The 72,089-nt window shown below is 34.8% G+C and overlaps 1 non-coding gene and 1 pseudogene across 1 annotated transcript; both read right to left on the reverse strand.

Annotated features, from left to right (window-relative positions):
- Nucleotides 1–14,672: 14,672 nt before the first annotated feature.
- On the reverse strand, nucleotides 14,673–15,333 carry LOC144244367 (glutamate receptor ionotropic, NMDA 2B pseudogene; annotated as a pseudogene).
- Nucleotides 15,334–51,978: 36,645 nt separating this feature from the next.
- LOC144244393 (U6 spliceosomal RNA) lies at nucleotides 51,979–52,085 on the reverse strand. The gene has a single exon (XR_013338933.1). It is a non-coding gene; the product is annotated as a U6 spliceosomal RNA (small nuclear RNA).
- Between the last annotated feature and the right edge of the window lie 20,004 nt (nucleotides 52,086–72,089).

Raw genomic sequence — 72,089 nt, forward strand, 5'->3', positions numbered from 1 at the left:
TTCCCCCAAATGCAACTAAAATGTCACAACTAAAAGGGGTTAAAACATCATTCCTTTAAAGAACAAACTCCTTAGAGTCAAAGACCCTATTATTTCTACATATATGTTAAGTACTCTGACTTTTAAAAAGAAAGAAATTATGCTGTAATGATGGTAAATAGCTCTTAATAATGAAATGTGTCTTCATAAGATAAAGAAATTTTATCTTTCTTCTTTGTTGATAAGTTGGCATAACCTTTCAAGGTAACTCTAGACAATGTTTTGTTTTAGAATTATTTTGCAAATAATTAGTGAAATGTCAACAAATCAATTCAGGAAGAAAAGTTTATTTCCAATATAATAATTTTATGCAGGAATGGATTAAAAAGAATGGATGAGGAGCTAGTTGAGAAATGAGATTATTAGAAGATGGTATAGAGAAATAAAGAAATGTTGAACTCAAGAGGAAAGGCACACAGGATAGTTTGGCCAATATCCTAAATCTTTCCTTCCTTTCAGTTTCTCCCTGAAAAGATAAATACAATATATTAAATACTGATCCTTTGAGGCATTTCTATCTGTTTTAGCAAATTTCAACCCATTAGCTCTACTACAATGTACTGAAAGTCTCATCACTACTTCTCATTCACTGAAGACAATTCTACCTGTGTCTCAGTCTGAGCCTCCTTGGTATGCCTCTAGTCATAAACCTGGATGATATGACAAATAGTTACATTCTCTCTCTCTCTCTCTCTCTTTAGTAATTACTTGTAATGATATCTATTGCCACAGCCATCAGAGCCACATCTTAAGCTTTACTTCTAAAAATTTCATATCTAATATTTCATCTTCACCTCCTTCAAAATTCTCCTCAATTTGTTCCCACTAAGTCTGATGATGATAATAATAGTGATGATGATCATCATCATAATTTAAATCTCATATGGACCTGAACTCCAATCTTTTTACCATAGATGGCCTCATTTATCAACTGCATCCTGACTTCACTTATATAGAGGATTTATCCCACACTCCTCCTTCCAGATCCCTAACATTCCTTCACAGGCTTATCCTCCAGATTTTGTGGAGTTTACAAGAGATACTGCTGGGGCTACTACAGCAGCTTTGTGTGAAGAGCTAGAAGTGCCTGGGCAATGACTGACTGGTGAAGGGACATGGCATCCTGGCTCCCTTGCTTTAAGGCATGACAAAACCTATGATGGGCTTTATGCCCCAGAGTTTCCTATACAGTGAGGTAAGGAGCAGGATTTCACCTAAAATCATAGTCTTGCTGGACTATCATTCTCCTTCTACTTCCTTACCATTTTCTCCTCAGTGTATGTGATTAATAAATCATTTGCACAGAATTCTTGTTTTAAAATCAGAATTCTTGTCTTAAAATCTGTCTTTTAGGGAATGCTTATGTCAAAAATTGTGAATTATTCATACCTTTTAAATTATTTATTTTCCCTTAAAGCAGTTATCACCACTTGATACATGTATACACACACACACACACACACACACACACACACACACTCATTCACACATGTGTACCTATGTTAGATTTTATTTGTTTTCTGGCCGCATGAGTAGTATTTCAGTTAAACCCAATAACTGGGTTTTATCTAAAAGATTACCATATTCTCATATATTTCTTTGGGAGATGATAAATCTTTGGGGTCAAAGTCATTTTCCCATCCATAGCTGCTCCCCCCATTATATATCATGTTCCAGATGCATGAAATCTTGAAATTTCCTAATGAGATGGACAGTGACCCAGTTCTAGTCCAGAGTATACATGGGCTTTTTATCTCGGTCTCTTCTCCCAAGGGCAGACATCTACATGTTTTCTACCCCCTTCTCCAGTCAGAGGAAGGGCAAAGTTGTGTCTGTTGGTAAAGGAAGCAGTACATATATCGAAGTTGATCACATGCACAAGAAGCTCCTTTTAGAAAGCTGCAGCAGCACAGAACAGAAAGTACAGGTGGAGGAGAATGGAGGATTTCATTTTAACTCTTATGCAGGACTTGTAGATATAATGAGTAATTCAGAAGGAAAAATACCTGTGAAATATAAATATAAAAAAAATTATAAAGTCAGACCAACTCTCATATTCTCTCCTTCAGGATAATACTCAGTTGAGCATCAAGTATGATATTTCTTATTCAATATTTATCATTATAAGCCAGTAAATCAAGTTGAGATGAATTTTGCCTCAATCATCCTTCTGTTACCATCTTCACTATCTTTACCACAGAGTGAGTGAAAGTGTGTGTGTGTGCACATGCACATCCCTTTCTGAGAGCCCCCATCCTTCACAAACTATACCTTATTGTTAAAAATACTAACACTAAATTTGCTCCACCTCAATCTGCCAGCATGGGATGTTTAAAGAGACCAAAAAAGACCAAAACCCAAATCAAAACCCACAAAAACTATCAATATGGTATGTACCTCAGTACCTGACTTAAGAGAAGTTACAAGTTTGTTTCCAAACATACTCTCATTATGTTAATAGTAGTTGTCATTCACAGTTCCTCCTATAGGCATTTAAATGAGATGATAACCCATTATTCTACAGGAAGCACTTTTTCTAGCTCTCCCCAACTTCTACCTACCAAGATGGAATGGCTAGGTATTCTATTTACATAAGGGCAATTTGCTTTGAATTTATGTTCCTCTTTGTCCTCAAAATCATCCCATCCTTTGGCAAGAGAAAAATCTCCTACCATCTGACTCTGGAAATGAACATGGCTGCCAGGGTAGTACAGAGGGTATATATATTTAGTTTTAATAGGTCTAAACATGTAGCATTGTTTTTGAAAGCCAAGACATGGAAACAACCTATGTGTCCATAATGTACAAATGCATAAAGAAAATGCTAGTTCCAAATCAAGCGTCTGCTAAAGTTTATAGTAACAAGAGGCATTTTCCAGAAAAGCTGAATGTTAAATTGTCAAAACACACATAATCTCCACATTGGAGTAAAATATATATATATAGCATATATATTTTAAATATAAAGCATATGCATATATATTTTACCCATATATATTGTATATGTTTTAAATATATATTTTATATAGAATATATATGCATATATACATATATGCATAAGTAAAATATTATGCAGCCATAAAAAAGAAGAAAATCCTGCCATTTGCAACAATATGGATGGGCCTTGAAAAACTTATGGTAAGTGAAATAAGTCAGACAGAGAAGACAAATACTGTATGATCTCACATATGTGGAATCTTTAAAAATCCAAACAAAATCATAGATACAGAGAAAAAACTGGTGGTTGTCAGAGGCAGGAGTTGGGGGGATGGGCAAAATGGGCAAAGGTGGCAAAAGATACAAATTTCTAGTTATAAGATCAATAAATCCTGGGGATGTACAGCTTGGTGGCTGTAGTCAATAATATTGTATTACATATTTAAAAGTTGCAAAAAAGAAACCAGATGTTAAAGTTTCTNATATGATTATATATATATATATACATATATAGTCATTATACTATATACCTACAACAGATACAATGTTATATATCAATTACATCTTAATAAAAAAAATACTCCTAAACATTCTTTGTAATGTAAAGTTGGCCCTTATATACTCAATTAGGGCTTTCATTAAATTCCTGAATAAATGTACAAATATCTTGATTTATCTGGTAAAGTGGTAACCCTCAGCCACCTCCACTATGTGTAAAAGAGTAGATAATTTTATCTTTGTTTTAATCATATAAATTTTGGCGTGTAGGATGTCATTTGACTTTTTAAATTTTAAAATGAAATGAAACCTGCCTATGTTATCTACAGTTTTTCTGTTATGGTACAACCACAGAATGGATATGATTATAAGAAAGAAAAAATGATAAATTGAAAAGAAGAAAAAGACCAAAGAAGCAAAAAGATTAACATTTAAAAAAAGTTTCTTTTTGCCAAAGTACGAAATTTTAAGGTATAGTAACTAACACATGGTGGAATATGATATTATCCCCTAAAAATGTTGATCAGAAATTTTGTTCATAGCCTCATTATAAATAGAGTACAAGTATATCATTATAAACATGTACAAAGTTTGTGAAAAAGGTATATATTCCATTAAATACTTTTGGAACAACAGTCTAGAATTTTTTCTAACAGATAAATTTCTTAGTAGGTAATATTTTGTCCCATACTTCAACAGATTTCTGGTGAAAACTGGTTAATATATAAAGTGCTACCACCACTTTAGTAGAAGAATGCACTTGTACAAGGAAAGAAAAAACAAATTGTTTTAAGTGCATGAAATCAACTCTTTCCAGAAAAAAAGATGTGAGATGTTTCTTAATAATATGAAATACATCCCTCCCCTTAGTGTAAGAATTTTCACTTTTCATAGCTCATATGAAATTAACTCTCAAACATTTTAATAGCTAATAAAGCTATAAAGAAGCTGTAGCAATATTTTGAAATATTCTGTATCAGTGCATAAAGAATTTGAAATAGTGCTAAGGCTTAATATTATTCAAATAACAAAAAGTAAGTCATCCATAATTATAAAGAGGTTTTTATCGCAGTAATGAAAATTTACAAAATGTTACTGCTGTGCAATTATGATAATGGTAATAAAAGACAATTTTCTTCAACAAGGTCACTGTTTGAAGTTTAGCTACAAAAATCTAGTCATTATCTTAGAGAATTAGTTTCCAAAATTTTATCAACTGCATAAATATTTTTTCTTAGCCCTTTCTTTATAGTTACTTGAAAAAAATGTATACTCACCAAGAAGAAGCAAAGGCATGATACTCCATTTTAAAACTGGTAATGTTTCTTTTCAGAGTGTATACATATGTATGTGTGTTTTAACTTTATGGATTTAACTGATTTTGCCATATAAAAATTTAACCAAAACCTAACATGGGAAGCTGTGCTTACCTTATATCTGTTTTTATCAAAATCACACAAAATATATCATGACTTTAAATTTTTGAACCAAGCTGATTTATCCATGTACAAAATAACATAAAGACATTTATATGATTCTTTGTGAGGAAAATGTCATCACTTCTTTTTCGTCCCTTGTCTTCCTTTCTGCCTCAGCATTCATCCTTCCTTCCAGCTGCCCAACTTATAAACTCATTTCTACAGATATTTTCTGAGCTAACTTTCGATGCTAGAATATTCACCTTCTCTAGCTTTGCTTTTTGCTATATCTAGGCACTAGATCTTTAATCTTTTCAATAATTTCCATCCAGGATATCAACCACACTGGTCTACTCAACTGGTACTTCTAGTAGGATTGCCCAAACCACCTAAGAGAGAGAAACTCACAAGCTCAGTTATCCTTTCTCAAGCCTTGATCATCTCTAAGGAGTACACTGTTAGTTCTGTAGTTTTCAAAAACTTACTATTATACACACTATCAGATCTTTTTTAAAATGAGATGATAAAATCAATTAAAAGTAATCCAGTTGCTGAAAGGAAGATTGATGAGAAGAGTTCTCAGTGACATAATCATTATGTTTTGCCTGGAAATATTTCATGTTTTAGATTAATTACAATATCAACAACCTCTTAATTACTTTTATGCATGGATAAAATAAGGTATTAGTAACAAGAGTTATTTCTAGAAATGATTAGTTTTAAATTGCCAAATACACATGATTTTCTTTAAAACTGCTTGTCCGTATTTCTAACATTAATTATTCTAAATTATATTCTGATTTGCTCATATGTTAAGCCTGTATAAATTTTTATTTGCTTTTTTGTAATGCTTATTTTATTTATTTTGAGAGAGAGAGAAAGAGGGAGAGAAAAAGAGGGAATGAGCAGAATTAGGACAGAGGGAGAGAGAGAGAGGAGAAAGAGAAAATCCCAAGCAGGCTTTGTACTGTCAGCACAGAGCCTGATGTGGGGCTTGATCCCATGAAGCATGAGATTATGACCTGAAACAAAATCAAAGTCTGACCGGTAACCCACTGAGCCACCAGGTGCCCCATCACTTTTTATATACATAATCCACTAGTGTAAAATAAAGCACACAGTAAAACAAATCCAAACAAAAGTTTCGATTTTTTTTTCAGGTCTTAAGGGGAAAAATTTTCTTTTGAGCTCCAATTCCAATATTATGTTGTAAATCATGATTAACACAAAGAAACAAGCAGTTCTACAATAATATCTTACAATTCTTTTGTAACTGTATGTTCTAATGACCCTAAAGACCTTTTAAGACTTTGTATAGGTCCACAGATGGATCTATCACATCACAGTGTAATCTAGTTCATATCAAAACATCTAGAGTAATTTTAGATTTTTATCAACTTTGCAATTATTGATTTATTTCTATTTGAGGTGGTTAGTCTACCATTTCCTAGATGCTCTTCCACTTTTTGATCATTTTGGTTTTTGTACTTGATGTTCTCATACAATTCAATTATATTCATGGATATCCTTTCTTATCAGTTATGCAGTATTTAGATTATCCCTGGCGTGTGGTGGATATCTGATTTGAAATATCTTATAATCTTATGATATTTACATGTGTAGCATACTTTTAATAACCAAACTAAAATAACTAATAACTAAAGCATGTGTTTATAATAAGGGTTGCCTGGGTGGCTCAGTTGGTTGAGCATCTGACTCTTTATTTCAGCTCAGCTCATGATCTCAGGGTCATGAGGCTGAATCCCACATTGGGCTCTGTGCTGATAGCAAGGAGCCTGCTTGGGATTTTCTCCATCTCCCTCTCCCTCTCAGCTCCTTCTCTGCTCATGTGAGTGCGAGCTGTCTCCCAAAACAAAGAAATATTTTAAAAATATGTATTTATAATAAAATCAATATTGATGTTGATCTTTGGCTAAATCCAACATAGTTTTGCTTGACAATCTTAAAACTGCTCTTTAACCTCCATCGTTGTAACTAGAGGTGCATACATTTAACCATGGAGGGACGGTGCAGCAAGTAACTGATAGATTGAATTTGGAAGCCAAACTACATAGGCTAATACTTACTAGCTGATTTAATTTGTGCTGATTCTAATGCTTTTTATATCTCAGTTCCTTACATGAACAGGAAAAACACTACCACATAGGAAGCTTTTGGTTAATTTTAAGGGCATATGTGTCTTCTTTAAAACAATGACTGAATACAATTATTATTATCTTCATCCTAATTTCTTTTTAACAAGTCTTTAGTGGAAAATTATTATAATAAGCACATATGTACTTCAAAAGTTCATTTTATATAACCTTATACATCCTGTACGGTTATTTTTTAGTTCAATAAACCTGCTGTATTTTTTAATATCCATATAGATTAGTTGAATTGGCAATTCACCAACCATCTGGCTATATTGTCATCAAACATTTTGATGAAGACATTAACCATTTTAGTTTTTATTTTATTTTCAGTCTCATAAATGATTCTCAAAAGAGGGAGGGTACTTCCTGGAGAAGTGAAGCAAAATATCTTGAATTATTATTTTTTTATTGTCATTGTTGCAGTGTGTTTGTTTCTTCTATTTTCATATTATCCCATACTCCCAGCCTACCTCCATCTGCTGATACTCTGATATGGATAAACATCATTATCACATATCACATTCTTGTAAAGCCATTATTACTATATAAAAAGCAATTTTAAGGAACATCTAAGTGGCTCAGTCAGTTGAGTATCCAACTTCAGCTCAAGCCATCACCTCACTATTCCTGAGTTCCACCCCTACATGGAGCTTGCTGCTACAGTGCAGAGCTGGCTTCAGATCCTCTGTCCCCCTCCCTCCCCATTCTCTAACCCTTTGCAACTCATGCTGTCTTACTCAAAAAAAAAAACAAAAAAACAAAAAAACAAACATTTAAAAAAGGTGGTTGTAAGGGCACCGGGGTGGCTCATTCACTTGAGTCTCCAACTTCTACTCAGGTCATGATCTCACAGTTCGTGGGTTTAAGCCCAGCATCAGGCTCTGTGCTGACAGCTTGGAGCCTGGAGCCTGCTGCTGATTCTGTTTTACTCGCTCTCAGCCCCTCCCCCACTCATGCTCTGTCTCTGTCTCTCAAAAATGAACAAACATTATTTTTTTAATAAAAAAGGCAGTTATATTTTTGCTTTTATTTTTAAATTTTCTTATCTAGGAATTTCTTTTGAAACCCCTAAGCTTGAGTAGTCCATATCTGACCTTCATTTGACCTAATATCAGCTGTCCATCAATTTTAAATTCCATGCTGATTTTCTTGCAATTATGAAATATTTAAAGATCAAGATTTTAGTGTAAATGATAAACAAGGTTCAGACAAAATGGAATGCATTCCATTTTATTCCTGCAGCCAACCTCAAAAAAATTTTAGGGTGAAATACACAGATTAGCCCCCAGAGGACTCTGAAAAGAATAAGAAAATGAAACAGACTGGCTAGTGACCTTGAGGTTTAAGGGACAACCTGATGGTGAGTTCTCTTGGTTTTTGTTTGTTTGTCTGTCTGTCTTACTGCCTCATATACATCCTGATCTGTGTGGACCCACCTTTTACAAATGCCAATGGATACAGACAAAAGAAAATAGTTCTACCCCCAAATCTGCTCTCTCTAACCCTAAGACTGGGTAATTGGCAACCCAACAGGGTAGAAAACTTTTACCCATGTCTGTTCCTGTCAACACCGTGAAAAAAAATATGAACCTCCTCCACCCCAATATGTGCTACAGCAGCAGTGTCCATTGGCGGACCTCTTTCATCTCAACCGTTCAGCAAGGAAGTGACAGTCATTTCTGAGTTGCCTGTGAGGATAGACCTTTCCTCTTTCTCTACCTGAAGTAAGGTAATGAGGTGGTGGTTCTCCCAGAATAGGTCAGTGGTAGGCACAAAAGGGTGTTAAGGTATATACATTCCACTTAAAATGACAAAATGATGGTACTAGAAGATGGAGACAAATTCATCATGTATGTATATTATGATTCCTAGAACAGCAATTAAAAACTTTTAAAATGTGATACTCAATGGCACTATATATAGATAAAGGTAGAATTGTAAAACCCACATAAAAATGGAAAAGAAGATTCGGAAACAGAAAACAAACAATAAAATGGCAGACAAGTTGAAAGATATTAATAATTACATTGATTTTACTTTTAAAAAATATATAATTTTATATGCTTGGAGTATTTTCAGAGAAAATACATTAAGACATTGGAAACAATTATTCCTCTGGGAAGGTACCTGGAGGAACTGAGGATCACAGATAAAAGGGCATTCTTTTACTGGATACTCTTCCACACCATTTAACTTTTTACCATGTGCAAAGATTACTTAAGAAAAAGGCGGGGGAGCACCAATTGATATTTGTTGAGTACTGACTATGTTTCAGTCATTATTTTTATGTATTTTACTATAAAACCTCCTTTAATCTTTACAATGTCAACCCATATTTTACAAAGGGGAAATGGACTCAGGTAATATTGTCACTCGGTTTACATAGCTGATATTGGCAATGTGAGGCATTTACCTCAGCTCTTTCTGATTTCTAAAACCATGCTCAGTCCAACAGATTATGCTGCCTTGACTTCAGATTTTTTGGAAGGAGCCATATTTATAAGATGGCAACTTTGAGACTACTTTTTAAAACATGAAAGAATATTGTGAAACCCCATCACTTGGTTCACACCAGCTTCTGAATGAATCTTCATCAACCTGGGGCTCCTTGTTGAAAACTGTAATTCTTGCCTGCATGGGGAGGTTGGGTCTCACTAAAGACTGTTTCCCTACCCCCATCACCCAGATGTTTGCTGTCATGCAGCCTGCTCAGCCAATGGTCGAGAAAATGTTTGATTCCATTGCTCTCTTCAGTAAACCACTCTGTCTATATGGGAGAGTTTCAGATAGGAGTGAAATGGCTGGTCAATTACTAACTCTCCTAAGCATACAGATCCTTAATTTCTTTAACAGTCATCTTTAGAGTGGACACTCTGAGTCAGGCATTCTTCTTAAGTGTTAGAATTACAGAGGTGAACAAGATCCTTGCTCCAAGGAAGGGGCTATCCTGGTGTGAAGAGAGGCAATGCACAATCTGGCAAATAGGGAAAACATCAGAGAAAAATGTACATATATATATTATATTACATACATATCATATATATATTATATATATAATACTAATTGATGATGAGGAAGAATGAAATCTTGCCATTTGCAACAACATGGTTGGAACTAGTGTGTATTATGCTAAGTGAAATAAGTTAGTCATAGAAAGACAGATATCATTTGCTTTCATTCATATGTGGAATTCGAGAAACACAACAGATTAACATAGGGGAAGGGAAGGAAAAATAAGATGAAAACACAGAGGGAGGCAAACCATAAGAGACCCTTAAAACAGAGACTAAACTCAGGTTTGCTGGAGGGGAAGTGTGTGGGAGGATGGGTTAAGTGGGTGATGGGTATTAAGGAAAGTACTTTTGGGATGAGCACTGGGTGTCATATGTAAGAGATGAATTACTGGGGTCTACTCCTGAAGCCAAGACTACACTTTATGTTAACTAAGTTGAATCAAAATAAAAAGTGTACTGAAGAAAATTAAAATTAACTGTTGTGATAGAGTGACTGTGTGACTACTTTAGTTTGAGTCACCAAGAAAGGCCTTCTGAGGAGATTATATTTATCCAAATGACAAGAATGACAAATATTCCCTGGGAACTACTGTTCTTAGAAACAAATTCAGTTTTCTTTTGTATGCTTCAGCTCCCACCTCAATCCCATCCCAAGCATTTATTTATTTACAACACAAAATTTGTAATCACAGAAGTTAGAGCTGGAAAGGACTTTAACAGTCTTCTTAATCTCATGCCATGATTTTGGACATGAGGAAAGAAAGTCAGAAAAGTGAAAAGAGCAGGTCATACAGCTAGTTAGCAATATGTCTGGAAACTGTGGGTTCTGTCTTTCAGCCCACATTTCCCCCAGAATTCTAATTCCTTCCCCATTTATCTTCGTGTCCATCTCCTCATTGTAGAATCTTTGCGCTGGTACCTGCTTTTCTGGAATCCACAGACATTAAATCTTCTCTGGACCACAGGGGCCCTTTTTCAGTGGAATTAAAAATCCTGGGAAGACAGAAGAGTCCTGGGGGCTAGGGTAACAGTGGGGAAAAAAGTATAACTTCCCACAGTACAATTTCAGCACATCCTAGACATGCCTTAGAGCTGTGTCCCACCACTGCCACTGCTCCTTGATCACAAGTGAGCCCTACCAAGTGGTTCTACACTGGGGATCCTCCTGAATCTGTGAACTGAAGGAACTGTAAAGACCTCTCTTCAGCAATGTTCCATGATTTAACCAAGTCAGTATGGAAATGTTATATTCTATGATCCTATCTCCTCCCAAAATGCTTTACAAAACCATTAACCACAGAATTTCCTTAAATAACAAGTTCCCTTATACAATTACAGTTTAATCTATGAAAACTCAGTCTAGGTAAAGATTTTGTCTCTCCTCTGCCCCCAAATAAAGGTATTACATCAAAGGCAATAACATAAACTTGGATTCTTAATGATAGATTTTAGACTCATGTATTATATAATGGTTCTCATTCATTTGACACATACTTATTGAACTGTTGTACACAACACACTATTCCAGGTTGCTTGGAGGACACAGCAATATAAAGACAGCCTCTGCTATTTAAAAGCATGCATACACACAACTTTAGCACAGATAGCAATCTCAGTCAAACATCAGGGAAGAAGACAGTCACACAGTAACATTTTTATTGTATTTCAAAGGATTTTTGTCATTCAACAATCTATTTCAGAAAAAAAAAAGGAAACATCATGACATGTTGTATAGGAAGCAAGATGTACAGGGGAACATCTTAGAACAGAAAAGCCCAATGTCGCTTGATTGTGAGATAGGAAACATCAAGGAAGAGAAGAGAGGCCTTAGAAGGCAGACCAGAGCCTTGAATGCAAGAATAAACTTTGGAACCAATGCATATACCACAGAAGTTTTGAGCAAGATTTGGGAAGAAATAGAACATAATCAGAATTGTCCTTTAGGAAGCTCATTCTAGCAGCCAAGTCCAAGGCTGATCTGAGCAGATAAAGGGGTCCACCAAGGACAGAGAAGTCCCATTAAAAAAACATTGCATGGTTACCGTTTGCAACTACATGGATGGAACAAGAGGGTATCATGCTAAGCAAAATTAGTCAGTCGGAGAAAGACAAATGTCATATGACTTCACTCATATGAGGACTTTAAGATACAAAACAGATAAACATAAGGGAAAGGAAGCAAAAATAATATAGAAACAGGGAGAGGGACAAAAACATAAGAGACTCTTAAATATTGAGAACAAAAAGAGGGTTACTGGAGGGGTTGTGGGAGGGGGGATGGGCTAAATGGGTAAGGGCCATTAAGAAATCTACTCTTAAAATTATTGTTGTACTATATGCTAACTAACTTGGATGTAAATTTTAAAAAATAATTGAAAAAATTTAAAAGAAAGAAAAAAATAGCATGGTTCCTGGATCATATAAGGAGGAATAAATTCAAGAGCTACAGTAAAGTTAGGATTGATAAGAAGGGAAGGGATCAAAATCCCAAAGAGGGTGTCTTGTTTTAGAAAAAGGTAGTGTGGAGTTTACAGGCCTCAGATTCCAGCCTAGAAAGGAGAAGTCAGCATGAATGTTAGTAAGGGGTGTCTCTTTAAGGAAGAAGAGTTGTGAGATGCCCCATACTCCAGGCAGTAATCATGAGTTAAAAGTTATCCCTGCTGGACATCTCTGATCCATGTGTGACGCTTCAGTTATTAATAACTCCTTTTCTGTAGGAGAAAAGGAAATGCCTGTTATACATGAGGTCCCAGAACACATCTGAAATGATTATATGTCTACAGTGACAGCAGTGAAAAGCAGCTGGATTGGGGTGAAGAGCAAGGGTGCAGAAGAAAACTATTTTGAACAAATGATAACTCAGTAGAGGGAAGGCAACTTTAATCAAGAACAAAAAGAATGATCTAAGTCTGATAGCTGTGTTCTGATATAAGGAACTACATGATGTGTTGAGGTCTTTTGATTTTAAGAATAGGGGCGCCTGGGTGGCTGTTGGTAAAGCGTCCGATTTTGGCTCAGGTCATGATCTCACAGTCCGTGGGTTCGAGCCCCACATCCGGCTCTGTGCTGACAGCTCAGAGCTTGGAGCCCGCTTCAGATTCTGTGTCTCCCTCTTTCTCTGACCCTCCCCAGCTTGCTCCCTGTCTCTGTCTCTCCATATAAAATAAAGACATAAAAAAAAGAATAAGACCTTGGGTTTCCGCTATCTGAGCCACATATGCTATTTCACAGGTGAGCATTCACAAAACTATTTGTCCAGGACTCTTGGACAAGATTGTGAATTTCAAGAAATTTATCTCTGGTCTCTTTTCCTGGCTCTTCTTTCTAGAAATATATAGTTTGGTTTCTTCCAGTCCGAGCCATGCTGACATCTAGAAGCTTATTCTCAGCCACCTGGCCCATAAAGTCTATAGAAATTGCCATAAATCAGTGTTTCCTAACATGTTTTACAGAATATGAATATCATGAACAAAGGGGTCTCACAATAAAATAACTTTGGGGAATACCAGATTGAATCAAATTAAAGATGACGCTTTGCTATAGATAGGACATCTCTGAACTTTCAAATGTTAATATGTTCTGGGAATCTCCCAGAATGAGAAACAGGAGGTAGCATCCCCCAACCTTATTTATCCACAGAACCATTTCCAGCAAATTGTCTCAAGGAACAAATGACCTGAAGAACATACAAGAGAAACACAAGTGCTGACAGCTCGCCATTATGAGAGCTGACATTATTTTCAGGAACATCTGTATTTAAGTGGCACTCAGGTATAACAATAAAAGTAAATACCTATATAAGTGTTTATTATGTATCAGACACCCTCCTAAGTCCTTTACATATATTAATATATTTAATCCTCTTAACAACCCTATGATTGTGGTAGTATCATTTTTATTCTCATTTTATAGATGAGGAAACTTGAGGCATAGAGTAGTTAAAAAATTTGTCCAAGGTCCTAAGTAGACAAATTTGTGAATAGAAGAGGTAAGAATTGAACACAGGGAGTCAAGTCCCAACAGAAGTTAGTTTCTAATGATAGAGTCAGACACTGTGATCAACTGGAAGTCGGACAGATCCTGAGAAGAGCCTTGCATGGCAAGCCTCTAATCATGGTGAATTCAAACCTTTATGCTTGTAAATTAGGTTTTATAAGCCTCCCAAGTACACTGTGTTGGATCCAACTTCTGAATTGTACCACTGATTTGATTTCTTCACCAAATTATGCTATATTACAGTTGTATACTCTTCCATTAGAACAAAGTCATGATTCAGGCAGCACCATAACCAATAAAAATGGTAATGCATAAAGAAGATAATCTCTTGATTAAAACAACGTAACAAGCAAATGAAGATGCAAGTGTGAGAAATGGCTTCTCCTGGGGTCTCAGTGTATTAGCACTCTTAACTCGCTCAGAGACCAAGACCAAGTTTCTTTTTGTTTTGTTTTGTTTTCCTTTAATGTGTTGCAAAATTTTATATCCCTACCCCATCTATTTTGCCCAAGAAGTGTCAAATGCCCTTCCACTTCCTCTCCTTGTTCAGAAGGATTATCCCCAGTATGAGATGCATCTGGTACCCGACTTCAATGGAGAACAGATTTTTTCCCTCAAAAGTGACATTGATACCTATCTAGCATGTTGGACTAGTAGATTCTCTTCTCATGGATATTTTAATGACTGATCTTGGGCTCAGGGATGAAGCTGTATTCAGATAGCATGATGGAAGCAGCAGAGAATGGCAATAATCATCCATCCTTCACTCTGGCAGGGAGGCCATAGTCCCATTCATCATAGGACACAGAGATGATACCAGCGAGGAACTCCAAGGGCACTGTGTCTGTATCCCCTGCTACCAGACTAGGCACAACCCATGTGTAGCAGTAGCTAGTTAGCACCAGCTGAGATAGCTACTTCAAAGATGTAGGTGGTTTCTTCTTTAGTTCAATAAAGAAGACTCATGGGACTTTGAAGTTTCTTGAGGTGGCTCTAGATCTTAAAATTTCTATCATCCAGGGACATGTCCAGCAGGAGAACTTCCTCTAACTCCCAGCTTATGAGTCTGTTTTCGATGGTGCTGCGAGTCTTGTTAACAAAGTGGTGGTAGTCAGAGAGGTAGGTGGTGATGATAGTAAAGATGTACCAGTCATGCTCTTCCATGATGTTGAGCATTATGGAAACATGCTGTTCAACTGATGGGGCAAACTGGAAGAACATGGAGGATTCAGCTGAGAAGAGTGGGCAGATGGGCAGATAGGAGATCCACAACATTACACAGCTATTCTTCACCAATAATTACATGGCCTTTAAATAGTCTCTGCACAATGATGAAAATATAGAGATTAGCAGAATAGAGTAAAAACCTTGATTTAGTTATATGATGGCTACAGGTGCCTGACTTCAAGTCATTAAAGGTAAAAGGCTAGGGATGCCTGGGTAACTCAGTCAGTTAAGCCTCCCACTTCAGCTCAGGTCATGATTGCGAGTTTGAGCCCTACTTTGGGCTCTGTGCTAACAGTCTGGAGCCTGAAGCCTACTTCGGATTCTGTGTCTTCCTCTCTCTCTCTGCCCCTCCCCAGCTCACACACTGCGTATCTGTCCATCTATCTGTCTCTCTCAAAAATAAATAAATATAAAAAAATTTTAAAGGTAAAAGGCTAAAAAATTTAAAAAATATGCAATGAAAATACTAATATAAAATAGGAGTGGCTATATTGATATTAGATAATATATAATTCAGACAAAAGGAAATTACCAAAAATAAAGGACATTATATATTAATTAAAGATTTAGCTCACCAAAAAGATATAACAATATTAAACATTATGCACCAAATTACAGTAATTTAAGCAAAAACTGACTAGAAAGGAGAAGTAGATATATCCATGGTTACATGGTTATAGTTAAGGTCTTCTACTTCCTTTATTTAGTAATTAATAAAACCACTAGACAAACATGCAACAAAGATACAGAAAAGCTGAAAAATATCAGCAGCCAGTGGATTATGTGACATTTGTAAAATGCTCCACTGAACATCAGGATAATAAGCATTATTTTCAAGAGTGCATGGGGCATTCACCAAGATAGATGATATAATGAGTCATAATATAAATTAGTCAACTAATTATAAATAACTGAAACCACAACATGTTTCTGAAGATAAATAGCAGAAAGATAATGGAAAATTTTTCCAACTCTTAGATATTAAACAACACACTTGTAAATATTCATGGGTCAAAATGAATTCTTACGGGTAATAAAATATGTATATATTGAACTGAATATTAATGAAAACACAAAATATCAATATTTGGGGGACTAAGTGAAAGCAAGAATTAGAGGAAAATTTATAGCATACACACTTATATTAGAAAGGAAGCAAGGTCTCAACTCAATAACCTAAGCTTCCACTTTAATAAACTAGTAAAAGAACAAAATAAATCAAAAGCAAACAGAAGAGAGGATATAAAATAAGAACAGAAATCAATGAAACCAAAAACAGAAAATCAATGGAGAAAATCAATCAAACTGAAAGCTATTTCTTTGAAGTGATCATTAAAATTGATACTGATAAAAGACAAAAAAAAGAAATTCCCAATATCAAGCATGAAAGAGGAGTATCTCTGTAGATCATTCAGACATTGATAGAGTAATGAGGGAATGCTATACACAGCTAGACACAAAAACTAGACAACCTAGCAAGGAGTTTTTTGAAACCAAAAACTACTACAACTTATCAAGATAAATCTGAAGAGTCTTAAGTTCATTAAAGTAGTTGGATTAGTAACTAAATCCTTCCATAAAGGAAATCTCTAGTATCAGATGGTTTTAACTGGTGAATTCTAACAAATATTTATGGACAACTTATCACCAGTTCTACAAAAATTTTTTCCATAAAATAGGAAAAATGGGGTACATTTCACAACCCATTTGATGACACCAGCATTATCCTGGTAAAAAAAAAACCAGACAGATACAGTACAAATAACAACAACAGAACTACTCAAATCACAGCTATGTCTTTATGATCAAATCACAGCTTTAAATATCTTCAGCAAAATATTACAAAACCGATTCCAACATTACATAAAAAAGATAAATATTTTGGAACTAATTGGACTTTGTTCCATGATGCAAAGCTTGATCAGTATCCAAAACTAATCAGCATATTCCACCATATCAACAGCATAGGAAGAAAAGTCAGTGATCACATAGCAATTAATAAAGAAAAAATGTTTGGCAAAATTTGATGCTTGTTCATGATAAAAACACTGAAACTACAAAATCATCAGGTCAATTCAGTAAAGGAAGGACAGTATTTTCAAGAAATTATGTTAGAGCAACTAAAATTACAAGGACAGACAGGAAACCAAAACCAATCAAACAAAAAAAAATTGAATGACACCTTAAAACTTATATAAGAATTACACACAAAAAAGAACATAGATCTAAATGTAATATATAAAACTATACATTTTTAGAAAATATAAAATCTTTGTGGTTTATTGGGTTTTTTTTAGAATAAGCATTAGTACACAAAGAACAAATTTTCCCTCTTCCTCAATATTTTCAAAGCACTTGTTTCCTTCCTGAAGTTTTAATACTATTATATACACTATAGCATGTTCACTGCTCTTAAATACAAAATAACAGGTGGGTGTTGTTTTCAGGGAAATTCCATATTGGTTATGGCAACATTTCTATCTCAATCAGTCTGTTTTGTGAACTAGTGTGCTGCATGTCTGTACTTTGTGTGTGTGTGTGTGTGCGCGTGTGTGTGTGTGTGTGTGTGTGTGTCTAGGTACATGTAAGTCATATGTTTTGTGGTGATACCAAACATAAGGAATAGAAACGAGAAGACTGGGGCTAAATAACCAAAAGAAGAGATATGTGTTTTCTTCTTGCTTTCTCAATTATTCATTTCTGGAAAAATATGATTACTGACTTTTTTATTAGTCTAAAAATTGTGTTTTACTTTTTCTTAAGTCCCAACCTTCCTGATGGAAAATAAACTGTCTCTTCCAAACTTGAAAATATCTGTACTGTAACATTTTATGAAGACTAATATATTAACTAGCCTCACGGTTTGTATATTCCTTCTTCTATATTCTTTAACAGGGAATAAAAAATAAATCAATCTACTGATAGATATACCAAACAAAATATAAATATATAACAAATCATATATAGTGTATACATGTATAATTTGTTATATATAATATATATTATACAATATATATAAAGAGAAAGAAAGGAATTTTATTGCTGCTCTTAAGCTTTTAGCTGAATGTAGCTTTATAAGCACAATAGCAGAGAGGGAACCATTCTGAATGATTCTTAGATAGTTATTATACAGAATGACCCCCATGTTGGGTCAGTGCAAATAAGGAAAAGCTTGGCTAGTCTTAACCTAGAAAGCTATAAAATATGTTGAGCGGATGCCTCTCAAGTGTGCGATAAAAATGCATCTTCACTGCTGCTAGCAATATTGTCCCTGACCTCAGAGTATTATTGAAGAGAGACCCATTGAATGCTTTAATTTCCACATAAACTGCTGATCATGATGGTTCAGACATGCCAGATGGCAGTAGGAGTGATAAATGATATTGATGCCTCAGGAGAAATGATCTACTAAAACTATATTATATTCAGCTGGGATTTTAAAACATGCAATATAATTAAAATTGTTATTCCATAGCAAAATGTTACACCTCTTTATTTAATAGAGTGTTAGATAAGGAGACTAATGTGTGCATTTGTTTTGTAGAAGATGTTTTTTCTAGTCTTAGAAAGTTTCCAATGGAAAACTTCAGTGCAAAGGAAGGATCCTCTCTGTAAACTTTCAAATACGTCTGGAGACGTTTGGAGCAAGAAGGGAAATCTGGGTGCATTCTCAGTCACCTCAAATATAATAGAAAGAGGAATTATAACAAAATCATTTAATAGACCAAGAATCATTCTTTGAGAAATGCTGAGATGACTTTTTCCTGAATTAGTATTGAGACCATGATATTCACATTAATTAAGGATCTGGTTGTTGTCTTAAATGATTCTAACAAGCAGATACTCATTTTTAAGTGAATGAAATAACATACTTTGTATATTTACTTTTGTTTAAATACAGGCATCTATTTGAAAGACTGTGGTAGCTGGAGTTGTCATTTTATTTTAGTTTCCCATTCAAGAAATGAGTATAGAATTCCTGTCTTTACTTATTTTCCTAATTTCTCTCTCAAACTATTCTCCTACCCTGTCACAAATAAAAGTGAATGTAGGGGCACCTGGGTGGCTCAGTCAGTTAAGTGTCTGATTCTTGGTTATGACTCTGGTCATGATCTCCTGGTTCATGGGTTTGAGCCCCATATGGTGGTCTGTGTTGACAATGTGGAGTCCTGCTTTAGATTTTCTCTCTTCCCCTCTCTCTGCTCTTCCCCTGCTCTCTCTCTCTCTCCCTCAAAAATAAATAAAATATTAAAATAATAAAAATAAAATATTCAAAAATAAATAAAAGTGAATATATATTATGCAAAAGTATACTGTACAGCTTTGTTTCCTCTTAGGATTTTGTGAATAAAGTCCAGCAAATCAATATCTGGCAGTTTAGAAAACAATTTTTTTTTACATTCTTAAAAAGTGTGAAACATAATTTTCATGGCCCAATGCATAAGGAAAATGCATGCCTCTTGTTCAAAAGTAGAAAAAAATATGCCATTAAAATGTGTTTGAGGGGCGCCTGGGTGGTTCAGTTGGTTAAGCGTCTGACTTCGGCTCAGGTCATGATCTCACAGTTTGTGGGTTCGAGCCCCACGTCAGGCTCTGTGCTGACAGCTAGCTCAGAGTCTGGAGTCTGTCTTCAGATTCTGTGTCTCCCTCTCTCTCTGACCCTCCCCTGCTCATGCTATCTCTCTCTCTCTTTCTCTCTCTCTCTCGTCTCTCTCAAAAAATAAATAAAAACATTTAAAGAAATAAAAATAAATAAAAATGTACTTGAAAAATACAACTTTTCCCTGTCTTCTATGGTCTTTTTCTGACGTGTGTATGTGTGTGTGTGTGTGTGTGTGTACGCGTGCACGTGTTTAATGCTATTTAATACTGTCTCCTTGGACAGAGGAATACTTGCAGACTGAGTGTTGATCCACACAGATATGATGGGAACCACTCAGCACAGGCAAGTGGCTCACTAACTGCCAAGTTCTCCTTCTTACAAGTCTCCAGACCCAGACTGTTAACGTCCAGGGAGCAAGGAGGTCACTGCAGGTTGACCAACTCACTGTGGCCAGATGAACCCAGAGACTGCAGCCTCTCACCTGGACTTACTGGCTTAGAAGTGAGCATGAGAGACTCTTCTGCTGAGTTGCCCACTGAATGCTCCATGGTGCTGATAGTCTCTATGTGGGGACACCTGGGGCTGGACACCTGCATTCAAGCCCATCCCTCCCATTCATACATCTGTGCTTAGATTCCCACTAGACAGAGGGCAACTACCGTTGTGCTAAAAGATCTGGGGGAAGAAGCCAAGAGAGATGGATAGCTAGGAGAGGAGTAAGCGCACGTCTGAAACTCTTTGCAAGAAGGCTCAGGCTTAGTGTTCTGCTGCTCTATTGGGTTTCATTCACAGAACAAAACAAAACAAAATCCTCAAAGATAAAATTATTAAAATACCCAAGGTGAACATCACTGAGCATGAAACCCAAAGCAGGCAGCCCTTTTAGCTTCAGACTCTATGTGACTGCTCTGGTCAGTTGTTCATGTAGCCAGCTGGCTGAGTACTTCTTTAAGATACTTAGAGTAATGGCTTATGTGAATTTAACAGATTGAAAACATTATACCATGAAATATCATTTCATAACTCTCCAACCTTCAATTTAGTAACAAGAACGATTTCAGGCTTTAGGATATAATTTTTATATTTGCATTGTTTTCACCAAAATCAAAATTTCACACTCTTTGAAAAAACCATATCCATTCACATAGCAGATGTTAATAGCCAAGACCCTACAACTCAGGGCAGCGGCAGCCCTCCTCCTCCCCTTCTTCTTCTTCTTCTTCTTCTTCTTTTCTTTTTTGAGGGATGACAATAATAATAGTTAGCATTTCATCTCTAGTAAATATCAAATCTCACAATCAGACCTAACACTATGGTTTGATTTTACTTAGGAATTTTGTTAAGATTTCCTAGGATAGCCATCCAAAAAATGAGCACATCATGAGGCAAAAACATCATTACTGAATTGTCTAAAGAATAACAAAGGCTTCAGTTTATTCAGTCTTGAAGTTGTTTTGCTCTTTGTTCACCTGGCTGTGACTAAACCTTAATGCACATTAGGCATTAAGCATTAGGATGGGTAGGCACTGTTGTAAATGGTTCCTCCTGACTACAGATCTTCAATTCACTGCACCACTGCCCAGATCATGTGAGTCATGTGAATGAGAACAATGCAGTGTAATTGAAATGTGATCAAATTATCTGAAATGCATATCACTGAGTCCAAACAAATTGTTCCTTAATCCGCAGATGTATTAATCCAAATTGTTGAGAAAACAGCTAATTATAGAATCCCTTAAAATAGAGACCAGTTTATTCTCAGGTTTAGAAAACTCCAGCAAGAGTAAAGAAGAGTATTTTAACTTTTCATGCATACGATACTATGCTCATGGAGTTGTCATTAGGTTGTTAAGCATTTCAGTAAGTATTTTAAAAAGAGTGAGAGAGAGAAAAGAAAACATGCACTGAGGAACATATAGAATTAACTTTAGTAATATTCTGTTTCTAATAGAATAAAATTCATTTAGATTTTTTAGCAAACCATCCCTTAAAAAATAAAATCGTTCTTAAAATAAAGAGTAATATGAAAACATTCTTTACTTTGATAGGAAACTTTCAATTTAGAGTTAGCCTTGTAGAGAACCAGAACACCTTTGCTGACCAACTGACTTAACTGCCTTCTAGTTTGAAGAAAAAACTCTAATAGATGTTTTGGAAACATTATGAGAATTTGGTATGATAATTCAATTTTTCTGCTTCAGGAAAACAATATCCCATTAATGAAAAAAAAACTTCTATCCTCAAACTTATGAGACTTTTAAGAACTATGTATCAGATATAATTGAAAAGTTTTTCACATTTTAGCTTTATAATACTTGCAAAGGGTAGCTATGTCCAATAAGTAAAGATTTGATTCTCCATATAGAAAATATTTAGAAGTAAAGAAGATATGATTATCCATATAGGACATATTTACAATCTGTGAAATATTAATCATTCTTAATTCTAGAATCAGATCTTTGAAGCCACAGAGGTCTTCACAAATACTGCCACTAAAATATACATATTTATAATTCAGATTTGAGGTATTTTATTAACTTTGAGGATTTTTGTCTGCAACTCTTGGGTACTAAAATAGTTTTGTTGTGGTTCTAGAGAAAACATTTTATTTTTTGAGTCAAGGTATTTAAACACATATGAAGAAATAGGTTACATTAAATTCATTTCTTTTCTTTTAAAAATAAAGCAATTTAATCTGGTAATTACCATTACTAAAATGTCCATTCTATACTTATTACGACAGTAATATTATATTACTAAACACACACACAGTTACACAAAAATAAACATAGCTGCATAAGTTATATTAGGATTTTTTTTTTCCCTGAGCACTTTGGAATTAGTAAGTGTATGACAATAGCATACACAAGGCCACAATACAGGTACTTAAATCAATTATGCACCAAGCTGCTATGGACTGGATTGCAGTCTAGATATATGGAATATTTTATTTCTTATTTTTATTGTAATTTTCAGGTAACATTGTAATTTGATATCTGTATACATAGAAAAGTGATCATCTCTCAAAATCTAGTTACTATCCATCACCCTACAATTGACCTCTTCACCCTTCTTGCCCAACCCCCAATCCCCTTCCTTCTGGTAACCACCAATCTATTCTCCATATGTATGGCTTGTTTTTTTAGATTCCACATATAAGTGAAATCATACAGTATTTGTCTTTCTCCTTCTGAATTATTTCACTTAGCATAATATCCTCAAGTTCCAACCATATTGTTACAAATGGCAAGACTTAATTATATACACATATATAATTATATATTATATATATCATCTTCTGTATCCATTCATCCATTGACCCAGCATGGAGCCTGATCAGGGCTCAATCCCACAAACCTGGGATCGTTACTTGAGTCAAAATGAAGAGTCAATGCTCAGCTGACTGAACCATCCAGACACCGAAGATTTTGCATTTATTTTCTTATTTTTTAAATCGGTGTTTAATTTTTATCACTTATTTATTTTTGAGAGAGAGGGAGAGAGTGACAGTGAGACAGAGAGACAAAGCATGAGCAGGGGAGGGGCAGAGAGAGAGGGAGACACAGAATCTGAAACAGGCTCCAGGCTCTGAGTGTCAGCACAGATCCCGACACGGGGCTTGAACGAGGAACTGTGAGATCATGACCTGAGCCTAAGTCGGATGCTCAACTGACTGAGCCACTCAGATGCCCCCAAGTTTTAGCATTTTAAATGAGAAACTGGGGCGTCTGGGTGGCTCAGTCGGTTAAGCGACCAACTTCAGCTCAGGTCATGATCTCACGGTTCATGGGTTCGAGTCCACCATCAGGTTCTGTGCTGACAGCTCAGAGCCTGGAGCCTGTTTCAGATTCTGTGTCTCCCTCTCTCTCCGCCTCTCCCCCACTCGTGCTCTGTCTCTCTCTGTCTCAAAAATAAATCAAACAAAAAAAATTTTTTTTAATAAATGAGAAACTATCTCTTGAGATGAATGTGAAATGGTTTTCTTTAAAATATATTGATGGAAATGTCCTGAACAGAGATCAAACAAATTATCTGCCCCTTAATATTATCTTTCCTTTACTCTACTTTAATGCTAAATTTATCAAAATAATATGAAGTTATTAAATATCACATCTGTGGAATATGCATTAATTTTGCCCAAATGGATATTTAATTAAAGAATACAAAGTTGCTATATAATGTTTTATGAATAAGTGGTTGTATTTCTATATATTTCAGATCTCTGTTTATTTCAGGGATTATTTCTTTATTGTTTTCATTTTATAAACATTTAAGAATCATCAAAATGCTAAGATTTTTATATTCCATTATTTCCATGCCTTCAACCTGTAAAGTACAGGTTGATTTCCATAAATGGTAGCATGTTAGGTTGAGTTGTACTTTGTAACAATAAGAAGCTAAGGTATTTTCTGAGATCCTTATTTTCTGTCAAGTTATCATGATGATTTTTTAATACTCTTACTGTACTGATACAGTTCTCCATGGGACTCTCATGTCTGCACATCTCAGCAAACTTCTTTTATTCTTATTAAAGACTATCTTTTCGAGAATATTTGTATAATGTATTGGAAGATGGAGATAGATTTTCCTTATTTGTTTTGGAATAATATAGTAAATATAATGTTCCTTTCTGGAGAAAAGTTTGGTCAGGTTTGCTACCAGCCCCCTCATAAGTTTGGAGGTTTGCAGAGCTCAAGATCCCTAGCTCTGACACATTCCCTATGCATGGCATTTACCTTGATCCACCTGCATACGTTCATGGGACCTAGGAAACAGAGCAACTAATGTGAATATGAACCTTATGCTGCTGGCTATACCATTGGTGAAAAAATCTTTCATATCTGACCCAGAAGTCTCTTGTCTTCTACCTATCTATGAAACAGAAAAAATCTAACTTGTTAGTTTGCAAGCAAGGTAAAATTACAGAACCTTACAACTCTTGAAACTCTTAAAATTCTACTTGTTTCCTAGAATAATTTTAGGTCAAATTATAATAAATGATATGGAAGAGATTCTGAAATAGTAAGATTTAAAAATCTGTAAATTTATTTTATTAAATGAAAATAATGTGAGTTAATGATACATTACTAAAATTACAAAGACATCTTATAAATATCCAATCCAGGCATTTCATTATATAGATAAAAAAATTCAAAATTATATATCATAAAGCCAATTAATTAAAAAGGTCAAAATAAACAACCATGATGTCTGATTTGACATTATTTAAATTACATTGATAAAATAGAAGGTCCCTGTTGAAGATTAAAGATGTCCACAATTATTTGCTATTCCTCTGATATAGATGAGTCTAATATTCTTTCCCTGAATGAGCTGGCCTTTGTGACTTGCCAGACCAAGAGAATATGGTAGATGTGAGTTTATGAACTTCCAAGGCTGGCAAAAGAAGTCTTGAATCCTTTCCCTGGGCACCTTGAAACACTTGTTCAAAGAGCCCTGATCAGTCATTAAACATGTGTGGCTACCATATTAGAGATCGCAGGGAGATGCTAGAGACAAGGAGAGAGAGGAGGGTTTGGCTGAGCTCATGCTTCCAGCCAGGCCTGCCAAAGCACCAGATACGTGAATGAAGTTACCTTGATTTCCCAGATTAGTATAATAAACAGCTGAATGCCATGAAGGGAACTTATTCACTGTCACAGCAATCTAAGCATCTACCATAGGAGCTGAATATGTGCTCAGCTGAGTCACTTCAGTGTTCCAGTCCCCCAATACTGTGACATAATAAAATCCTGGTGTTTGAAATAACATTTTAAACTATGTGCAACATAGTTTGTTGCACAATACTGGATGTCTGGAATAGATGTCTGGAACATCCTCTTTTAAATAAAAGTAGTTTAAAATGTTAAATGTATAAAATACTATTGTTTTCCTTCTTTCCATTCCTTTCTCTCTTAGAAGCTTCCTGTTCTCTTTTTTAAAATAATCAGATATTATATTTCAGAATAATATGTAGAAATAATAACTTCCCTCGAGGCTAAACTCTGCCTCATGTGAATTTTGATGATTATAAATTTAGGAATAATAGGACTTATAATACAATCACTAATAAGTTCTTAAATTTATAGGAACTCTTTGGAAGTTTTCTTTTATTTATACATAGATCTTTATTAATTAAAATTAAAAATGTGTGAAATCTATCTTTTAATATCTTATGTATGAGTAATAAACATTTTTTGTAATTGACTAACTTTGATATTTAAGCTAAATACATTACCTATCCATTAGTAGTGAAAATCCAGGGCCTTAGCAATTTTTCACTTTGGACATAGGCTAACATATACTTGTGATCTTCATAAGATAATGGACAAAAGTGAGTTTACACAGTATCTCTTGACTGAGGTACTGTCTTTATGAGGGTAGTTTGAAGTAGGAAGTAATTTTCTTTAATTCATCTTTCTAGAGAGATCATATCTAATAAATGAAATATCCTTTTAAACGTGAATCCTTTTAAAGAATTCTAGCAAGAGAGGTCATTGACCTATATTTCCTTTAGATACAGATGTTGATATACTTGTGTTCTTATAGTAATGATAAAAGAATGCATTTAAGGTGAACTGAAGAATTAATAGATCCAATAGATGGCTCTGTGAGCTTTCTTGTAGCTTCAGGGATACCAGGAGGATCTTTGGTCAGTTCTCTTGGAGATGTTAATTCAAAAGAATTCTCAGGAATTTTCTTCTACCATGTCTAATATAAACACCAATCTAGCTGAAGACCATTTACTGAAACAAATACTAACTTCTTGTTGAGGTTTATTAAAAAATGAGTAACCAGTACTGATGATTTGCAAATATCCCCACGAATTGTAGTAAGTCCTGTATACCTAAGTAGTCAATGGGTCTAAATATTTATAAAGCCTGGGAAAATTTAGTGAAGGTTTCCCTGAACTGGCTTGTGTCCACTCTGATTCTTCTCTTTTGGTTGTGCATCATAAGTGTAGCATGGAGTTTCTACAAAATCAAAAGATGGACGTGTGAGTCATGAAATTTCTACTTTGTAGATGCTGTGCATGCTGTTGCTTCCACTAAATAGCTATTTAAACTTGGTGTTGAGTGAGGTCTTCTGTGTCTTTTGTGATTCATTTTTAATCTATACTTAAGATCATTGATGCTAGTTAAATAATATTAGATAAAAATGTTGTCTAAATTATTGTATAGCCAAGGTAATTTAAGATCATTCTGGTCTAGGATCACAAGGGAAGATATAACAGTAGGAAAAAAGAAGAATTAAAAAAAGAGAAGTTAGGTATCTAATGTCTCATGATGCAGCTTTTCTATTTACTTTATCAATATACTAGATTTTGACTTCTGAATGTCAAATCAATCTTTAATTCCTGGGATAATCCTCTTGGTCATAAATTAGTATCTTTACATAGTGCTAAAAGTGTTTTGATAATGTTTAATGTAAACTTCTGCATCTATGTTTATGAAGGGTATTGATCTGTACTTTCTTTTCATGTAATGTTCTTATCAAGTTTTACAATCATAATTGAAATATGTTAAAAACTGTTTCCAGTTATTAATGATAGGATCTAATTAGCTAAATATTAGTTTTATTGATTTTTTCCTCTGCCATGTAGAAGATTTTTATCTTGAGGAGGTCCCAATAGTTCATTTCTGCTCTTGATTCCCTTGTCTTTGGGGATGTGCTGAGTAAGAAATTGCTGCGGTTGAGGTCAAGGAGGTTGTTTCCTGCTTTCTCTTCTAGGGTTTTGATAGTTTCCTGTCTCAAATTCAGGTTCTTTATCCATTTGAGTTTATTTTTGTGTATGGTATGAGAAAGTGATCTAGTTTCGTTCTTCTGCATGTTGTTGTCCAGTTCTCCCAGCAACATCTGTTAAAGAGGCGGACTTTTTTTCCATTGTATACTGTTTCCCGTTTTGTCAAAGATTAGTTGGCCATACATTTGTGGGTCCAATTCTGAGTTCTCAATTCTATTCCATTGGTCTATGTGTCTGTTTTTGTGCCAATACCATACTGTCTTCATGACTACAGCTTTGTAGTAGAATTAAATTCTGGGATGGTGATGCCTCCCGTTTTGGTTTTCTTCTTCAATATTACTTTGGTTATTTGGGGTCTTTTGTGGTTCCACACAAATTTTAGGATAGTTTGTTCTAGTTTTGAGAAGAATGCTGGTGCAATTTTGGTTGGGATTGCATTGAATGTGTAGATTGCTTTGGGTAGTAATGACATTTTAACTATATTTATTCTTCCGATCCATAAGCATGGAATGTTTTTCCATTTGTTTGTGTCTTCTTCAATTTCCTTCATAAGTTTTCTATAGTTTTCATCATACAGATTTCTTATATCCCTGGTTAGGTTTATTACTAGGTTTTAAAAACCTATTTTATGGTTTTTTGTGCAATTGTGAATGGGATCAGTTTCTTGATTTCTCTTTCTGTTGCTTCATTATCGGTGTAAAAAAAGCAACTGATTTCTGGGGCGCCTGGGTGGCTTAGTCGGTTAAGCGTCCGACTTTCGCTTGGGTCATGATCTCGCGGTTCGTGGGTTCAAGCCCTGCGTCGGGCTCTGTGCTGACTGCCAGTTCAGAGCCTGGAGCCTGTTTCAGAGTCTGTGATTCCCTCGCTCTCTGACCCTCCCCTCCTCATGCTGTCTCTAACTCTCTCCTAGAAATAAATAAAACATTAAAAAAAAACAACAACTGATTTCTATACCTTGATTTTGTACCCTGCGACTTTGCTGAATTCTTGAATCAGTTCTAGTAGGCTTCTGGTAGAGTCTGTCGGGTTTTTTATGTACAGTATCATGTCGTCTGCGCAAAGTGAAAGTTTGACTTCTTTGCCAATTCTGATGCCTTTGATTTCCTTTTGTTGTCTGATGGCTGATGCTAGGACTTCCAGCACTATGTTAAACAACAGTGATGAGAGTGGACATCCCTGTCGTGTTCCTGATCTCAGGGGTAAAGCTTTCAGTTTTACCCTATTGAAGATGATGTTAGCTAAGGGCTTCTCATAAGTGGCTTTTATGATATATATGTAAGTTCCTTCTATCCCGACTTTCTCAAGGGTCTTTATTAAGAAGGGATGCTGTATTTTGTCAAATGCTTTTTCTGCATCTATCGACAGTATCATATGGTTTTTATCTTTTCTTTTGTTGATGTGATGTATCACAGTGATTGATTTGCGAATGTTGAACCAGCCCTGTAACCCAGGAATGAATCCCACTTGATCATGGTGGATAATTCTTTTTATGTGCTGTTGCATTTGATTTGCAAGTATCTTGTTGAGGATTTTTGCATCGGTATTCATCAAGGATATTGTTCTGTAGTTCTATTTTTATGCTGGATCTTTGGCATGGGAATAAAAGTGATGCTGGCTTCGTAGAATGAGTCCAGATGTTTTCCTTCCATTTCTATTTTTTTGGAAAAGCTTGAGAAGAACGGATATTAACTCTGATTTACATATCTGGTAGAATTCCCCAGGGAAGCCCAGGGCTCTTATTTGTTGGGAGACTTTTGATAACTGATTCAATTTCCTCACTAGATATGGGTCTGTTCAGATTTTCAATCTCTTCCCATGTGGTAGTATGTGTGTGTGTTTAGGAATTTGTCTATTTCTTCTAAGTTGTCAAGTTTGTTGGCATATAATTTTTAATAGTATTCCCTGATAATTGCTTGTATTTCTGTGGGATTGGTTGTAATAAGTCAATTTTCATTCATGGTTTTGTCTATTTGGGAGCTCTGTCTTTTCTTTTTGAGAAGCCTGGCTAGAGGTTTGTCAATTTTGTTTATTTTTTCAAAAAACCAACTCTTGGTTTCATTGATCTGTTCAACGGTTTTTTTTTTTTTTTGGATTCTATATTGTTTATTTCTGCCCTGATTTTCATTATTTCTCTTCTTTTACTGGGTTTGGGGTGCTCTTATTGCTCTCCTTCTAGTTCCTTTAAGTGTGCTGATAGATTTTGTATTTGTGCTTTTTCTAATTTCTTTAAATAGGCGTGGAGTGCAATGTACTTTCCTCTTAGGACTGTCTTTGCTGCATCCCATAGAGTTTGAATTGTGTTTTAATTTTTACTTTTTTCCATATATTTTTAATTTCTTCTCTAATTGCCTGATTGGCCCATTTGTTCTTTAGTAGAGTGTTCTTTAACTGCCTTGTGTTTGGAGGTTTTCCAGTCTTTTTCCTGTGATTGATTTCAAGTTTTATAGCATTGTGATCTGAAAGTGTGCATGGTATGATTTAAATTCTTGTATATTTATTGAGGGCTGCTTTATACCCCTGTATGTGATCTATATTGAAGAATTTGCAATGCACACTTGAGAAGAAAGTAAATTCCATGGCCTCAGAATGTAGAATTCTATATGTATCTGTCAAATTCATCTGGTCCAATGTGTCATTCAAGTCCATTGTTTCTTTAGTTATTTTCTGTGTAGTTGATCTATCCATTGCTGTAAGCAGAGAATTAAAGTCCCCTGCGATTAGCACATTCTTATCCATAAGATTGTTTCTGTTTGTGATCAGTTGTTTTATATATTTGGGTGGTTCCATATTTGGTGCATAGACATTTATAATTGTTAACTTTTCCTGATGGATAGACCCTATAATTATTATATAATCCTCGTCTTCATTCCTTGTTATTGCCTTTACTTTAAAATCCAGTCTGATATAAGTATAGCTACTCCAGGTTTCTTTTGACTTCCAGTAGCATGATAGGTATTTCTCCATCTCTTTACTTTCAATCTGAAGGTGTCCTCAGTTTTAAAATGAGTTTCTTGTAGACAGCAAATAGATGGATTTTGTTTTTTTATCCATTCTGATACCTTATGTATTTTGATTGGAGAATTTAGTTCATCTACATTCAGTGTTATTATTGAAAAATATGGGATTAGCGTCGCTGTGTTCTCTGTAGGATTCATGCTTATAGTGGTGTATTTGGTACCTTGCGTTCCTTGCAACATTTCCCTCATAGAGTCCCCCTTAGGATTTCTTGTAGGTTGGTTTAGTGGTGACGAATTCTTTCAATATTTGTTTATTTGGGAAGACTCTTATTTATCTCTCCTTCTATTCTGAATGGCAGGCTTGCTGGATAGAGGATTCTTGGCTGCATATTTTTTCTGTTCATCGCATTGAAGATTTCCTGCCATTCCTTTCTGGCCTGCCAAGTTTCAGTAGATAAGTCTGTCGCCACTCTGACAGATTTCCCTTTGTATTTTAGGGCCCTTTTATCCCTAGCTGCTTTCAGAATTCTCTCTTTGTCCTTATATTTTGCCAGTTTCACTATGATATGTCATGCAGAAGATTGACTCAAGTTATGTCTGAGGGGAGTTCTCTGTCCCTCTTGGATTTCAATGTCTGTTTCCTTCCCCAGATTGTGGAAGTTCTTAGGTATAATTTGTTCAGTTACTCCTTCAGTGCCTTTCCCTCTCTCTTCCTCTTTTGGAATTCCTATGATACGGATATTGTTTCATTTGATGGTATCACTCAGCTCTTGAAATCCTTTCATGTGCCTGGATCAGTTTATCTCTCTTTTTCTCAGCTTCCTCTTTTTCTATAATTGTGTCTTCTAATTCACCTCTTCTCCTCTCTGCCTCTTCAATCCGTGCATTGGACTTCTCCATTTTATTATGCACCTCATTTATAGAATTTTTAAATTCATCACAACAATTTTTAACCTCTAGAGTCTTTGTAGCAATAGTTTCTCTAATGTCTTCCATGCCTTTTTCAAGCCCAGTGATTAATTTTATGACCATTGTTCTAAATTCTTGTTCAGTTATGTTGCTTATATCCGTTTTGAGCAATTCTTTCACTGTCATTTCTTTCTGGAATTTCTTTAGATGAGAGTTCTTCCGTTTTGTCATTTTGGTTAGCTTTCTGTCTCTTGTTAGTTTTAAAAGGTTGTTTTGCGTTCTGCACCTGTGAGTACTACTATATTAAGAAGGCTCATTGAGTGTCCGGGGCCTGTCTGCTCAGGAAGTGTGCTTTTAATGGTGTCTCTTGGTCTCTATTGTTGAGACTTTGGTTATTTTATTTCCCTACTTGTAGTGGTATTTGGGATTCTCCACCATGTGTACTTTGGCTTCTTTCTTGAGGTAGTTCTATGAGGTTGTTTTCTCAGCAGACTCTGTCTCTTTTCCTCCCAAACTCCTGCGGTTCAGTGTCCTATGGCTTCTGGCCTTCTCCATTTGAGATAAGGGGGCAAGTGAAATGCACGGAGCTCCCTACTTCTCCCCCATCTTGCCTCTCCCTGAGTCCTGCGTTCTAATCTGATTTTTAAAATAGATTTTTATTCTCTGCTGAAATTCTCCATTTTCCCTGTTGTAGTTATAGGGAATGATTTCTTTAAGGCTGACATATAGAATTTTTTAGTCTCCAACCCTTGTAATTGAGAATTCAAGTCTTTTATTTATTTTATTTCTTTTCTTCCTTAAGTACTTTTTCCAGGGCAATCAGAGGCAGATATTTTAATTTACATTGTTGCTATAGTAATCAAGCGCCACAGGCAAGTATCTTTCTAATGTTTTGACATCAGTGAGGATGCCATTTTATAACAGTATAGGCTATGATTTAAGTAACCATGATGCCACTCCAAGTGATGAATTATGAGCATCTCATCTCTCCCTTGCAAGGAAGTAATCTTTTATTTCATCACCTATATTAGAAACTTAGTGCCAGAATCTCAATTTGAAGGACTAATTCCTTGGGCTACTCTCATTTCTAATTAGTTGAGCTTAACAGGACACAAATCGCCCGCTGAAAGTGTTTAACTGAAGAGAGTTTAATAAACAAAATGTTTTCAGACTTGTGGACACTGTTAAGGAAACAAATAGTGATACAGGATGTAGATATCAAGCAACCGTGAGAAACCATTATCACTCACCAATAGGATCATTCATTGTCCAAATAGTCAAGGGCCACATACCAGCTCAGTGAGTCAGAATTTGAGATGCACACATGGGTGGTTACCTGTAAACTTCAGCTGAGTCTTAGCAAGCATGAGCATATAGACATTTATGTTGAAGTTATCCACCCTATCTTGATAAAGATAGAAAGGCAAAACTCACAGTGTTTTAAGTCTGTAGGTCTACAATGAGGAATCAAAATCACAAAATGTACAGATATTGAGCCAGGTTCTTTCATTACACACACACACACACACACACACACACACACACACTCAGTTACTGCATGCCTCTTTAGACAAGTCGCCGCATTAGGTGTATAGTAGTGTATGTATTTCCTTTTGTCCTCTTTATATTTTCTACAATGAATATATATTAATTTTGTTATTCAAAATGTTTTCTCATTTTCCAAAAACATTTTAAGGAGTCTTACTTAGATAATGACATGAAGGTCATTGAAAAGAGAGGCTCTAAGAATGAGAAGGCATTTTAGATTAATCTCAAAGAGTATGCAGGTTTGAATATGAAAAGTAAAAAGAAGGGCAGCGTATATAGATACAAAACCTGGAGGAAATACATGCAAATAATAGAACACAGAGAAATAACTTTATATATATGTATATATATACATATATATATATGTATATATATATAGGATCAGTTACTGCAATCTAACAAAAAAACAAAACAAAGAACAAAGCACAGCTGTGATGTCACGTGGTTTGCTAAAATTTTGTCAACTTTAAAACCTTTGAATTAGCTCTTTACAATGAATTTACATCTTTTCATTACTGTCATATGAGGCTTGTGTGGTGTCTAGCATATCATAAATGTGCAGTCAGTATTTATTTCATGAAGGGATTTGAGTCCTGATCTCTTTGTCTATCTAGAGATCTGCAATACCAAATGATCTGCTTATATCAAGATACATCTCCATACTTGGCACCTCTGTGAGCCTCAGCTGTTTTTTTGATGTCCTATTGCCTGCCTGACTTAGCTATAGGAGTGTTCTTGCCAACTTCACTCACTGAGACAACAGAAACGCCTTGCTGTGAAACAGTTTAATCAATAATCTGGCTTTTATTTTTATCAATGTCAAGCATCCCTTAATTTTTAATATTTGGGCATTGTCCTGGAAACAGACTAAAGATTTCATGTTTCCCCATCGAGTTATATTTAAACTATTTAAGTTCCCTTAGATAGAGGTCTCCCCGAAAAAAAAAAAATGGAACCAATTCTTCTACATGAATCCACTGACAATGGATAAAACTAGATTGAATCTACTATTAGTGAAAGTGTGCAAATTAGTAGACTACTTGATAACACAAATGAAAAAAGCCAATTGTGGAGAATAGAATAAGCTAAAAATTAAACTGTACTGCCATTTTTGTCATTTCTCATTATACTTATCCCGTTTCTTATAAAAATGTCTGTTTTCAAAATTACAGTATGGTTGCTATGGTAATATGCACTTTATAAAGCATGTACAAAGGCTGTCTTCATTTCCACTGTGTCCTGAAATAATAAAGGCGATTATTAAAGTGGAGTTGCAAAAGTCTGAAAAAAAGAGTCTGGTGAGAGGGAAACAAGGAAGGCGTTAAGCATTAAAAGAAAAATTTCAAAAGATCTCATGAAGATCTCATTAAGTATTTGTGGTAGTCTGGGGGTCATTCAATGATATTTTGGACCACTTTCAGAGTCTTCCTGAGAAATAAAGTGTCGATGATTGATGATGAATTGTTCATTGATATTTGACAGCACTGACAGTTTACCTGTGTGATTTGGGATTATTTTCCTTTACAAGAGATGAGTGAGTTAGAATCTCTGAGTTAAAATTTCAAACACAGTGTGTCCCTGACTGAGTACTTTTCACATTTCCTCCCAGTCTTTACTGTTTTAGAGCTATACTTATTCTATATCTATTTCTTTAAAATTAAAAAGAAATGATTTTGACTCTGCTTTACAGTCAAAATTATTCTGATGGACACAGACTGGAGACAAGGCACTAAAAGGCATTAAAAAACATGTCACTGCCTGAAAAGTCATTATCCCTTGTATGAACATTTACCTCGAGATCACGTTTTTGTTTTTCACTATGATCATTGGGAAAGCAAGGTTTCAGATTGCAGCTGTTAGACTCATTCTGTTTAAGAGACGCTGAAGAGCCTTTCAGAAGAGATTCTGAAAAATTAATAGCAGCGTTGTCCTCTATCAAGAGCTTTCATCAAAGGGAGCCCCAGTGCAATTAAAATTGCTTCATCTAGGACAGAGGCTCTCTCTCAATAGGTATTTTTAATTGGATGGTTCTACTATGGCTCTATTTTCTATCATTTGTCTGTCTACACCATAAAGTAAGAGCTGCCGATACATTTGCAGAAAAAACAGAATTGACCAAAACACAAATTAGGATTCCACAAACAGTGTAATGGTAAGAGGATTATAGAAAATCTATGATTAACTGTTGTTTAAATTGAGGACATTTGGCATCTTTATTTCAGTGATGATATAATCTATGCATGAAAATTTTAAGAAGGTGGAAATAGTAGGTACTTATTTTTTGTTTTGCTACACACACTCAAAAATTCATATTCACAAACATATTGTAATTTTGTATGATTCATCATATTCACAAATATATTGTAATTTTGTAAGATATTTAGGTAAAATACTTTTGTATTCATATATGTGTTATAAATAAAATAGGTAATTTACTCAGTTATTTAAAACTTCCCTATCATTTAAGGAAAAGTGAACTGTCTTTGGTAGACTAGTTGTATCAGACATTTCATGTCTTTATGAATTATGTGACTATGCAAGTGTGTTTATTTTGAATCATGGTACAAATGTCATATATAATTATTTGAGATAAAAATATGCGGCAATGCATGCAATTCTTTTCTGTACACGTATTCCCATAGATATCAAATATGAATAGGCACCTGAAGCTCTTTGATTAAATTAAGTTAAATTGAGCAAAAGTTTCCTGGAGAAGTTCTCAAATAATTGATACTAAGTACAAACCATAGGAGATTGTCCACTTATAGACTATTTTTATACAAGTATTTACTGCCCAATGCAATTTTAAGTATATTTTTCCTTTCTTCTTTTCTTTGTATTCAGTAACTTCTAAAATTGAAGTACAGTTGGGGTGCCTGGGTGGCTCAGTCAGTTAAGCTTCAGACTTTGACTCAGGTCATGATGTCACGGTTTGTGGCTTCAAGCCTGCCGTCGGGCTATGTGCTGACGGCCCACAGGTTGGAACCCGCTTCAGATATTCCCTATCTCTCTGCCCCTCCTCTGCCCATGCTCTGTCTCCTATCTCCCTCAAAAATAAATAAACATTAAATAGTTTTTAAAAATTTTTTAAAAAGTTGTTTCAATGAATTATAAGCAATTCCTACTGGTAGAAATATATTGTTTGTGCTGAGTAACATATCCAGGGGAATTGTTAATTTCATTATAGGAACTGATTTCTGGTGATTTGATTCTACCCTTTTGTTCATCAGAGTTATGGATTTCTAACCTTCTGAGTTCATTAAATAATATATTTGTAAGTGTTTTTTTTTAATTGTAAAAATGTTGACAGATATAAAGTAGTGTGTATGTTCCATTGCTGGTAAGGAGTACATGTCTCATAGGGTGACAATTCTATGGTAACTGTAACTGCATTATTGCTGTTTATATTATCTTAGATAAACTATTAGGTTACCTAATGAAGTTTGATATATAAATTCAGATTTGTTCAGTAGTGTTCACTAATAAGAGCATTTAAAAAATTTTTTGGATTTTTAAAAAAAATTTATTTCTGAGAGAGAGTGAGAAAGAGAGAGAGAGACAGGGGTGGGGGGGAGCATGAGCAGGGGTGGGGCAGAGAAAGAGGGAGATACAGAATCTGAAGCAGGCTCCAGGCTCTGAGCTAGCTGTCAGCACAGAGCCTTACTTGGGGCTCGAACCCACGAACCGTGAGATCATGACCTGACCTGAAGTCGGAAGCTTAACTGACTGAGCCACCCAGTCGCCCCATTAGGAGAATTTTTAGATGATCAGAAATTATTATGAAGCTAGCACCTATTTTCCTGACCACATCCAGGTCTATTATATCACACTTTTCTATTCTTATGACTGATCAGGAATGGCTATTACATGAAAATTTTAGGGGATTTGGTATTCTCTCATATAAACGGAATACTTTGGTAGATGCCAGAGAAAATATTTGCTGGGATCCAACACTTTCTTATTTGATAGATAGCCTTTCCCTATATTCCTCCATTATGACATGCATTGTCGAAGTTGATTACACTTCATAATGCTGAAACATTAAATCATATTGAACTAAACAACTGATAACATCATTCTAAACTTTATAATGATCAGAACTAATTTTTCTTATGTTGTCTGTTTTTCTCTCTTGGTCTAGATTAGTGCTTTCTCTTGAACTTAATTAATTCACTTGCATGTGATCCTAACATGAATTTATATTTTATTATTAAGAAAAGAATCTTGCTCTTTTGTTCTCTGTATGGAGAGATGTGGGTGTTGGGTCCTATCTTCAGCCTTCACTCTAACCAGATCAATTTGTTTGGGAGGCTTATGCTACCGCTGTGAACTTCCCTTTTTCTTTCATTAAAACCTATCCTGACTTCATATTTTAATCTCAGAGCTCTTAAAAATTCATTATTTATGAATTGCTTTGAGGTATTGGGAAAAAAGATTTATTATTTGTAGTGATGCTGAAACAATATATACTGTGTTATTTAGTACACACTGAGCTCTCTTTTATGTGTTATATAAAACATATCAAAGTATGTTTTACCTTGGGCAGATTCGAGTGGTTTTAGGAAGTGTTGAATTATCAGGAAAAGGAATAGTAGTGATCCAGCAAAGTGTTCCACTTTAGAAATGTCTGACCATTCATTTTCTTATCCTTTAAGGAGTTTATATATCAAGATGACACATTTGAAGTCAACTTTTAATACCTAATTGAAAATTTGCAGGTATCGAAAGTATGATAAAAATAGAAAGAAGTAAATTTATTTCTCATTCTACCAACTAAAAGTTATACGCAGAATTTTCTAACAGATTTATCAAATTTTCATAATTATATATAATTTCATATCTGTGTGATAATATCTGTGCACTCAAATCATCAATTACAGTTTCCATTGAATTTAGGAACAGCATAACTTCCATTAACAGGTCTAATTGAACCTCAGTGTTGCTGTGAAAAAGTCTGATGATAATCTATTTTTCCCTTTATAAGTTGCATGCTCTTTTTTCTAAGTGTTCCCAAAACATGGTCTCTCTTCTTTTATTATTTTTTTAAGGTTCAGCAATTTTATTAGAATATGCTTTGGTGTTGATCATTCAGAGTCAACATTCCCAGGCACACATACACATTTTTCTCAATATGTAGTTTCAATTGTTTTCAGGAATCTTTTATGTTATAGCTTTTAGTATGTATTCTATATTCTTGCTTTGGTTTTCTTTTGTCATTTTTCTTATCTATATTTAATTTCTTATGTCTGTTTTCAATATCTTGCCCATTTTCCTCTTAAATCTTCTTTCCTATTTCTTCAATTTTTATGGATATTTTAAGTTTTCTTATTTTTTATTTTATCTGAAGGCGTTAATTCATTGTCACTTTGTTTCTGTATTCTTTAAACTTTAGTATTAACTTCTGAAATATTTTTTCCATTGTTTCTAATTCCTTCTTGAGTTCTATGATCTCCAATTCTCAGTCTAGTTCTAATTTATGTTGCTCTTTCATGTTTATAGCATTTTATTAATGTCTTTTAGTTTGTTTTAACATAGTAGGTTTTAGTTTTGATCTATTTTGAGGACATGTCTTTCTGGAATGCTTTCCTTGTCTGTAGGGATATTATTTTGTGCTTTATTCTCTTTGTTCTTATAATAACTTTGCATGGGATTTGATATCTATGCCTTTTTTTTTCATTTTAGGTGAAATTAGTATTCCTGAGCTTTATAATATATCCAAGTTCAGGAAAGCTTTTCTATATTTCCAGAGGTTCTGCTTCTGATGTTTTCGTGCTGTGTTCAGTGATGACTTGCTTTTCTGTGAAATCCTGGTTCTCTTTCCCTCCCCAATTTTGACCAGGAGCTTCTCTTTTGTTCATCTCTAATTTCCTCATTTTTATTTTACTTTTAGCATCACTCCTCAGAGTGGGGCCTTGTCCCAGAAGGAAACCTTTGCAGGTCAGTTTTGAGAGTTACTGCAATAATGCACTCCGTGTCCGTCAGGCCTTGTACTGCCAGTATCTGTACTGACTCCAACCTGGAGAGAGCAAGCCTCCAATCTCAGCTTCTCTTCTGGTCAGGCATCTGTGGTTTTCATGGAATCCAGTTTGACTCATTTGAGGTCTGCTGATCTTTTCTCAGACACTGTTCACATGACTCCCTCTTCTTCCCCACATGTAGGACTGTGACGAACTGCTTGAATTTGGGGACTGGTGGGGATGCCTTTTTACCTAGTTTGGCTGTAAATGTTGTCTGTAGATATTTTGTTTAGCTATTTGCCCCATTAGTTGTATTGGAGAGATGGAAAATACACACTATTGTCATTGGCATCTTCCCAGAATCCTAGCTAATAATATATATATATATAATATATATAAAATATATATATAAAATATCCAGAAAAAAATGCACATAATGTATAGCTTTATGCATAAAGTTACAAAGTAAATACACATATGTTATCAGTACCTAGATACTCTACCCTTCATTAGTAGAGGACTGTTAATATTTTCCTTTTCGTTCTTCTACATCTTAATCTTTAACAATCTGTAAACAATTTATTGAGAAGAGCAGTATACTGAGGTAATTATGACAGTTACATTGTAAATATACATTTGTATGTTATTATTCCTTTATTAAAATATGTATATGTTGTACTCCTTTCTCCCCAACTATATCACACTTACACATGGAAATACATGTGCCTGAGCTCATACATGATGTTGTAAAATAAATTACTGGTTTCAATTCTTCATCCCTCTATTATTCACATCCTTCGCTTGTAACTTTACAGTCTATCCTGCTAAACGTACAGGATACATATTGCTTCCTCTTCACTTTAGCCTTAGCTATTTGACTTACTTTGACCAAGGAAAATGTTAGTTCATGGGTCACAAGCAAGAGTTTAAAATGCACTCTTATACTTACTTATATGTTTGTTCTTACACTCTGCAATTCCCATTCTACCCTGCTTAGCTAATTTGCTAGGCTCAGGAAGAGTGCAAAAGACATATTGAGCAGAACCATCCCAAGCTACCTCCAGTGTGAAACCAACCATATCAGCTGACCTGCGAATTCAGGAGGAGAAAGAACTGCTTAATGTATATTTCAATGAAATATTAAGTTCAACATTTAAAAATTTCAACACATACCATTTGGGTATATGTAAGCTCAGAGTTCTGAAAATTTTAAATTATTTACATTCTATTGGGAAAATTTGTATGTACATATTTTAAATGTGAAATAAAATAGAGTTAATGCATTACTATCATCTCCCGAATTTATACATTTTGATTCACTTTTGTGTGATGATTAAAATCAGTCTTTAGCTTCTTCTTTTCCTGATGTTTTCTTGGAGATGAGTACAATCCTTTAACTTCATTTTTCCTTCTTTCATTGTATGGGTTATTTATTTTGTTCTTTCTTTATTATTATAGTAAAATTTCTTTCTTTTGTCTTTGTAGGTGATAATACACAGGGGCAATGTCAAAGCAGAACTTACACATTTGCTTGATAAAAATAACACGTATCCAGTTTAATTATGATTTCAATGACAGAAGAAATCATAATGTGCATCACATAGGCAAAGCAGGAAAAAACCCTTTCAACATGCTCCCAAGTCTTTCTTCCTCCTGCCTCTTGCATTACATGTGTTTGACTCAGGTTATCAGATGAGGTTTCTAATTGCTTTGAATGAGCAATTTATATCATGGGACATCTCCATATTATATGCAGATGGTTACATAGATTAGGGAATATTTCAGGAAGTCATGTGTCAAAAATCCACAGATTTTAAACTTGTAATTGTAAATCACAAAAATGCTCTGATAAAACATTCCATAAATTAAAAAAAATAGTAGGCTTTCTAGTTGGTATTTCCCTAGCATGTTTATATTGAGATTAGACTGGATCCCATACCTTTTTTTTCCTTTTCCAGATATCTCAAGCCAATAGAAAAAGTGGATGAATGGCAGACTATTTACTTCCCAAGAGATTGTGACTAAAACAGTCAAGGAAAGAACCACTGTTGAACACATTTAATATTAAAAAAAAGTCTTTGCCACACTCTGTGTCTAAGATCTGATGGCTGGATTCATTGATATGTTAAAAGTTATGAAGCACATGACTCATGAGAATATTCAGTTTTGCCTCACCATCAAGTCCCCAGCATTAAGGCAGAGTTTGACACATGAAAGCTCCAATATACTTTTTGATTGAAGAGTAAATGAGGGAGATGGGAATGGCCAGTTGACATTAAATTGCATAAAAGGAACAGTTTGGATAGGGTGACTGAGGGAAGTTTTATCAAAAGAAGTTTTAATTGTTAGAGCTTATGATGATTAAGTTTCTTTGATCTGTTAAACATAACCTGTGCATTGTTCAAAATTTGAGTGAACAGATTTAGAAGTAATAAGGTTGTGAATTAACTTGTAATTTAATAACTACAAATAATAAAACCTAGAAAATAACAGGTGATTTTTTTTATTATACTTGGTAGGAGTTTTGATGGCAGCGGCACCTAAAAATTAATCAAATTATTCAAGACAACCAACTAATCGAAACATGCACACACATACACCTGGAGGCTTTATGGAGATAGCCTATGTTTAATTTCTGCCAGTGCTACTTCCATGGGTGTGACATTGGACAAGTTATCTAATCATTCTGTACCTTTATTTCCCCATCTGTGGGAATTGTAATAGTACATACATCATGGGAACATTGTGAAAATAAGATTGAATAATACACACAAAACGTGTTTGAGAGCAGTACCCAATACGCAGATAATGTTCAACAAATGTTAGCTATTGTTATTTTTATCATTAATTTGGACAATTAATTTAAAGAGTACCAAAATGTCTCTCAATTTTTTAATGTTTCCAATAATTTTCTCAAATATTCTTCTCCAAACCAAAGACCTTGTCATTAAGAAAGTGACTTGAGAAAAATAAGCAGATGAAATGTTAAGAACATAATAGTTTCTCTACTTAAATGAATTCTATATAACTTACTAATATGGAGAACACATAGAGAAAATATATTTCTAACAGCATCCATTACTTTCCTAATATGCTAATAAGTCTGTCTGATGTATTGTGTGAGCACAAGAGGGATACTGTAGATCAGATAAAAAACATAAATCAAAAGAAACAGATTATTCTAATTGCCCTTGCATCTTGTGAAAACAGGAATAGAGAGAACAAAGGCACTCAACTTCTAATGAAGTTTGGTTTATATTTCAGGTGAAAAGCCAATAGAAACATTCAGAATATGTTAATGGCAATTAATTTTAGTATCTCTATACTTTTTTTCCCACACCTGATAAATAAGAGTGCTAAATATGATTATCTCTCAAGTCCTTACAGTTTTAAAACAGGTCTTAATAATCAAAAGCTACAACTAACTGCAGTCTTTGTATTAGTTTACTATTCCAGTAAAAAAGAAACCATCACAAACTTGGTGGCTCACACAATCCAAATGTATTACCTTACATGTCTGAAAGCCAATAGTCCTAAAATGAAATTATCTGGGGAGACTGTGTTCTTTCTGGAGGCTCCAGGGGGAAATTGTTCCCTTACCTTTTCCAGATTCTAGAGGTAGCCTAAATTCCTGGTTTATGGCCCCTTTCTGCCTTCAAAATCAGCAACATAGATAGAACTTATACATCAACTGAATTACTTTACTCTGCTTCCCTCTTCCATGTTTAAGAACTTTTGTAGACCTACCTGTATAATCTAGGATAACTTCCCCAAGATACGGTTAGCTGACAAGCAAATTAAATTCCATCTGTTACCTTAATTCCCTTTGTTATTTAATGTAACAGATTCACTGGTTCCAGAGATTAGTGTCTGCACTTCTTTGGGATTCATTATTCTGCCTACCACAAGTTTGGGCATCAGAAATTTTTCCAAAGCAAGAGTTTGCAGTTATTCATTTTTTTAAAAATTGGATACATTAACTACTCTGAGGCTTAGCTTGTTTTTTTTAAGTTTGTTTATTTATTTTGAGAGAGACAGAGATGGCACAAATGGGAGAGGAGCAGAGAGAGAGAAAATCAGAGAATCCCAAGAGGGCTCAGCACTGTCAGGCTCAGATTTGAACTTAGGAAACTGTGAGATCACAATCTGACCTGAAACCAAGAGTCAAACGTTTAACCAACTGAGCCACCCAGCTGTCTCTCTGATAGTTAGTTTTTTAATTTGTAATATAATGATACTAACTTTATCATAGTTTTGGTATTGTGAAAAATAAATGCAAGCACATTTGTAAAATAACTAGCAAATTGCCAAGCTCTCAATGTTCAATTCTCAAGTAAGTACTCAAAGAACTACAGATGCTATAATAATAATAATTAGTAGTATCTAATTAGTAGTAGTATCTTCATTTGTATAATTATTTAGTGTCTATTGTTTTCAGAGTACAAAAGAAGTCAATATGACATCTTGACAAGTACATAAAAAAGAAAACCATGCCCTTAATGGTCTTGAAAAATAAATGCATTACAGGATTCATCTTAAAGATGGCAGAGAATTAAAGGGGCTGGTATTTCCCTTATCCCTCAAACACAGCTATATTGTGGTCAGAAGACTTAGAATATCCAGTCTGCAGAGTAACAGGAAAATCTCTGCAAGTGGATGAGACAGTGTGGTAGGACAGAGGTGCGTGTTTGCCAATTGGGATAGCTAAAATGGCAGGCAGTGCAGGCACTGAGGGGAGTTGACCCCTTCTCTGGAGAGACAAAAGGAAGAGAATGAGAGACTGTGGAAAGTTGGTATTGTGTTTGGACAAGACACAAACCCTTCTGGACCATGGACAGGGCAATTAAAAATACGGACAGAGACAGTTTCTACTTTGCAAATAGCTGTTGGAGGTCAAGATCAGTATTTTCAGGGGGTGTGCAACGTGCTATAGACCAGGGCCTCCACTATGTATGCCTACCTTGGGTGGAACAAGGAGGAGAGCCAGTCCCGGCTCAGTAGTGATCTCAGGGGCTGACTAGGACACAACAGTCTTTTCCCTCAAGTACTATGGGGAGAGGGTATATTACCCCCCATGGACAAAAGACCCAGGAGGCACTGGCCAGAGACCCTTTGTCCACTGGGCAGACTGGCATTATACTAGAACCCGTCAGTGCAGAGCCAGGATACTTTAAGACATTGGGTTTTGAATCCCAGCCAAGCCCAAGTAGGCATGGGAGATGGTGGAACAGGACAAGCTGGCTTCCTGTGCTGCTCTGTGATGGCTGCCTGAACAGCATGGTTTGAGACACCTAGTCCAGGGAGGAGAGGTTGGGGTGTGGCCTTTTTTCTCCCCATTAGTGGGGCTTCAAGGAACTGGACAGTAACCCCCAGCAGAGGGGGGACCACTTACACCAAATCCCACCCCTCGTACCTGGTAACTATTTATTGGGCATGACACTGACAAAACCAGACTGCCTCTCCTCCAGACCCAGCATAGCCACTGGTCTCAAGAACCAACAGGCAACTGACCTACAGTTTTGTATGTTAGTCTGTTTTTTAAATATTATTATTATTTTCTCTTTTCTTTCCTTCTCTTCTCTCTTCTGTTTTCTTAATACCTTTTTTAATTTTCCCCTCTCTTTGGAATAAGGCTCACATTTTCAGGACAGAAATAAACAATATAGAATCCAAAAAAAACCCCAGTTGAACAGATCAAGGAAACCAACAGTTGGTTTTTTGAAAAAATAAACAAAATTGACAAACCTCTAGCCAGGCTTCTCAAAAAGGAAATAGAGAGCTCCCAAATAGACAAAATCATGAATGAAAATGGACTTATTACAACCAATACCACACAAACACAAGCAATTATCAGGGAATACTATGAAAAATTATATACCAACAAACTGGACAACCTGGAAGAAATGGGCAAATTCCTAGACACTCACTTCCAAAACTCAAAGGGAAGAAATAGAAATTTGAAAAGATCCATAATCAGCAAAAGAATTGAATTGGTTCTCAGAAATTTCACAGCAAATAAGAATCCTGGGCCAGATGGCTTGCCAAGGGGAATTATACTACACATGTAAGCAGAGTTAGTATCTATTCCTCACAAGTTGTTCCAAAAAATAGAAACAGAAGGAAACCTTCCAGACTCATTCTATGAAGCCAGCATTACCTTGATTCTCAAACCAAAGACTTCACTAAAAAGGGGAATTACTGGTCAATATCCCTGATGTATGGATGCAAAAATTCTCAACAAGATACTAGCACATCTAATTCAACAGTATAATAAAAGAAATATTCACCATGATCAAGTGGGATTCTATTCTGGCTTGCAGGGCAGGTTCAATATTCGCAAATCAATCAATGTCACATTAACAGAAGAAAGCGTAAGAACCATATGATCCTGTCAAAAGATGCAGAAAAAGCATTTAACAAAATGCAGTGTCCTTTCTTAATAAAACCCTCAAGAAAGTCAGGATAGAAGGAACATATCTTAACATCATAAAAGCCATATATGAAAGGCTAATATCATCCTCAATGGAGAAAAACTGAGAGCTTGCTTTCCACCTGAGATCAGGAACAGGACAGGGATGTCTACTCTTACCACTATTGTTTCACATAGTGTTGAAAGTCTTAGCCTCAGCAAATAGACAACACAATGACATAAAAGTCATCCAAATTGGCAAAGAAGAAGTCAAACTTTTCACAGATGACATGATACTCTATATGGAAAACCCAATGACTCTACCAAAAAACTGCTAGAACTGACCCATGAATTCAGCAAAGTCACAGGATATAAAATCAACATACAGAAATTAGTTTCAAGAAATTGGTTCTATACACCAATAATGAAGCAACAGACAGAGATATCAAGGAATCGATCCCATGTACAATTGCACCAAAACCCATAAAGTACCCAGGGATAATTTAAGCAAAAGATCTGTATGCTAAAAACTATAGTCATGAAAGAAATTCAACAAGACACAAACAGAAAAATGGAAAAATATTCCATGATCATGGATTGGTAGAATATTGTTAAAATGTCAATATTACCCAAAGCAATCTACACGTTCAATGCAATCCCAACCAAAATAGCACCAACATTCTTCACATTGCTCATCATCAGGGAAATACAAATCAAAACCTCAAATACTAAGACACCACCTCACACCAATCAGAGTGGGTAAAATAACAATTCAGGTAACAACAGGTGTTGGTGAGTATGTGGAGAAAGGGGAATCCTTTTGCACTATTGGTGGGAATGCAAACTGGTGCAGCCACTTTGGAAAACAGTGTGGAGGTTCCTCAAAAAATTAAAAATTACCCTGTGACTGAGTAATAGCACTGCTGGGAATTTATTCGAAGGATACAGAAATGCTGATTCATAAGGGCACATATACCCCAATGTTTATAGAAGTACTATCAAAAATAGCCAAATTTTGGAAAGAGACCAAATATCCATTGACTGATGAATGGATAAAGAAGATGAGGTTTATATACATATACAATGGAATGCTACGTAGCAATGAAAGAGAATGAAATCTTGCCATCTGCAACAATGTGGAATCTATTCCAGAAGCCAAGACTACACTGTATGTTAGCTAACTTGGCAATAAATTTTTTTAAAAAAGGAAAAAGAAATGCACTACATACAATCTAGAGCTATTGTATGCAAAACAGATGCCCTTTACACCCTTTGCATTATCTATTCTTTAGTAATAATCTTTTGTTTATTAGTAAACTTTGGATATTCTTGAAAAATTTCATTTACAAATAGATCTGAAAGACGTTTTGTGTCAATTAAAATTCACATTTCAATTTGAGTGCATTCCTATTATATGGATATGATTTGAAAGTTAACTGTAGTTATAAAAACTAAAGAGGACCAAGAATTTGGGGGAGGTGTTAATTTCAGTATTCTAGACTTAACAGAAAAGGTGGGTGTAAGAACATGATTTGAAAGAGTGCATTAGCAGATGCTGATTAAAATGCCATTTTTAGCAGAGGGTGAAGCCTAGAAGTGTAAAGAGTGGGAGATAAAGACAAAACTACTGTCAGGATGGACACCTGATGGCATTCAAGATCTATGTGTGGGATGAAGTTGGCCTAGTAATGTAGGCAGGTCACAACCAGCAGATTAATGCAAGCTTAGAACCCTGGGCTATAATTTTATAAGATATTTTCAGACTCAAAAGGAGATTTTAAAATGAGCTGACATGATTAAGGTCCTGAAACAGTAAAAAGATTTAAGTAGTAGAGATTTCAAAGTGCCGAAAGAAGGACCAGAGACATTTTGCTGAGCCAAACAATGACATTCTGAAAGAGAATAAAATAAAGTCATAATTCACTTTTCCAATCTCACTGCAAAAAGTGTTAGCAAAAAACTTGAGGATCCTGTGCAGGGGAAAAAAGAAAACTTAAATCATTTTCATGACTTGAAAAACTTTTTAATAGAGAATAAAAGAAGAGAAAGTACAGTAAAAGTATAGAAAACAAATGAAAAGTTTTCATAAGAGTTTAGAACTAACAATAATTTTTGGAAGGAAGACTTCTGAATGTTAAAGTAGACAAAAATAATTCATAATTGAAATGAGTCAACATTCATTGAATGCTCAATGTATATATGTATTATGCACTATAACTTAAACATATATTCATTCACTGGGTTCTTAATAGAACCTCTTGGATCTTGCCATCTGTATTTTAAAAGTGAAGAAATTTCAAAGACAGAAATGCAAAGTAATTTCCCCTCAGATAAATAGCTAAAATTAGCAATGGCAAAATTAGCAAAGCTGGTCAGACAAGTTTGAATCCATTCTTTAATCCTTCTAAAATAATTGCCTTTATTCTTAAAAAGTGGATGTGTTAAGCATAGAACTGATTCTTATAAGTAAACATAATTTCATAAAGTCTTATGATGTAATAGCTTTTCTAAACATTTAAATATACCGTCTTATCTAATTTTATAGTTACTCAGTGAATCAATTATGATTTTCTCAACTTCCAATGTAGAAAATTTTACATGGACCAGATTTTGGAGAACAGAAAACCCCTGCACTGACATCCTAATGCCAAGTCAATTTCACAGGGAGGTTGGTATTACATAATTGGACCCCCAAAGCATGCAGAAAGAAGTACAGTATGATAAACTTTATGGAAGGAAAGCCAAAGTATTGAGGTATGGAGTAACAGAAAAGACCTAAGATTACCGAGTCGCAAACTTTTCTGTAGGGAAATAACATTTTTGTTGAAATGTGAAAGATAAACAAGAAGTAACAGGCAAAGAGAGCAGAAAAGAGCTTGTTGATTTGGATGAAGTAAAGAACAAGTGGCTAGAGTTCAATGAATATGTGGAGAAAGATGAGTAGTTGAGTAATAACTAAATAATTAGGATGATTTGACAAATGAAGGGATTTGGATTTTATTATAAACACAATGGTAAGCAAAGAGAAATGTTGCAGGTCTCATCTGTGATCAGTTCAATTTCATCTTTCCACTATAGGAGGAGACTTTGGTAGTAGCCCTTGAAGATGAAAAATGGGTTTTTTAGGTTGAGGAAAGTTGGTTTAGAGAAAAATGAACAAATTTCAAGGCAAAATGGGCATATAATTGATTGTGCACAGGCTGTAATAAGTAATTAAATATCAAGAACAAGCTTCATGGTTCTGGTTCATATATTTGTACTGACTTTCAGTTTTGGACATACATTGAGCATATAAACCTGAAAATCACAGGAGAGGTAAGAGTCAAATAAAGAATTTGAGAATTTTCTGCATGGGAATTAAAACCCTGGGAAAAAATGAGGTCATTTACATAGAGAAGGTAGAATGAGAAATAAAGACCTGGACTGAGCTCTGATATAGTCAAAAAAGTAGATGTCAGTTAATAAGGAAGAAAGGGCAAATGAGACTAAAAAGAAAAATCCAAGTTATAGGAAAGATATAAGAAGAATATGGTATCAGAGAAGTAAGAGAAATATAATTATATGGTAGAGGCAAGAATTAGCATCTCCAATGATTCAGGGAGATCCAGTGGGGTGGGGGGTGGGGGTGGGAAGGAATCATACATGAGATTTATTGCATTTCTGAAGTTAGATCTCAGGATCTCAGTGGTGGCCATAGCAAATACAATTTGGGAAAAAGGAAACAGGAACAAAAGCCATTATAAAGGGGGCTGAAGATTGAATTTGAAGTGTAATTTTGTTGAACATATAAACTATTGTTCTGAAAGATCAAACTAAAAAAGCAGCGAAGATATGGGTTGATAAAAGATGTGAAAAACAAGAGAACATTTTAATTCATTTATTTGCTTTTATTACATAAGGGAAGAAAGGATAAATAGACTTGTACCTTCTTTCTCCCAATACCAGAGGAGGACTGCTAGAGGAAGACTGGAAAAGCAGTGTGTTGATCCAAAATGAATCCCAATGAGAGAGAAAGAGACAATTAGAAATCATGTGCTTGAAGGAGTCAGGCTTCTCAAAAAAAGAAAACTTTATCTGTGCCCCTGTCTCCTCTGTATTCTTTTAATCTTGGTGCATTAGGTAAGACCTAGGGATTTAACACATAAATGGTAATTAAGACCCAGAGAACTTAATAATGGGATTTAAGGTAGAGTAGGTCATAGTGTGTCTGGAATAATATTTAAATCTAATATTTTCTAATCCAAAGTCTGCCATTTTAACAAATATTCTGTAGGGTTTTTGAAAGCCCAAAATAAATAAATAAATAAATGGTATGGCCTAAAGCAACATATTTATTCACTTGAATATATAGATAGCCCACTTCAAAAAGGATTTGTGAGGAGTTACATTTTTTGAAAAAATTTTTGAGAGAGAGAGTGCACGCGCGAGCAAGCGGGGGAGGGGCAGAGAGAGGGAGACACAGAATCTGAAGCAGGCTCCAGGCTCTGAGCTGTCAGCACAGAGCCCAACCGGGAGCTGGAACTCACCAACTGTGAGATCATGACCTGAGCTGAAGCCTGATGCTTAACCAACTATGCCATCCAGGCACCTGGAGGAGTTACACTTTAAGATATCCAAAATATGATAGAGCATATGACCCAAATTATAAATGAAGTCGGAATTAGATAAAATAATAAATTTTGTCAACTGAGAAATATTTTGGACTAGGAATTTTGGTCACATGGTATTTCAGCTAAGTTTAGTTAGAAAAACAAAAATGAAAAATGACTCTATTTCACAGATACCTGATTCAGTACATATTACCAAGAGTTTTAACTTCAGAAAAAATAAAGAGTGGTATATCCTGAACTTGAATAATTTGAGATAAATCCATATTTTGAACAGGAGAAGAAGGGTCTAGACAACATACAAATCAAATTTTGTTGCATTTCTCATACTACCCAATAAGGGATCTATACATATAAATACCTGATATTTGCTGGTCAAATTTAAGAGTCCAAGTGAAGGAAAAAAAAGAAAAAAACAAAACAAAACCCTTAACTGACTGAAGAAATTAAAATAGCTATTTGAATAAATATAATCATATTTTTGTCTGTTGTTAGAATATGTCTTAAATATGCATGACTAAATAAATCAATGAAAAAAACCTGGCAACAATTGAGGGAAAATTACTAAATTACACAGAATAAATGTTGAGTTTGATATAAAGACACAGGTAATTGTTATGTTATAACTAATATACGCTTAATGACTATTATTTTTCAAAAACAGAACAAATGTAATTTAATGCTATCTTTTTGACCTAAGCAGAGTGTGCTGTCATTACCTAATTTATACAGTCATGAACAGCAGCTCTAATTCAAATATGAATCCATGCACAGATTATATTGAGATAACAGTTTTATCACAAATTTCTTTTTTTCTTTCTTTTATATTTTATTTATTTTTGAGAGAGACATAGAGACAGCATGAGCAGGGGGAGGATCAGAGAGAGAGGGAGGCACAGAATCTGAAACAGGCTCCAGGCTCTGAACTAGCTGTCAGCACAGAGCCCGACGTGGGGCTCGAACCCACGAACCGTGAGATCATGACCTAAGCGAAAGTCGGATGCTTAACCGACTGAGCCACCCAGGCGCCCCTTTATCACAAATTTATTATTGATCTAAATTGTGATAAGTATATTAGTGGTGATTAATTTAAAACATAATTTAATTTGCTAACGTTTAGAGCTTAAAATAATATTATGTAATTTTGTTAATTCACATGAATAAAAATATTAAAAATGAAACAGTTGCATAACTGTGTGGAAAATATAAAATAATTATTTACTTTATTAAAATGATGATGCATTGGTTCTCCTGGTTCTCTCCTGAGTCTGTTAAGGATATGACTCTTGTTTTTGGCTCGGGTCATGATCTCACAGTTCATGAGATCGAGCCCCACGTAGGACTCCCATGCTGACAGCAGGGACCCAGCTTGGGATTCTCTCTCTCTCCCTCTCTCTGTCTCTTCCCCACTCTCTTTCTCTCTCAAAATAAATAAATAAGCTTAAAAAATTGATGAGGCACTGATTAGCAAGGGATGATGGAATTCCTGGAGAAAGATTTAGAGATGAAGAAGTTAAAGGTAAAGAAGTCTTAGAGTAAATTCCTCAATGTTAGAATACTTTGTAAAATTATCTTCTTCCTAAACCACACCAAGCAGTGAATAAGAATGTGTAGTAAAGAAGAGCTTTCTCTCCTCTAAGGAGGGAACAGCAGTACAATCATAAGCTTTCCCATGATGCCTTTCTTCATAATGGCATCATTTTTTTGATCACTTTTGTTGTTGTCTGGTTACTTCAATTATTTTTATTTTTTAGCTACTTCACTAATACTACGTAAACATGGATTTAAAACTGCTATAAATTAAAAATAACTATAACCTCATATTAAAGTGTTAATAAATAGAATTTATCATATTGTTATGATCATCTATAGTACTTGATCAATGTCTTTAATTTTTTTTTTTTTTTTTGATGGGAGTTGTCCTTTCCTTCACAGACTTGAAGGGCAGGAGAGCAGTTTAAAAATATGGAACGCTTCACGAATTTGCGTGTCATCCTTGCGCAGGGGCCATGCTAATCTTCTCTGTATCGTTCTAATTTTAGTATATGTGCTGCCGAAGCGAGCACTGTCTTTAATTTTTTATATTACTGTAGTTTTTGTAATATATATTTGAAATACAGGTATCTTTAATTTTGTTGTTGTTGTTCATAAGCTTTTTATTCTTCTTTCCTCACACTTAGGAATTTGGTAGCCAATTTTTACCTATCAGTGAAAAACAATTGACTTCATTTGTGTATAAGAACTCTGTGTCAAATAAAATGCATGTATATAATATCAGCTGTCATCCTAAGCATTCTAAAAAACATGATAATTTCAGAAAAAAAACTATTAAAAAACCCTCTCAACTTTATTTTAACTAATGAGGTACAAAAGAATAAATGATTATTCCTTTATTTTGTTTTTACATCACATAAAAGTTATCAGAGAAACATTTACTTTCCAATGTAATTTTTGTTGACAAATAATTCTTATTTTAAGTCAGTGCATCCAAGCCCAATTCTTCAAAGACCATGACTGCAAATTAGCTTTGCCTCAGAAGCCACATGATGAGAATCAACAGAACAGAACACCAGGGTATCAAGGTAAATGCTTTCCAAAAAGCTGAGTAAGGGAGAGCAGAACAGAAGGTGGGCTTAAGAAATGTTTCAAGAGCATACAAGCCCCCTTTGGGGGCAATGAGCTGTAGTCATAGGCAGAAGAAACCTACAAAACATCACAGTGTGCAAACAATTAGAGACAGATTCTTTGCAAAGAGAAGCAAGGTGTTATCCATAAGGCCACAGAGCTGCAGATAATGGGATTCCCACCAGGAAGCTAAGCCAAAACACCACAGAGTCATGTAATAGCACTTTCAGATACATACACATCCTTTCAGAAAATAATACTATTAGCTAGAATTTTCAGCTAACAGGCTCAAAAATCACATAAAAATAGACGGTTTTGAAGCAAAAACTCAAATCTTCTCTCTTTCCTAATGATTTTACTTAGACATTGAGAAATAAAGGCTACACATTTACTGATACAACTTATGTCCACTCTGTATAAAACAACTCGGAGTTCATATTCTTGGATTATGTTTTTGATGCATTAAAAGTAAGTCATACTTACAGACTAAATATTTTTGCACACAATCCATTAATTATGTATTTTTGAGGCTATCATTTCACTCGAAAAACATATGCATTCTTTTTATATATAGGAATAATTGGAAGCATTGTGAACTCCAATGACTATGGATAAATATTTTGTAATGCAAAGATAGACAAGTTAACTTTGAAAAACAAATTGACCAGCATATAATACTATAACACTGCAATGCAAACCCTAGATAAATATGGCCAAATAAGAGAAAGTAAAAACAAACACTAGATAGATAGCCTGTCTAGAACTCCAACAAACTCTTCTGTAACAGAAAATAAAAAAGTTATTTTTCTAGAATTCTAGATCTCATTCAAATTAATCTCAATAATAATTTATTTAGCTTGCTATCTTAAATAATAACTATGATAGTGATAATTATCAAAATTCAATTTTTAAAATGCATATTTTCCTGTTACTGCTGAAAGTTGAATTATATTATCTGATTCTAAGTATTTCTAAATATTTGATCACATATTTCATAAAACTCAAGTAGATATTATAATTATACTACAATGATATATTTATTACTATGAAATCTTCCTGATATACACATGAAAGCCAAATATATCATTTTTGAAAAGCACTTAAATAATTGTTTTGATAAAATTATGTAAAGGATGCAGTCCCTGCTTCCCATCATTACTTATGTCTCTGTGGAAGCGAATCACAACAGTTTTAATAAATACAATTCTATAGTCATTTATCCATACTTCTAAAAATAGTGACTCCCGAAAACACTGAAACATAGTTTCTAATCTTCAGCTTAATCTAACCCAGTGTGTGTACCAGTTCATGATTACTTAATACTTTCTGTTAATTTATAGTCTGAATTTAGCTGCCTGGACACTTGTACTCTTGTTTTTGCTCCCATTTAACTAGTCACTCCTTCCCTGTTTTCTTTACTTGGTTTTTTTCCCTCTCCTTTTACTACCGTAATGTAGTATATACTACCGTAATGTACCAGGGTACATTGGTCCTCAGTCCCTTTTATCCACAATAACTTTTTGCTCGTGTTTTTATTCTCATGCTTAATATTCTGGCTTTATGACGAATGATTCTCAAACTTTCTTCTCCAGACCTGATGGATTTCCCTCAAAACTAGACTTTATAGCTCCATTTGTAGTCATGTCTACTTGGATGTCTCATTTCTAATTTTCTTCACAGCTTTTCTAATTTTCTTCACAGCTTTTATCACCTATTCTTATAAAACAGTTTGCATATATTAAGTTTTGTCTGCCCACCATAGTGATTCTAAGTTGCATTAAGCTAAGGAATCATTATTTTGTTCCCTGATAAGTATCAAAAGCTAATAAGGGTGCCTAACACATCTTGGAGGCTTAATAAATATTTGTTAAATGTATAAAAAATAAATGATTGAATATAATTGCTCTATATTCTTTTGCATTCATTCAACAAATATTTAGTAAGAGGCCACTTATAAACTGGACATAATGTTACACTTTGGAGATACAGTCATAAACAATATCAGCCTGTACTATGGAGACTGTTTCTTAATGGTATAAATAGACATTAATCAAATGATCACACAAATCAGTACAAAAGTACAATGTATAATTCTTAAGTAGAGATATACAGTGCTTTGAAAATATGGGAAACGTTTGTCAAGGCAAACAGGGACCGATCTATGTACAGGTATACTTTGTTTATTGCACTTCACTTTATTGCACTTCGCAGAGACTCGGTTTTTTTAGAAACTGAAGGGCTATGGCAACCCTGCTTGGATCAAGTCTATGGGCACCATTTTTCCAGCTGCATTTCCTCAGTTCATGGCTCTGTCACTTTTTGTTAAATCTCACAGTATTTCAAATTTTTCATTATTATTACATTTGTTAAGGTGATCTTGTGATAAATGATCTTTAATATAATCATTGTAAATATTTTAGGGTGCCAAGAACTACGTCCATATAAGATGGTGAACTAAATTGATAAATGTTATGTCTGTTCTGACTGTTCCAGAGACTGGCTATCCCCCTGTCTCTCTTCCTTTCCTCATGCCTCCCTATTCCTTGAGACACAACAATATTGAAATTGGGTCAATTAAGAACCCTAATTCTATAAGACCTCTAAGTGTTCAGGTGAAAGGAAAAGTCTCTTACACCAAACAGTTTATGAATGTAAAGAAAAAGTTTTTTGATAGAAATTCACCCTGGTGAACACAAGAATGATAAGAAAATGAAACAGCTTTATTGCTGATACAGAGAAAGTTTTAGTGATCTGGATGGAAGATTATATCATCCACATTTTGCTCTTAGGGCAAAGCTTGATCCAGATCAAGGCCCTAACTCTCTTCAATTCTAGGAAGCCTGAGAAAGGTGAGGAAGCTGCAAAAATAATAGTTTGCACCTAGCAGAGGTTGGTTCATGAGATTTAAGGAAAGAAGGTGTTTCCATAACATAAAAGTGCAAGGTGAAGCAGCAAGTGCTGATGTAAAAGCTGCAGCAAGTTATACAGAAGATCTAGCTCAGATAATTAATGAAGGTGACTCCACTAACCAACAGATTTTCAATGCACAATAGCCTTCTATTGGAAGAAGATGCCATTCATCTAAGACATTCATAGCTAGAGAGGACAAGTCAATGCCTGACTTCAAAGTTTCAAAGAAGAAGTTAATTCCGTTGTTAGGGGCCAGTGCAGCTGGTGACTATAAGTTGGAACCAGTATTCATTTACCATTCTTCACATTCTAGGGGTCTCAAGATTGTGAAAAATTTACTTTAGTCTGTGCTCTGAAAATGGAATAACAATACCTGGATGATAGCACATCTATTTACAGAATTTGCTGAGTATTTTAAGCCCACCATTGAGATCTGCTCCGAAAAAAAAAGATTCATTTCAAAATATGACTGCTCTTTGACAGGGGACCTAGTCATCGAAGAGCTCTGATGGAGATGGACAATAAGACTGATGTTGTTTTCATGCCTGCTAACACAATAGCCATTCTGTAGCCCATAGATCAGGAAGTCATTTGGATTCTCAAATCTTATTATTTAAGAAATATATTTGGTAAGGTGATAGCTGTCATAGATAGTAATTCTTCTGATGAACCTGGGCAAAATAAATGGGCCCAGATGAACCTAGGCAAAATAAATGAAAAATTTTCTGTAAAGGACTCTCTGAGCTAGAAACCATGAAAACATTCATGATTTTTCGTTCATGAGGTCAAGATATCAACATGAACAGGAATTTGCAAGAAGTTGACTCCAACACTCATGAATGACTTTGAGGGGTAAAGACTTCAGTGGAAGAAGTAATGAAGATTTGATGGAAATAGCAAGAGAACTAGAAGTATATGTGGATATTGAAGGTAGGACTGAATTGCTCATGAGAAACATTTAATGGATGAGAAGTTGCTTCTTATGGATGAGCTAAGAAGTGGTTTCTTGAGGTGGCGTGTACTTCTAGTAAAGATGCTGTGAAGTTGTTGAAAAGACAACAAAGTACAATAAAACCTTGGTTTGTGAGCATAATTTGTTCTAGGAACATGCATGCAATCCAAAGCACTTGTATATAGAAGTGAATTTCAAGAATCACTGGCTTAATTGTGATTGTGTAATGTTTGGCTTCACATATTACTAGTATTGCATGACATTGCTCGTTTATCAAGTTAAAATTTATTAAAAATGTTTGCTTATCTTGAGGAACACTGATGGAACAAGTTCGTCACAATCCAAGGATTTACTGTATTCAGAATATTACATAAACTTAGCTGATAAAGCAGTGTCAGGGTTTTGAAGAATTAACTCCAATTTTGAAAGAAGATCTGCTGTTGGTAAAATGCTATCAAGCAGCATTGCATGCTACAGAAAAAAAAATGTTACTGAAAGAGAGTTAATCAATGTAGCAAACTTCATTGTTGTTTTATTTTAAGAAATGGCCACAGCCACCCCAGCCTTCAGCAACCACCATCCTGATCAATCAGCAGCCATCAACATGGAGGCAAGACCCTCCAAGAGCAAAAAGATTATATCTGTCTGAAAGCTCACTCAGATTATGGTTAGCATTTGTTAGCAATGAAGTATTTTTAAATTAGGGTATATACAGTGTTTTCTTTTCTTTCTTTTTTTTTTTTAAGACATCATGTTATTGTAGCTTAATACACTACAGTATGGTGTAAACATAACTTATAGCACTAGGAAACCAAAAACTTAATTTGGATCACGTTTTTTGGTGGTATTTGCTTTATTTTGGTGCTCTAAAACCAAACCTGCAATATCTCTGTGGTGCGCCTGTAAAAAATAAAATATTTTGGAATGTAACTCGTATCACATTCAGTATGTTCGTGTAATGATTTTAAAATTAACAAAATGATGTAAATAAGGTTTCAGAATTTGGTATTCCTTAAAGTGGCAGTATATACAGTGGTAGACTCTGAGGCCAACTGAAGTACCTCTGTCATTTATTAGATCTGTAACTTTACAAACTTTGTGATTTTTATAGCTTTATAACTTTATAAGCATACAACACATATGAGTATGTATCACATGTAACATAGCTTTTTTCTCTCTTTTATTCTTGTTTTCTCTTCTCCCAACATTGTATACACACATTATTAACATGAATCAACATTTAATGAAGGTTTAGTTTCCATGAAGTAGCCCGCTATGATTTTTAAAAACATTATCCTAATTGGTTCTCATACTAATCCTCTGATTTGGGTATACTACAATAATACCTGAACTTCTAAATGATAAACATGAGCCCCAGAGAGGTTAAATACTATGACCGCCCAAAGTTATGTAGCTAATAAATAAACATTTCAATTGACTTCTAGTCCAACACTATATATATATATCTAGTGCCACTTAAAGGAAAATACCAAATTCATAAATCTAGTTTTCATCTTTGACTAATTCTCTATATTTTAACATATATATGTTATCTATTTATCACATTATATATATAAACTACACAATGTATACAATTATATAAATATTTACATATGTATAGCTCACAGAGTTTTCTCAGAATATATTTTCCTTTAAATATAAACATAATTTATTGTGTTGCATTTATCTACATTATATATGTTAAGCATGTAGAGTGCTCTTTGCAGATATCTCTATAAACACTATTGGAAACAACTTCTTCAATAGTTTACCTAAGAGTTTACTGCTATGAAAAAAAAAAGAATTAGAACTTTTCAAGTAATATCTGACCTTCCTCTACATTGAATACAATAATCTGAAATTGCTTTATGTCAGCCTGTAAGCTCTTTCTCAATAGTTCAAGGTTATTATATAATTAAATGCTTTTCCTTGAGGTCTACACTAGTGAGCAATGTTGGGGAAGATTAAAAAGAATGTCCACAAAACTGACATCTTGGCACAATTTCTTGAAGTAAAGATAACTACAAGTCATACATTTTGCCCTGCGAGTCTTTGTTGTTTATCAGTGTCCATCCTTTTTGAGTGTCCACCAGATTTTAGTTTCTTTTAAGTCCTCTAAATGGTTTACTATCTCCTTTTAAAACATCAACCCTGTGTATTCTGCTCTACAAATTGGAAACAGAAATAAGCACAAGAAAGTGTATGTGTGAGTGAGTGAGTGAGTGTGTGTGTGTGTGTGTGGTTATAAATTTTTATATATATACAGACACATACAAATATATGTATGCATGTGTATGTCTGTGTGTATGTAAACATTCACACATACACATATTCCTATGTATACATATTTGGGCAAGTGACTAGGTTGATAGAGTACCTAAAGATGTGAGAACCTGCAAACCAAGTAACTATAACTCTGTAGCTATCTAGTAACATTCACTTGAGAGAGAATTAAAATCCTAAATGACACATTAGTGAACAGGTGTAATAACTTGCAATGATAAAAGCATGGCTTTAATGATAGTCAAAACTGGAAAGAATCTAGATATTGATGACACAAGTCAATTCAAGTAGCTTGCATCTGACCAGAAGAGATGATGTCCTTAAGCAAGAAGGTAGTCAGACAGCACCTTCAGCACAGATAGTACAGTGTCTGCCTTACTGTGTAATTGTAGGGTACACTTTGAGAAACTGAGGCACAAGGACTGTGGCACATGGTTGTCTGGGGCCAAATAAGGGCTATGCCATTCACTGGCTGTGTCACTTCAGGCACAGATTTGAGCTCCATATACCTCACTTTCATCAGGAGGGTAATAATAATAGACATGGTTGTTGTGAAGTCTAAATTAGTTAATACATGAAACAGGATTAACATAGTGCCTGGTTACACCATTCCACCAATGATCGCCACTATTATCTTTTACTATATATTACTTGGTTGATATAAAAATACATTTTTGGTAAGTACAATGTGACTCCTACTTCATCTAAAGTAAAAGCCTATAATTAGTGAAATTTATCAAACAAGGTAACCATCACACCTTAGGTAATGTAAGGAATTATGTGAAAAACTTAATTTTCAATCTTTTAAAAAACTTTTTTAAAATACTTTATTTCTGAGAGAGAAAGAGAGAGACAGCATGAACAGGGGAGGGTCAGAGAGAGACAGAGACACAGAATCTGAAGCAGTCTCTAGGCTCTGAGCTAGCTGTCAGCACAGAGCCTGACCTGGGGCTCAAACCCACGAACCATGAGATCATGACCTGAGCCAAAGTCGGACGCTTAACCGACTGAGCCACCTAGGCATCCCTATTTTCAATTTTAATGCATATGTCTACTGTTTGAAAAGACTTATAAGGATCTCCTTTTCTGGTTTAGTTGCAGCTCCTTTTGTCTATGGATTGGACCAAGGGAAAATTTAGTAGAGTTTGGCAATAGTAGAAAATATTTATATTATCCCAATCACTTCCATGTATAATTAGTTTACTTATGTATCCTACTGTAGCATTAGTTTTCAGGAACAATTTTACATTTCTCTGCAACAACTCAATTGAACCATAATACAGAGCTGCAGGGTCAGAAAATGTCTTATGTAAATCTGATATCTGGCATTAGAAGTATGTGAGTCATGGAACTCATATATGATGAAATTTTTTTTAAATTAAGTTCATTTATTTTTGAAAGGTAGAGAGAGAGAGACAGAGAGACAGAGAGAGACAGAGCATGAGTTGGGGAGGGGCAGAGAGAGAGGGAGACACAGAATCCGAAGCAGGCTCCAGGCTCTGAGCTGACAGCACAGAGACTAACGCAGGGCTTGGGGCTCGCACCCACAAACTATTAGATCATGACATGAGCTGAAGTTAGACACTTAATGGACTAAGCCACCCATGCACTTCTCCCAGGATACTGTTTGGCCAAATATCTGGACACCCTGTGGCCCAGCCAACTGGACACATAAAATTAACCATCGCAAGTGGTAAGGCAATTCTGTTCCATGAAATCATCAGGGAACATGCTCCTTCCACCTCTTCACACTATCATTTGTGGGATAAAATTCTTATTCTGGAGCCCAAAGATATGGCTGGATCTCCAGACATTGCATCCACATTCTTGTCATGATGGTGCAAAAGGAAGGAAGCAGAGTGCAAATAAACTGTGCCCATGACCTTTTAGGAAAAGCTTTAGGAAACTGTTATTAGACTTTCCCACACAAATCTTTTTGGGAAACTAGCAAATTCTGCTGCTGTCTCGACAGCTGTCTCTCATACTCACATTGTGGGAATTATTCTTTTTGTTCTTTCAACCACTAAATGCTTGTGAAATGCATACAATGTGCAGGCATAGATTTAAGAATTTAAGAACTAAATATTCAACAGTAAAATAGAGACAAAACAAAACAAAATCAGAGAGGAAGGCCTTCCTTCCTTGACTTTACTTTTTTTTTGGTTTAAAAAAATTATTATTTTAGAGTTAACATGTGCATAAAAGGAAACAAAAACACAAGAAGCAAAGAACAAAGTTATCCATAATCACAAACAGTTTACAGTTTAGCTTCTGCATGTCCCATGTGTACATCTACACAACTAAGCATTTTAGTGTAATTAAGACCGCACAGTTATGTAGCATGCTTTTTTTACACACCATGAATATTTACCATTTCAAAGTCCCCAAACTATGAGTATTTTGATAACCAAGAATAGACTACACCAACACCATCTGAAAAAAAATGTAATCCTGCCTTTCGTTTTTTCAAGTTTATTTATTTATTTTGAGGGGTGAGGGTGGGGCAGAGAGAGGAAGAAAGAGAATCCCAAGTAGGCTCCACATTGTAAGTGTGAGCCTAAAGCAGACCTCAGTCCCCTAACCCTGAGATCATGGTCTGAGCTGAAATCAAGAGTTGGAAGCTTAACCAACGAAGCCACCAGGTGCCCCTTGATTTTACATTTTTAATGGAGGAAGGCAAACAATATGAAAAATACATAAATAAAATGTGTTCATACCTGTCATGATCATAAATGCTCTGTATGTTCACAGAAGTTTCCAATATACATTAAAGCCATCAGGTTAAGCCTCATTTAGAAAGTGACATTTGTGTAAAATCTGAGGGAAATGAAAAGAAAAAACTATTTAAATTCTCTTGGTGGGGAAGAAAAAAACACATAAATGCAAATGTAGGTACAAATACTCTGAGTCAGGAAAAGTTCTGGCATGTTCTGTAATAAGAGAACACTAGTGCGGCTACAGAAAGAGACAACCAGAAGCCAGATAATGTATGGCTTACTGGGAAACATGGCTTTTATGCTGAGTGAGATTAGGAACTACTGGAGAACTTTGAGGAGAGATATTATGTGACCTACTTCTTAACACTAATACTCTGGCTGCCCTTTTGAGAACAGATTAGAAGCAAGTAAACGTAGAGACAAGGAAAATGGTAGTCCATTCCTTTTACTCAATATCCAACTTCATTGGTTTTTCATACATTGAACCATCTCACATTTCTCAAGATGCATGACTGAGAGAGCCATCTAGTTGCTTCATTTTGCAACAGCTCAGGAAGTCTGGTTTATGCACAGCTCTGCAAATTCCAGGAAACTAGAAACATTATCAGCCTACAATGTACTCAACACACATAGGTGGGGGGTAGTGTAAGCAGGCTGAACCCTTCAAACTTGGGAAGAAGGGAAAATAGCACTCTTAATCCATAGAATTATTCTTTTTTCCCCTCTTTGTATAAGAATATGTAAGTTTTCCCCTCTGACAATAAATTTTTCAGTTAGTAATTATGGCTGCCCCTGATTCTGCTCTCTTGGAAGAACTCAATATCCTCTGTGGGCCCAGTCTTTTCCTTAATCTTCAAATGCTTATCTTAGGAAGATATTACTTGAAGACTTTATCAGAGATTTCTATGCCTTCTTTCTGTTCGCACAGTTTGGGAAGCTTGAAGTTGCCTCAAAGGTAGGAAAACTACAAGTGTTGCAGACCACACCTGAATTTGAAGTTTGAGGCATATAATTCCATGAAAGTCTACATTTTGATTATTTTTGTTCCTTATCATTATCATATGCAAGTAACCATAGCTAAACTTCTTGTCTAGACACAGGTTTTAAATGTAAAGTCTCTTGTCTTTGAATTATAGGTCAACTGTGCTCTTACCATCCCCCCTCCAAACTTTTTTATGTAAAGCACTTTGTATTTAAACCCCTCTTGGTCCACAGCTCTGCCTGCAAAGGCTTTTGTATGGCATGATATTGTACTTCTGCTATGTTAATTGCTTTGAAGGTACTGCTGTTAAATGACTGCAAGTCTCCAAATTCCAGTCATTTCCATTTCCTGACTTAGGGAGTCCAGACATAGCTAAAGGAAGAATTTTTTAGCAGAAAGAAAAGAAAGAAAGAAAAAGAAAGAAAGAAAGAAAGAAAGAAGAAAGAAAGAAAGAAGGAAGGAAGGAGAGAAGGAAGGAAGGAAAGTAGGAAGGTAGGAAGGAAGAAATCCCCTAAACAAACAAAAAAGAAACATTTTTAGATAATCTTCATACTGTACTGAGACCTCAGAGCTCCATTTTTGCCTTGAGCCCAGAGAATACTGGCAGGTCAGAGAGATTAAATGACCCTTTTGTAACTAAATCAAGAGAGAAAACCATAAGATACTACTTTATTAGGTCTCCTAACAAAATGGAGCAACCACTTCAAACTACAGCAAAACCCAGGTGCCAACTGGCATCATCTATGTGCATAAATATTCAATCCATTGGAGTATCTTTCTCTGTCACGAAGGAAGAGGCTAGTATCTTCAGATATTTGAAGATTTGTGTTGAATACAAACACAAAATCAAGCAAAAGAATCTATGGTATAATCCAAGGTATAGTTGTCGGATAAAATATGTGAAGCCCAGTCACATTAGAATTTCAGATAAGCAATAATACTATTTTAGTACAAATAATATTTGAGATATACTTTCACTAAAAAAATTCTTTATCTGGAATTAGAACTTGACTGAATATCCTGCATTTTTATTTGCTATATCTAGCACCCTAATCATGGGAATATTAAGAAATCTATAATCAATATCTCAGAAAGACAGAAAATACATGGCAATCAGGAAGAGGAGTCAGGTGGAGGCATGATGTCTTAGAAGACAGCAAAATCTCCATAGAGTATTTGAGGTTAAAAAAAAAAAAATCATAGTAGAGTATGGGAAGAAGTTTCCATGCTCCCTGTGTCTCCTTCTTATTGTTATTTTGTTCCATTGGTATAAACTTTGTTTCCAAAATCCCAAATGAAATAATAGGATTCAATATGGATAGATCTAAAATCAAGCATACCGAAAGTTTATTGCCTGGAAGGACTGAGAGGAGTACATAAACTATCATATGAAAATAAATCCCTGGATTTCTTTTTTTAAATATTATTTATTTAAGTTGAGAGAGAGAGGACAGGGAGAGTCAGAGAATGAAGGACAGGGAGAATCCCAAGTAGGCTCTGAGCTGAGAGTGCAGAGCCCAGCGCGAGGCACTATCTCCCAAAGTGAGATCATGACCTGAGCAGAAACCAAGAGTTGGAAGCTTAACTGACTCAGCTACCCAGGTGCACCCTTCCCTGGATCTCTTTAAAATAAAATTAAAAAAATACAAGTCACAGTATCCCACAACTATATATTCTGACAGTATATCTGGAGTGGGCCCTAAGAATTTGTATTTTAGCAAACAACTGAGGCAACACTTTGGTCACATTTTGAGAAACACTGGCTTAGCTCTTGCTAAATCTGCTTTATCATTATAAGATACACATGTATCTATAATACATATGCATAGGATTTGATGGAACCTTTTCCCCCCAGATAACATTTAGTCTTTATTAATAATTGTGAAAAAGGGCATCAAAACTGTGGCAAGCTTTCCTCTTTGCATATAGAAGACTAAAGACCTCATAATAAACACTGAAAACAAACCCTTATAAAAACAGTCAAGTTTGTCTAGTGTGGACTATGTCTGGAACCTGAAACATACACAGCTCCTCTTAGTGATCCCATGGCTACTATTCTCTATCCTCTGAAATGTGCCCGTAATAGCTGGAGACTAAACAAGACTGATTTTAGATTAAGCAATTCTGATTCTTAACTTCTGGTAGCATAAATATTTTAAGAATGCATATCCTGAATAGGAAATGAAGGAAAAATATTCTGAAAGTGCTCCTGTCATTGGAAAGGAAGAAACATTGCATCATTAAACAACATGAAGAACGGCAAGAAGATGGTCAGTGTCTCAACTGCCCACACTGAATGCTACAAATTGATTAATGAGTGACAAATAGAAAGCCCACCACTAATATCAATGGGTACTTACCACACACCAGCCCTTTTGTCAGTGTTTTATGTATAACACCCATTTATCCTCACATCAATTCTACGGAGATACCAGCACGATCTTCATTTCCAGATAAGAACACTGAGGCAGTGAGAGATCTAATAACTGGTGAAATACTTGTTAGTAAGTGAATTAGCCATAGAGATAGTAAATGGCTTTTGATAGGCTTTTACTCTCTGGTGACTTACTTTTACGAGTAATCTAAGGAAAGTTTAAGCAGTATTCAAAATACTATTGAGTAAAATATTACTGAGATTATCCCTAAGAGAATATCCATTTTAGTCAACTCAATTTTGGTTACTGGCCATTTTATTCACTTTAAAGCAAATTATGACCAATTGTTTCCACTTAAAATTGTGTTTTCCATGTAGCACAAGGTCCTTGTTGTTTAAGCCATAAAGGATTAATGCTATTTTTTTTCTGGATCTTAATCTATTTGAGTATGGACAATAGAAGGTCATATCTAGACCATTTCTCCCCAAATTTGTCTCAGAGGTAACATCAGGATTTTTAGAAACTCTTTTGTTGATCAGTTTTTATCACCATGTTCTCTGTGAATGAGTTTCACATTAGATTTTTCTTTTTTTTCTGAAAAAATAGGAGTTAATCTCTTATAAGTCTCATATATCAGATGTCTTTTCATCAGGTCTATAAATCTGGTCTCCTAGTATTTAAAATGCAATTTAAGTTCAACAAGTCCCCAAAACTAAACTAAATGAGCACTGTAAGTGGTATATCTTAGTTATTCCTGGAATAGCACACAAGAAAAGCCATACAGGAATAGCAAATGACAGCTTTCATATCACCTTTCCAAGCACTGGGCTGTAGCTCATCCCCCTCTGGAGAATGTTAAAGTAAAGAGAAGAGCATTTATAATAAAATAATCATAAGCTGGGTATACCAGAATTCATCTGCATGTGCATGTGTGTACGTGTGTGTGTGTAATTACAGGTACAGTCTACACACTTCTTAGGAGCAGAAAGCAAACTTCCTCCTCTCTATTCTTCAGACTTGAAACATCTATCAGGTACCTTAGGGGAAATGCTGTGCAGGTACTATATCTACACTTCTAGCTATGAGATCAACTGAGAAGGAAAATAAGGGAAAACATGTACATACTATAATATCAAAGCAAAGATTAGCCAACATACAGATAAATCTCAGAACGAGGCCATGATATTGCTGAAATGCCTAGGCTGGGAACGGACTGAACCAAACAGGATTACATTTAACAAGGACAAAAGTAAACTCCTTTAGGTACTAAAATCCAAAGCTCCCAGTGTACAAATAAATGTAAGGAGGAAAACTAAGAAGTGGGACATTAAAAAAGAAAATCTTAAGGATTTTGTCTATAGTAAGCTTGCTATGAAAAAATGTGATAGAGTTGCCAAAGTTAGTGTGATAGCAGACATTATCTAGAAACAAACATGTTCAAAAGTAACCTTTCTCTTAAAGCTTGTATTTTTCTGTATTTTCTACCTTGATTAGTGAAATAACTAACTTCTTGGCTAAGGTAATCTCCCTAATCTAAGGTAATCTCCCTAACAAATATTTGTGATTCAAATAATTTTACTAATGCTTTTTAATCCTGGCTATACTTCTAAGTCACCTGTAAGGCTTTATAAAAATACAGACATTTGAACCAAGAGCACTGAGGTTTTATGGGCCTTGTATTATTTTTTTATAATTTGGAGGTAAGATCATATTTATATTCTTTAAGATAAGATCAAAATTATATATGCAAAAGTGTTTTGAAAGTGTATATTTATTAGAATAAGAAAACATAGCCAATAATAAATATTTAAAAACTGTCAAATATACAAAAATTAAAAATTAAAAAATAATGTAATATTAACTTCCTAATTATTTTGTAACATATATTATCTTATTATCTATAATAATAATTTTACACAATATTTTTCCAGAGGAAATGGAATTAAACCTCAGTATTCTCCTTCTCATATTTAATTGAAATTCTTTTGTATTTAGTTGATGAAAAACAAATCCTGCTTTACATACATCATTGATAATGTCAAGTCCACTTTTAGTCTGGTTGACAAATTTGGGGGGAAAATATAAACTGTAAAATGTCAGAACATGTTAAATTTTCTTGTGCCTTAACTGAATTTTAAAACTCTTTGAATTGATGCATTTGTTAACCATTTTGTTCTCTACATCTGTTTGGAATGGCACATTGTGTTTATGTGTCCTTGATCCTAACCAGTATTCTGTGGCTCATCACTAATTTTAAACTTTTTCTAAAGTAGTCATGTGACTTAATGCTTTTTGTCAATTGTATTATCAACACTCAAAGAACTTACTGCTTCTTGTCAAATTTATTTGAGGAGAAATGATCTGAAAATGGCAACATCAAAATTTTATGTCATAAATTATTTCTCGATGTCATCATAAATTTTCTTAGTTTCACATTCAGCTTGTGGATGATTGTATAATGTATATGTATGATGCCTTTTCCATTATATTCCTAAGAGGTGAATGGTTCCATTTTGATTAGATTTCTATGGGAAATATAAGTCTCTACTTGATATTTTATAATTCTGATAAGCGGGATAATTTTTTCATAAACCAGCTTCTGGATGTATACATTTCAACTTTGTGTTCCTCCATTACTCATGTATGTTTAATGTAAGAAATTTAATTCAAATAATGAAACATCCTCTGGCCCCCCAACCCTGTGGTATGAATCAATTCAGTTGCTGCAGTGATACATGGAAATTGTTCCTGAAAACTAATTCTACAGTAGGATACATAGAGTAAACTAACTATACATGGAAGTAACTGGGATAATATAAATATTTCCTACTCAATCCAAACTCTACTAAAATTTCTCTTAGTCAAACCCATAGGCAAAAGGTGCCACAACAAAGCTAGGAAAGGAGATCCTTATGACTCTTTTCAAACGGCAGAAATATACATTAAAATTGTAAATTAAGTTTTTCACATAATTCCTTAGATTACCTAAGGTGTGATGGTTACCTCTTTTGATAAATTTCACTAATTATAGGCTTTATTTTAGATTAACTAGGAGTCACACTGTACTTATCAAAAAATGTATTTTTATATCAACCAAAAATATAATTACAGTAAAAGATAATAGTGGCGATCTTTGGTGGAATGGTGACCAGGCACTATGTTAATCCTGTTTCATGTATTAACTAATTTAGACTTCACAACAACCATGTCTATTATTATTACCCTCCTGATGAAAGTGAGGTATATGGAGCTCAAATCTGTGCCTGAAGTGACACAGCCAGTGAATGGCACAGCCCTTATTTTGCCCCAGACAACCATGTGCCACAGTCCTTGTGTGCCTCAGTTTCTCAAAGTGTACCCTACAATTACATAGTAAGACAGACACTGTACTATCTGTGCTGAAGGTGCTGTCTGACTACCTTCTTGCTTAAGGACATCATCTCTTCTGGTCAGATGCAAGCTACTTGAATTGACTTGCGTCATCAATACCTAAATACCTTTCTATTTTTAAAGAAATGTTTATTTATGTTTGAGAGAGCACAAGCGAGGAGGAGCTGAGAGAGAGAGAGAGAGAGACAGAGGATCCAAAGCAGACTCTGCTCTGACAGCAGTGAGTCTGATGTGGGGCTTGAACTCACAAACCGTGAGATCATGAGCTGAGCTGAAAACAAGAGTCAGATGCAAGATAGTGACCTGAGCCAAAGTCAGATTTCAACTAACTGAGCCACCCAGGTGCCCCTTAATTTTTTTAAATGTTTATTTATTTATTTTTGAGAGAGAACAAGCACAGGCAGGGAGGGGCAGAGAGAGGGAGACAGAGAATCCCAAGCAGGCTCTGTACTGTCATCAAAGAGTCCAAAGTGGGGCTCAAACTCAGAAACGTGAGATCATGACGAGCTGAAACCAAGAGTTGGATGCTTAACCGATTAAGCCACTCAGGTGCCCCAATACTTTTCAGTTTGGATGCTCAGTAAAGTCATGCTTTTATCATTGCAAGTCATTATGCCCATTCACTAATGTCATTTAGGATTTCAATGCTCTCCCAAGTGAATGTTACTAGATAGCTACAGAGTTATAGTTACTAGATATTACAAGATTATTGTTTGCAGCTTCTCACATCTTTAGGCACCCTATCAGCCTAGTCACTTGCCCAAATATATATACTTATAAATGTGTTTATGTATGAATATTTATACACACACACACATACAAACATGTATTTATGTATGTGTGTAAATATATTATAAACATATATACAAAGACACACCCACCCACATACACTTTCTTATGCTTGTATCTGTTTCCCATTTGTAGAGCAAAATATACAGGGTTTGATTTTTAAGGGGATATAGCAAAGCATTTAGAGGACTTAAAAAAATCTAAAATCTGGTGGGCATTCAAAAAGGGTGGACAATGATAAACAATGAAGACTCGCAAGGCAAGGGTATGACTTGTAGTTATCTTTACTTAAAGAAATTGTGCCAAGATGCAGAAAAATGGCAGTTTTATGAACATTATTTTTAATCTTACTCAACATCCTTCACTAGTATAGATCTCGATGAAAAGTATTTAATTATATAATAGCCTTGAACTATTGAGAAAGAGCTTACAGGTTGATATAAGGCAATTTCAGATAACTGTGCTCAATTTAGAGGAATATAAGATACTACTTGAAAAGTTCTAATTGCTTTTTTTCATAGCAGTAAACTCTTAGGTAAACTGTTGAAGAGTTTGTTTCCAATACCGGTTATATAGACATCTGCAGACAGCACTTACATGTTTAATATACATACTGTAGATAAATATAACACAATAAGTTGTATATGTTTTTAAAGGAAAATATGTTCTGAATGAAATTTATGAGATATACAAAGATAAATATGTATATAATTTTATATATTTATATATATTATAATATTATACACACATACATGTTTGTTCAGATATTTAGAATAAGTTATAAGTTTAAACCAGATTTCAGAATTTGGCATTTACTGTGGAGATATGTATATACACACACACACACACACACACACACACACACACAAAAAATGTTGAATTTTGAAATCCTAAGACAGTCTTTTTATTTATTAGCTATGTAACTTTGAGTAGTCATAGTATTTAACCTTTCTGGCCTCAGTTTTCTCATTAAAAAACTCAGGTACCATGGGACACATGGGTGGCTCAGTCAGTTAAGTGTCTGACTCTTGGTTTGGGTTCAGAGCATAATCTCACAGTTTGTGGGATTGAGCCCTATTCGGGCTCCTAAACTGACAGTGTAGAGTCTGCTTGAGATTCTCTCTCCCATTCTTTGCTGCCCCTCCCCTGCATGCATGCAAGCTCTCTCTCACTCTCACTCAAAATAAACTTAAAAAAAACTTAAAATACAGAAAACCTTGAGTATCAGAGTAATGCCCAAAGCCAAGGATCAGTAGGAGAACCAGTTAAGATAATATTTTACAGCACTTAGAAGGCTACTTAAGGAAACTAAACCTTCATTAAATGTAAACTCTTAATAGTATGTATATACTTTGGGAGAGGGGGGAGAGAGCACGAGGAAAACCATATCATATGTAGTACATATGTATGTGTTGTGTATTTATAAGGTTACAAAGCTATATCAAGTTCATGAAGTTTATAAAGTTATAGATCTAATAAGTGATAAGAGCGTTTCAGTTGGCTTCAAACTCCACAACTATATATGTTGGCACTTTCAGGAAATATATTCTGAAACCTTGTTTTCACCTTTTTCTTCCCTTTAAAATCATTACATGAACATACTAATTGTGATATGAGTAACATTGACAAATATTTTATTTTGTATTTTATTTGAAAAAACATTTTAAACAATGTGTATTAAATATTAAATTAAGATTATAAATGTATATTTAAAAATTTCTTTTTAATTTAAACATGTTTCTTTAAACATTAAAGACTTTTTAAAACATTATATTTTTCTGTTAGAAAAATGTATCTAATATTTTAGTTCAATTATTATGACTAGAAAATAGAAGTGGAAGGACAGCACTAGCAAATACAGTATATAATATATAGTACACGGACACTATTTCCTTGCCATCATTAAAACTTACATATAAACATGAATGATTTTTGTTTTTAATTTAATCAAAGTTTTTAATTTAATCAATGGGTGCTCATCACAACAAGTGCACTTCTTAATCCCCATCACCTATTTCACCCATACCCCCCACCCAACTCCCCTTTGGTAACCATCAGTTTGTTCTCTACAGTTAAGAATCTATTTCTTCATTTGCCTCTCTCTCTTTTTTCCCTTTGCTCACTTGTTTTGTTTCTTAAATTCCACATGTGAATGAAATCATATGGTATTTGCTTTTCTCTGAATGACTTATTTCATTTAACATTATATTCTCTATCTCCATCCCTGTCATTGCAAATGGTAATATTTCATTATTTTATGGCTAAGTAATATTCCACTGAGGTGTGTGTGTGTGTGTGTGTGTGTGTATCTCACATGCTTTTTGTTTTTATCCATTCATATATTGATGGACACTTGGGCTGTTCCCATAACTAGGCTATTGTAAATAATGCTGCCATAAACATAGGGGTACCTGTATCCCTTTGAATTAGTATTTTTGTATTCTTTGGGTAAATAACCAGTAATGTGATTGCTGACTCATAGGGTAGTTCTGTTTTTAACTTATTGAGGGACCTTCATACTGTTTCTCACAGTGGCTGTACCAGTATATATCCCAACGAACAGAGCAAGAGGCTTCGCCTCTCTCCACAACCTGCTGTTTCATGTCCTGTTGATTTTAGTCATTCTGACAGGTGTGAGGTGATATCTCATTGTGGTTTGTATCTGCATGTCTCTGATGATAAGGAATGATGAGCATCTTTTTATGTGTCTGTTGGTTATCTGTATGGCTGCTTTGGAGAAATGTTGTTCATATTTTCTCCAATTTTTAAATTGGATTATTTGATTTTTGGGTGTTAAGTTGTATAAACTATATACTTTGGGTACTAACCGTTTATCAGATATGTCATTTGCAACTATCTTTTTCCATTTAGTAAGCTTTTAGTTTAGTTGATTATTTCCTTAAACATACATGTTTTGAATTTTCAAGTCCCTCTATTACAAAAGCACACAGATGTATAAGCGAAGTGGTTTGTAGTCAAATAACCATAAATCACGAATACCTCAGGCAAGTTTTGGTTGTTGTTAATAGAAAATTCTATATTTGGAG

Source organism: Crocuta crocuta, unplaced genomic scaffold, assembly GCF_008692635.1.
Source record: "Crocuta crocuta isolate KB4526 unplaced genomic scaffold, BGI_CrCroc_1.0 scaffold158, whole genome shotgun sequence".
In the NCBI taxonomy this organism is placed as follows: Eukaryota; Metazoa; Chordata; class Mammalia; order Carnivora; family Hyaenidae; genus Crocuta; species Crocuta crocuta.